This window comes from Monodelphis domestica, chromosome 3, assembly GCF_027887165.1.
Source record: "Monodelphis domestica isolate mMonDom1 chromosome 3, mMonDom1.pri, whole genome shotgun sequence".
Taxonomy (NCBI): domain Eukaryota; kingdom Metazoa; phylum Chordata; class Mammalia; order Didelphimorphia; family Didelphidae; genus Monodelphis; species Monodelphis domestica.
The window spans coordinates 308,174,157-308,246,245 of record NC_077229.1 but is presented as its reverse complement, the minus strand read 5'-3'; the positions used below and the strand labels follow the sequence as shown (position 1 = coordinate 308,246,245).

The window sequence follows — 72,089 nt, the reverse complement described above, 5'->3', positions numbered from 1 at the left end:
TTATATTTGAGGAAACTGAAGCAGACTGTGATTAAATGACTTTCCCCAGGGTCCTATAACTATTATATGTGTAAGGGTCACTTTAAGCACATATCTTCTTACCTCTAGACTCAGTGCTCTAACCTCTGTACCTCCAAATGAATGAAGAGACACACCTTTGAAAAAAACCAAGAATCATAACAATTTCTCTTCCCCATGGGATTTCCTTTCTCCAACTAGTCCAGTTTTCACATCTCACAGTATTTGTCCAACAGTAGTCACAGGAAGATTCAGAATTCATTCTTCCTTGTCCCTCCTCTATAACTGCATTGTTCCTTCTACATTTATTCTTCTTTGCTCTTGCAGGCATTTCTTCTCTTTCACAGGCATTTACTCTGTTCTTACACTCTGTCAGTACTAATTATTTCTTCAGATAATGGGTTTTCTTGGTGGCTTCTCTAGCACACTAGACTGAATTTTTTTAGTTTTATTGATGTTTTTAATTTTCCACATATCAGTCATTTTTGTATTTCCTCCTTTCCATGAACCAACCACATGACCTTTCCTTAACAAAGAAAAAAAAAAGTTAAGCAAAACCAACCTGTACTTAGACTACGTCTGACAATCTAAGAAACATCCTATACAAACTGTCATGCTACCTCTATCTCTCTTTTGCCAGAATTAATCATTATTATTTTAATGTACTATTCAGCTACATTTTTATTTTTTCAAAGCTTAATGGATAGAACACAGAACTTGAAGTCCAGAAAACCTAGGTATGAAATATACCTCAGATATTTACTAGCTGTGTGACTATGGTCAAGTCACTTAACTTCTATGACCTTTAACCTTTAACTTCATATGTAGAATTGGGATAATACTAATAACAACACAGGGTCATTGTGAAGTTCAGAACTTAAAGCACTATATCAGTATTAGTTATATATTATATAGCTAAAATTCATTTAGAATATTTTAATCCTTCTGTGTATGGTTTTCCTGATTTTGCTTACTTGAAATGTTTATCTAATATTTTCTGAATTCCCCATAGTTATTATATCTTGTCCTGCCATATTCTTATGGTCTTACACTATGATTTATTTAGTCATTCCCCAGTTTCTGATCATCTACTTTGTCTTCTAGTTGACCTCTGGGCATTATATTGTGTGTGTGTGTGTGTCTATGTCTGTGTCTGTGTCTGTGTATGTTTGTAAGTGATGAGGGTGAAAGAGAAAGGACAAGTTTTCTATGCCCATGTTCCTTTTTCTACATTAAAGGCATATATCTGTAAGGAGAGAGCATTTTAGTCTTCCCTACATAAAGAATACATTATTTATATCAGATCACATTTTCAGAGAAAGACATGACTAAACAAAGCTATTAACACTCAGGAAAGAATTTGGGTATTGTACATTATTTCTTCTTAGCATATGTTTCAGAAATCATTGACTATGAACCATGTTTGAAGACAAAGTATTCAACATCTCTAAACCAGCAATATTGCTTCTGGGCATATCACAGCACTGATAGAAATCATTGGGGTGCATTTCATGGACTTCAGGTCGAGTTGGACTCACAGAAAAACTATAGCTCATGTTTGTGGTGCATTGGAATATATGTGGGGCATGGATTTTGCATGGCTCGCTGTAGTTTTCTGCTCTAGGAATTGACTGGAGTCCCAACGTTTTTGTTTTTCAAGTGAATGAAGAAATTTAAGGAGCCCTTAATTTTCTCTGTTTTTTTTTTTAAATGGGATCTCTGGAATAGAATAAGAAATAGATCTAACATCACTGGGTATGTGATTTGGGGTTTAGGCCTTAAAACAATCACTTTATAGCAAAGATGAATACTATGGAAATAGGTATCATTTGACAACATTTGTACAACCCAGTGGAATTGCTTGTTGGCTCTGAGAGTGGAGAGAGAAGAGGGGAAGGAAAGATGAATCATGTAAACATGGAAAACTATTTTTAAAAATTAAACAAATAAAAATTTAAAAGAATTGGATCTAAGTCAGAAATATGAATATGAATATTCTCTGACAAAGAAAATTCTTCTCAGGCTTAATTGGTATTCCATACCTAAAAGTACCATCTCAGGAATCAAGAATATATAAAAAGAAATTATAAGAACTAATACTCTGGTTGGCCCTGTTAAGAATGAATGAATGATAAAGGCAAAACAAAAAAGAGGCATAATGGGAAAATGCAGGAATTGAAGTCAGACGGGATCTAGGTTTGAATTCTTATTCTTTGACTCACTAGTTGGAAAAGTTCTTTAAATTTTGAGATTCAGTTCCGTGCAAAGAGGTTATTATATGGTTGGCAAATTTTAAATATCATATAGATGTGAGATATTCCCACAGAGAGGGACAAGAGATGAACATTAGGGATGAGGAGGATCTGGGCAGGAAATTTAGAAGTGGAAATTATATTTTCTAGCCCAATTCTTAATATTCCATAAGATTCTTCAGTATTCTACCACCACCCATTATTTTGAGAAAGCTCTCCCTCTCCACATTTTCCCCAGGATATTTCCTCCTATTCTTCAAAACTTCAAAAACTATGTGAAACTCTACATTTGAGTGTTTATTATAGTGAGATGTACATTTTACCTATTCAGTTTTGATAATGAGAGGTGGAAAGGAAAGTTTTAAATAGTAACAGTCTTTTTAATTTACATGATAGACTTCCTCACATGGATGATTCAATTTCCTAAACAACCCATGAATATAGCTAAGTAGGTCTAGAATTAGGAAGAACCGAGATCAAATCTGTCCTCAGATACTTATTAGTTAAATCTTTGGAATGTCTCTGGATTTTCAAATGTAAAATGTGTTTTAATAATAGGAGTTAGATTTTAACATTATTGTGAGGATCAAATGAAATTATATTTTTAAAGCTCTTAATGTAGTGCCTACCACAGAATAAGAACAAAACAAATGCTTGTTTCTTTCACTTTCTTCTTTGATCTTTCAAACTCTTCCCCCATATTATATCATTTCTTCAGTTAAGGTGATCATAAGATGGAAAGCAGCTTGGAGATCAATAAGTTCAATACCTTCATTTTAAAAATGAGGAAAATGAGGCCCAGAGATGCCAGAGTATCATAGATTTAAAACTAAATGGAACCTCAGAAGCAGTCTGTACACATCCCCTCCAGCATTCATTACTTTCCTTTGCTGTCATGTTAGCCAATCTGCTAGGTGTGAGGTGATACCTCAGAGTTGTTTTGATTTGCATCTCTCTGATTATAAGAGATATAGAGCACTTTTTCATGTGCTTATTAATAGTTTTGATTTCTTTAACTGAAAACTGCCTATTCATGTCCCTTGCCCATTTGTCATTTGGAGAATAGCTTGATTTTTTTGTACAAACGATTTAACTGTTTATAAATTTGAGTAATTAGATCTTTGTAGGAGGTTTTTGTTATGAATATTGTTTCCCAATTTGTTGCTTCCCTTCTAATTTTGGTTGCATAGGTTTTGTTTGTACAAAACCTTTTTAATTTGGTGAAATCAAAATTATTAATTTTGCATTTTATGATTTTTTTCTAGCTTTTGCTTGGTTTTAAAGTCTTTCCTTTCCCAAAGGTCTGACATGTATATTATTCTGTGTTCACCTAATTTGCTTATAATTTCTTTCTTTATATTCAAGTTATTCACCCATTCTGAGTTTATCTTGGTGTAGGGTGTGAGATGTTGATCCAAACCTAATCTCTCCCATACTGTCTTTCAATTTTCCCAGCAGTTTTTATCAAATACTGGTTTTTGGTCCCAAAGCTGGGAACATTGGGCTTATCATAGACTGTCTTGCTGAGGTCGCTTACCCCAAGTCTATTCTACTGATCCTCCTTTCTGTCTCTTAGGCAGTACTAAATTGCTTTGATGAGCACTGCTTTATAGTATAGTTTGAGATCTGGAACTGCAAGTCCTCCATCCTTCACATTTTTTTTTTCATGATTTCCCTTGATAGCCTTGATCTTTTGTTCTTCCAAATGAACTTTGTTGTGTTTTTTTTTTCTATTTCAGTAAAAATGGTTTTTGGTATTTCAATGGGCATGGCACTAAATAAGTAAATTAATTTGGATAGGATTGTCACTTTTATTATGTTAGCTCATCCTACCCATGTGCAATCAATGTTTTTCCAATTGTTTCAATCTCGTTTTATTTTTTTGGAGAGTGGTTTTTAGTTGTGTTCATATAGTTCCTGTGTTTGTCTCAGCAGATAGATTCCTAAGTATTTTATATCATCTAGGATGATTTTAAAATGGAATTTCTCTTTCTAATTCTTACTGCTGAGATATGTTGGAGATATATAGAAATGCTGATGACTTATGTGGGCTTATTATGTACCTTGCAACTTTGCTGAAGTTGTTGCTTTTTGGTTGATTTTCTAGGATACTTTAAGTAGACTATCATATCATCTGCAAAGAGTGATAGCTTGGTTTCCTCATTGCCAATTTTAATACCTTCAATTTATTTTTCTTCTCTAATTGCTACAGCTCATGTTTTCAGTACAGTGTTAAAAAATAGAGATGTTCAATGGCATCCTTGTTTCACTCCTGATCTTATTGGGAAGGCTTCTAGTGTAGCCCCATTGCAGATGATATTTGCTGATGGTTTTTAGGTATATACTGTTTATTATTTTTAGAAAAGGCCCTTTTATTCCCATGCTTTCTAGTGTTTTCAATAGGGATGAATGCATTATTTTGTCAAAGGCTTTTTCTATATCTATTGAGATAATCATGTGATTTTATTGGTTTGCTTGTTAATATAGTCAATTATGTGGATGGTGTTCCTAATATTGAACCATCCTTGCATTCCTGGCATGAATCCTGCCAGGTGATAGTGAATAATCCTTGTGATGACTTGCTGGAGGCTTTTTGCTAGTATCCTATTTAAGATTTTTGCATCTATATTCATTAAGGAGATTGGTCTATAATTTTCTTTCTCTGTTTTTGACCTGCCTGGCTTTAGAATCAGTATCATATTTGTGTCATGAAAGGAATTTGGTAGAACTCCTTCTTTGCTTATTCAGTCAAATAGTTTGCAAAATATTGGGATTAGTTGTTCTTTGAAGGTTTATAGAATTCATTTGTGAATCCATATGCACCTGGGGATTTTTTTAGGGAGTTCTTTGATGGCTTGTTCAATTCCTTTTTCTCATATGGGGTTGTTTAGGTAGTCTATTTCTTCCTCTGTTAGTCTAGGCAATTTATATTTTTGTAAATATTCATCCATATCACCTAGATTGCCATATTTATTGCCATAAAATTGGGCATAATAGTTTTTAATGATTGCCTTAATTTCCTCTTCATTAGAGGTGAGGTCTCCCTTTTCATCTTGGATACTGTAAATTTGGTTTTCTTCTTTCCTTTTTTAAATTAGATTGACCAGAACTTTGTCTATTTTATTCATTTTTTCCAAGTACCAGCTTCTAGTCTTATTTATTAAATCAATGATTCTTTGACTTTTATTTGTATTAATTTCTCCTTTGATTTTAGGATTTCTAATTTAGTTTTTGTCTGAGGGTTTTTAATTTGTTCACTTTCTAATTTTTTAATTTGCATGCCTAATTTATTGAACTCTGCCCTCTTTAATTTGTTAATATATGAACTCAAGGATATAAATTTCCCCCTGAGTACTGCTTTGGCTGAATCCCATAGATTTTGAAATGATGTCTCATCATTGTCATTTTCTTCAATGAAATTATTAATTGTTTCTATGATTTATTCTTTAACTAAACAATTCTGGAGAACCATATTGTTTAATTTCCAATTAAGTTTTGATTTGCCTCTCCATGTACTCTTTTTTTTTTAAGTTATATTTTATTTGATCATTTCCAAGCATTATTCATTAAAGACATAGATCATTTTCTTTCCCCCCCCTACCCCCCCCAGCCCCCATAGCCGACGCGCAAATCCACTAGGCATTACATGTTTTCTTGATTTGAACCCATTGCCATGTTGATAATATTTGCATTAGAGTGTTCATTTAGAGTCTCTCCTCTGTCATGTCCCCTCAACCACTGTATTCAGGCAGTTGCTTTTCCATGTACTCTTACTAATTATTATTTTCACTGCATTGTGATCTGAGAAGTTTGAATTTATTATTTCTGCTCTTTTTCACTTGTTTGCAATGTTTTTATGCCCTAGTACATGGTCAGTCTTTGTGAATGTAACATACGCTACTGAAAAGAAGGTGTATTCCTTTTTGTCTATTTTTCTCCACATATCTACTAACTCTAATTTTTCTAACATTTCATTCACTTCTCTTACCTCTTTCTCATTTATTTTTTGGTTTCATTTATCTAGTTCTGATAGAGAAAGATTCAGGTCTCCTACCAGTATAGTTTTTCTATCTATTTCATCCTTGAGCTCCACTAGTTTCTCCTTTAGAAATTTGGATGCTATCCTATTTGGTGCAGACATGTTGAGTACTGATATTTCCTCATTGGTTTGAACTTTATAGGGATATATTTATCAATAAACTTACCCTGTGTCTGTCTCTCCCACAGTAATTAATGAAAACTCCTTCACCCTCATGATCTTTTCTAATATAAGATTCACAGAGGATACCTATTGGGTCATATTTCAATATCAAAGGAACCAAGTCCATTGCAGAATTTTGCCTAGTTTTTGCAAGACAAGCACTTAGGAAAAAAGAAAGAAACAGAGATAGAAACTGAAACAGAGAGACAGAAACATATTTCAAATTGCTGTTTAAAGGTTGACTAAATATTAACTGAGAAGGCACTTAGGAAAAAAAAGAAAGAAACAGAGAAATAAAGATAGAAACTGAAACAGAGAAACAGAAACATATTTCAAATTGTTGTTTAAAGGTTAACTAAATATTAACTGAGAAGATCTTTATGTACTTGTACCTATAATTTGTCCATGTAGAATGACGTTTCAAGTTGTCATGAGAGACAGCAAAGACTTTCAAATGGATTTCAATGAATTTGATATTTTTGTTTCATGTCTATTTCCCTTGAAATACCATTGCCTACATGAATTGTTGACTAAGTTGATGCATACATGGGTATCAGGCATTTCTGGATATAGTACATTCACACTCCAGACAACCTTTACATTGAATTTCACAAGTCAGATGATTTACTTGAGGTCATCTGAGAGCTGAATTGATTAAAAATGAAATCAGTAACTTAAATACTAGTTTGAAAGTAAATGGTTTGCCTTTATGTTATTTAGAACATTTATTGGCCCATTCAATTGTGGGGAGGGGGAAAGCTATATATGATTGGATGGTTATTCATATTTGGGGGGTGGGCATAGTCAATTTGGTAAAGTAAAATTAGATCAAATGTTGTTTGAGTGAATTAGGTTAAATGACTTTTCTTCTATCCTATCTCCCCATCATATGTAGATAAGGGAACCCCATTTTGAGTGTTAAACCAACATGAGCTTTAAAGCTAGTCAGAGAAAATGCTTTTATATATCATGAAAGAGGCACTCTAAAGCATCTGTAAAAAAAATCTGTCTCTTTCACCTGGATATCATGTGCCAGAAAAATACTACTATATGAAATTCAAGTTTTAGATGTTAAGTATCACCCATTCCAGTGTAATATAACTTTAGAGATCATCTACCTCAATATATTAATTTTTATAAATGAAGAAATTGAAGACCATTGAATTTTGTATTGACCAAAAGTAAAACCATTTCCTGTCTCTATTTTCTGATACCTTATTCCAACTTTTACATATTACTCTTACTATTGTCCTCTTATTAAATATAGGCTATATATTGTAGTTTAGTCAACCAGTACTTTATTATGAACTCATTTACATATTGCTTTCCTTCCTAGACAGCATGAGACAATGTGTTGGGTTTAAAGAGAGGGTTCTAAAAGGTAATAGGTAAGAGAGTCAAGGTAACAAGTTTGCCTTGTTATTTTCATAGCAAAAGCAAGAGAGAACTTGGGTTTGGCCCTACAATACACCAAGACCAAGGGTACTTCTCTGGTTTATAGTCATATCTTTTGAGTCATTTTTTTGTAGTCCCAAAGTGGCCCAAAGAATGGAAACTTGATCATCACTATCTATAGGAAAAGACAAGTCCCTTTTTGACACAAATAACAAATAAGTCCTTTAAATGAGCAGATTTCACTCTCTAAAGTAACCTTATATACTTACATATTTTAACAGAAATGGAATTCATCTATTGATACATACATTTTATAAGAAGTGATTAATTACTATCCACAAAGAGCAGAATTCCTATGTATACATCCATGGAGCTATAAAATATGTACAGATTATACCCTAAACTCATAGTTAGTAATCATAACTGTGAATGTGATCAGGATGTCCTAATAGTGATAAAGTTATTAAGTACTTTGCATACCATAAATTTCTAAGTAATTGAGATTTTTTAGGTATTTCAAGTACCATAGATATCTTATGTATTTTGTTATCACTTTATATAATAATACAATCATTTTTACTCCACTATATTACCTTAAGTATACTAAATACCTTAAGTATCTCTTGTATCATGGACATCTTAAATATCTGAATTAATACTTCCTCATGTAGGAATGCAATTGATTTAACCTTATTTATTGAGTCCTTGAGTTTTTCTTCCTTTATTTTTTAACCTTTTTATGATTCTCTTGAATGTAGAATTTGATCACTGAATTTTCTTTACAATTCTGGTTGTTTCCTCATGAATGTGTAGAAGTCCACTATTACATTAAATACCTCTTTCTTCCCCTAGAGCAGCATTGGTGAAAGTTTTCAACTTTTCATGCCCAAACTGCAATTTCAAACTGCCTATGAGCCCCTTGCATTACCCCAGAGTAGAGGGAGAAGGCACTCACTTTGGGTAGCTGGACAGAGGGGCAGGGCATGCAAAAAATGTTCTTGGATGCTGGGAAGAGGGGGAAATGGAGCACATTCCCCCATGCTGGATGGGTATGAATGACAATACTTCATCAATGCTGCCAAAGACTATTATGCTCAGTTTTTCTGGGTAGCTGATTCTTGGTTGTGGTTCTAGATCTTTTGCTCTGTTGAATATCATATTCTATAGTATCTTTTGGTCCTTTAATGTAGAAACTGTTAGGATTTGTGTAATACTGATTGTGACCCCATGACATTTGAATTATTTCTTTCTGGCAGATTGTAGTATTTTTACTTTGGCCTGGGAGTTCTGGATATTAATATATTAATATAATAGCCCTAAAACTGTTAAATTTGAGATATTTTTCAGATAGTGATCCATGGATTATTTCAACTTATATTTTATAACATTAGGGCAATTGTTTCTGATAATTCCTTGCAATACAGTGTTTGGGCTCTTTTTTGATAATGATTTTCATGTAGTCCAGTGATTCTTAAGTTAATTCTCCTAGAACTTTTTCTAGGTCAGTTGTTTTTCCAGTTCTTTTCCAGTACTTCAGATTTTCTTCAATTTTTTTCATTCTTTAAAATTTGTCTTATTTTTTTCCTGCTATCTTATGAAGTCATTAGTTTTCATTTGTCCAATTCTAACTTTTAGGGAATCATTTTCTTCTTTATAGCTTTGTACTTCCTTTTTTAAAGAGATATTTTTTTTTTCTTTATTGAGCTTTTGGTTTTCCTTTTTTTTTAGAGATTTTTTTTCAGTGAGTTTTTGCTCTAAGATGTTGACTTTTTCTATCATTTTATTTTTTACATTTTCTTTTGAGTCTCCTATTATTTATTTGTTTTTTTTTTCTAATCCCCATTTGGAATTCTTTCAGGAGTTATTTGAGTCTCATATCCTTTCACATTTTCCTTTGAAAGTTCATATCTTGCAATTTTGGCATAGTTGTCCTCTTCTGAGCTTGCATTTTGGTCTTCCCATTTACTGAAATAAATATTTTCTCCAGGGTCAGCCCCTTCCTTAGTCTTTTACTTATTGGGGAGTACAGGGGGAGGCTTTTTCATGATCTTGCCTATATGTTGAAGCTCAGTTCACTTTTGGGGTGGAGGGAATACTTTTCCTGGGTTCCCTTGGGTGGATTCCACATTTCAGTTACCAACTCCCCTAGAATTGGGAGAACTAGGGTTGTTCCTTCCACTGAGACATTCCATAGGTGTTCTTATAACAGATCACTCCTCAATCTCATCAGCATGCATTTGCACTGGTCTAGGCCATTCCTTATGCTGCTAATTCCAGGACTCTTACCTCTTATCCCAATGAGATGAGTCGTTCCTGATTCCCTTCTTAAGTTTCTTTTGGTTGAAAAATCTGCTTCAATCTGTCTTCTGTTGGTTATGTCTCTCCAAAATTTGATTTGAAGAATTTCTTTTAAAAAATGTTGTTTTGGCAATGGTTTTGAGTGAACTTGGAATATACCTTACTCTACTATCTTGATTGCAGAAAGCTACATAGTAGGATCTTAAATGTTTGTTAACCTGAATTTACAATTTTACTACTGCTCTTTTTGCTGTTCTTCACATGCCACTTCATTTCTCAACTCCAAATGTCTGCAGTTTTTGTCCCCTGTGCCTGAAATATTCTGTCTGTGCATCTCCATCTTAACTTTCTTGACTTCCTTCAAGGCTTAGCCCAAAACCTACTTCCTACAGGTATCATTCCTAGAGGCCATTCCACCTCCTTTTCTCTTCTCAACCAAAATGTGTGTGTATTGCTTTTATTATATATGGTATACATAATATGTATTGTGTATATTATATATATGTGTATATATATCATCCTTTTTCATTGTTTCTTTTGTTTTTTTTCTTTATAATATGATCACCTCTACAACAGGAACTATTTGCCTTTCTTTGAATCTACAGGGCTAAGCACAGGACCTGCTATATATTAAGTGCTTAATAAATGCTTATCCATTGAGTATTGACAAAGTTCAAAAACTTGATTTCCTTGTCTGATGGTAACAATAGTAAATGGAGGCTTCTTAAGAACTTACCTAAAATTGAAATAATTATTTAGAAATTTCACAAATTAGTCAACAGCATCTATTATGTGCTACATTAGAAGGAATATTAGATATCATCTAGTTCAAAACCATCACTTGATAAAATGAGGAAACTGAGCACCATAGGTAAAGTGACTTGCCCTATGTCATATTGGTAGAGTCAGTATTTGAACTAACTGTCTCAGTGTCAAAACCAGCATGTTCTCCCCTAAATCCAACCACCTCTCATTAGACTATGAGTCTGGCACTCTTTTATTATTCAAGAAAGATGATTTAGTTCATGCTTTCAAGCAATTTTAAATTTATTTTTCTAATTTGTGTAGAGAGACACAGAGAAGAATCATTTGAGAATGTGACAATTTTTCAACCTATTCCTCAAATAGAATACTTGTCTTACACTAAGAAGTTTAGACTAGTAACATGAACAAAGAGCAATAAAAAGAGCTTTTATTAGCTATATCTGGGCAAGGGGGGGGGTCAAGAAATGATAGCTCAACTCTTTTTCCTCGAGAGGGGTGGGTGATAATAAAGAATAATAGAAAAAGACCATGCCTTCTCAACTTGGTATTTTATTTCTGTTTTCACTACAAAGGGATCATAATGTTTGACCTGGAAAAGATGAAATAAAAATAATGATTCAAGAAGGAATTGAAACCCAAGGTAAAATGGAAAAACAGCATCTGTTTGTGCTAAGTAAGCATAAATTGACAAACCCAAATGATGTCATGTCAGTGTGGCAGAGGGTCTCCTGTGGCATATGTCACAGAACTTTTCTTGTCTTTATGATAATCAATATTTTCCCAATAATAAGATAAAGGAATGCATGATTATTGAAGTTAAAACCTCAAATGACAGAATGAGGATCCAAAAAGATCTTGACAGAGTAGAAGGTGCAAAATTTGCTGAGTTTAATATGAAATTCAAAAAGTCTAAATGGAATGTCTCAGGCTAGGGTATAAAAACTGTCTTCAGAAGCATAAGATAAAGGGTTATGGAAAAATAACATTTATTCTGAAAAAGGGCTAGGATTTTTGGTGGGCTGCAAGCTATGAGTCAGCCCTGTGAATATGTAGCTATCCATAAAGGCTAATGTAATTTTGGACTTCTTTCAGAAGGTTAAGTGAAAGACGATAGTCTCTCACTCGACCTTATCTAAGTATTGAGTACTATGTTTCTCAGTTATGGACAATGAGGTTTAAGAAGGACATTGATGAAAGTAGAATATTTAGAAGAAGAAAATCATTATGCTATAGATGCTTGAGTCCTTGATATATTCAATTTAATTCAATAAGCATTTATTAAGTGCCTACTATATGTCATGCTCTATAGTAAACACTATAGTCCCTGTCCTCAAGGATCATATAATCATGGAGGAGAGGACATTCAAACAAACAAACAAACAAACTATATATATATATACATATATAGATATAGATAGATATAGATATCAATCAAACTGTATGCAGAAAAATAGGAAATAATTAGAGCTGTCTACAATTGGAATGTTTTGACTTAAGAGGGAAAGTAGTGGAATTGAGTTAGATGAGGGGAAAAGAGGAAATTTTAGTTGGGACTAAAAGGAAATCACAGAGATCAATAGTAAGAATAGAGGAGGGAGAGCATTCCAGGTATGGGGGACAACCAGAGAAAATGCTCTGGGCTGAGATGGAGTTGTTTGTGGAAGAGCAAGGAGACTAGTATCATTGGATCAAAGTATGTGTTTGGAAGTAAGTTTTAAGAAGACTTGAAGAGTAGGAGAAGATTAGCTTATGATGGGATTCAGGTGACAAATATAGCTTTTTACATTTCTCCCTGGAAGCTATTGGAATTTAATGGGGAGATGAGATAATCCAACCTGTTTTAGGAAATAACTTTAATGAACATGAGTCAGGCAGACCCATAACCAGACTACTGCAGTAATCAAAGCATGAGGTGATGAGGACTCTCAGGAGTGGTGGCAATATTATTGGTGAGAAAGGGATTTTTAGGAGAGATGTCACACCAGATTGAATATGAGGGGGTGAGAGATCCAGAATGACTCCTAGATTGTGAGTCTTAGGGACTGGGAAGGTGGTATTTGCTTTTACAATAATAGGGAAGGCAGGAGGGAAGGAGACTTTTGGGGGAAGGTAATGAGATCTTTTTTGGACATACTGAGTTTAAAATATCTACTGGACATTTAGTTTGAGATTTCTGAAAGACAGTTAAAGATTTGAAATTGAAGGTCAACAGAGAGATTAGGGCAGGAAAGGGAGAATTGAGAATCATTAACAGAGAGATGGTAATTAATTCCATGGCAGTTGATGAGTTTGTAAAGTGAAGTAGTAGAAAGGTAGATGTGTAAAGGACCCAGGATAGAACCTGAGGGAAACCTATATTTAGAGAACTTTATCAGGTAAAGGGACTGAACATGCTTAACCTGGGGAGAGAAAGACTCATAAGGACATGACCATTTTCTTCAAATATTTGAAGTTCTATCATGTAGAGAACAGTTAAGCCTCCTCCATGATTAGAAGTTCCATGAGTCCTGGTGACTACTTATCAGAAGGCCAATTCTATAAGGCCCTAAAGGAAAAACTATCAACGGAAGATGAAAGTTTCAAGGAGTCATTTCAGTCAAGGTAGATAAACAACAACTATGTATCTAATAATTAGAGCTGTCTACAATTGGAATGTTTTGACTTAAGAGGTGGTAGATTCATCCTTCTTTTAGATCCTCATACTTGTAAATTTCCTTTAAGTCCCAATTAAAATCTCACTTTTCACAGGAAGTCTCCTCTCATCTTACTTAATTCCACTGATTTCCCTCTTTTAATTATTTCCTATTTTTTCTGTAATATAGTTTGTTTTGTACATATTTGTTTGCATGTTGTCTGCCTCCTTGAGGTGAGAACTATATGGAGGTTAAGTAACCACTTCTCAGAAAGTCAGTCAAAAAACATTTATTAAGCTTTCACTAGGAATAGTACTAAGCAGTGGGGACACAAAGAAAGGGGGAAAGTTCCTGCTTGCAAAGAGCTTTTAGTCTAATGGGGAAGACAACATGGCAACAATTTTTGTACAAACCAGTATGTACATAATAAATTTGGAAATAATCAAGAGGAAGAAGATATTAGAAGAATTAAGAATCAATGCAATCATCCTATTTGAATTTTAGCTAAGACTTGCAGAAAGCCAGAGAAGCTAAGAGGCAGAAATGAGGAGGAAGGAAGAATATTTTAAGCTTGGTAGCTAGCCAGTAAAAATGCTGGGAGATGGAGTGTCTTGTTAGAAAAGTAATAAATCACAGTGTATATGGAAATGCAAAGTGAATAAAGATTGGAAATGTAGGGAAGGCAAGTTATGAAGGGTTTTGAAGGCCAAACAGTGTTTTCTATTTGATTCTGGGGGTAACAGGGAGACAATGAAGTTTATTGAGTCAGAGCGTGACATAGTTATGCTCAAATGGGGATTCCTTTATGACTGGGTTCAGCCAGATAACCTCTGATGTCACTTTCAGCTTTCAAAATTCTGTGACAATATCATAGGAGAGAAATGACAAAAAATATTATTGAATTATGGCCATTAGTCTTTGAGAAACCATTGAAAAAAGAGGTGTACAAAATATTGAAGATATGTAAATGAACACCAATTATTTTTGTTTAATGAAAGGCAATTCAAAACCACGGATAGAAAAATTTTGGTTCTATTCATTGCAAAATTCTAGAATGCATTTTTAGTAATGGACCATTGCCATTTAGAAAAGGGAACCATTGAATAGGTTAATCTAGACTAACTTGACAATCGAACTGCCATATTATAGAACCACAGATATAGGGCTGGGAAAAACCTCCTGGATTATCTAGTCTATCCTGTGTTCTCCCAATTTCACAAATAAATAAATTAAGACCAAGAAAAAATTATGTGAGTTGTCCAAGGTCACAAAAGTAATATGCAGCAGTGTCAAAATATGAAAACAGGCCTTCTGAATCCTAAGATATTACTCTTTCCATTATACCACAATAAAGGGAATGTTATGGACATTTCACACTTGGATTTCAACAAAACATGTGACTGTATCAATAATGATATCCTAGTGGAAAGAGCAGTAAATTAGATGATTATTCAGTTAAATGGATTCAAAGAATGAACCCAAAGATTAGTCATTAACGGATTGATGTCAGCCTGAAATTTGGCATTTAATGAAATCTTCAGGGACCTCATGGCCCAGGGTTCTTTTTTAGCATTTTATCAATGATTTGGATCAAGGGACAGATGGCAAGTTTATCATTTTTGTAGATGAATCACAGCTTGGAGGGATAGCTAACATATTGTAGGGTATAGTTGGGTCCAGGAGATCTTTGACAGGCTGAAACAGAGGCTGAAACAAACATGATGAAATTTAATAGGCAAACATACACATTTCTACAGTTAAATAAAAAAGAAACTATACCATTATAGTATGGTAGCTGTGTGAATTGATGGTAGTCCATCAATATGAAAAAGATCCAGAGGATTTTAATGGAGAATAACCTCAAAATAAGTCAGAAAAGCTTATATATCTGAGGATTGGGAGAAGAAACTATATATATATATATATATTCAACTTGAAAAGAAGACTCAGGGGAACACAATAACTTTTCTGTGGTAGAATGATTTTATAGTTTTGCTTAGCCCCAAAAAGCAGCACAAGGAAAAATTGGATGATCAAAAGGTATAGCCAAGTTGGGTATAAAAAAAAAAATCTTTATAATTAGAACAACTTAAAAGGCAAGAAACAAACAAGGGCTTTGATATATACTAGGTTATCCCACAACAAACAGTAGGACTGGGGGACTCTTTGAGGCGTCCATAGAATGAATGAAAGTTAATATAGCTTACAATAATAAATGCTTAATTATTTGAGGTGTGTGGGTGTGTATGTATGTATGTTTTAAATGAGTGAACGCAAGAGTAATGGCATTTTTGACCATTTAAAAAGTAGCCTTGTTTCTGGGTAGGTCCTGAGGTTCTAGTTCAAGCTTATAATCAATTTTCTTTTGATCATAGAGAATCCTCCTCTCATCCTTGCAGGACCTTAGTAACACAAAGGATCAGGAAATTGTTGCATTATTTTCAAAGACAATATCAGACATTTAGGTTAGTACTAGAATGAGTTTGCAAGTTAGATTTAGAACCAGTTTTGACCTCAGTACTGTAGTGACCAAAATTTACTTTGTCAGCTAAATGGTTGGACACAGAATGACTCATTCAGATCAGAAATGAGTTTACTTTCCCACTTACTCTGAGGGCTGAGCTATTATACACCAAGTTCTGGATAAATGTAGTTTGACTCTAGTTTCCCTCATTGTGTGTCTACCTGTTATTTCTTTGGCAAGTATACAGACAGTCCACACATTTAGAAAAAAGGTTGTGAGAATTTCATTAAAATAACTTTCAGCACATATATTTCCTCCTGTTCTTTGATCTCTCTTTATTTTATTTTTTGGGTGATTGTAAAAAATAGATATCAATAAATCAGACTAACCTAACACAGTCAGTGCTTGAATTTTTTTCATAAATTAAATTACACTTTTATTTCATTATATAGACACAATATATTCTCAAAAAGAAATTTTGAATCTGCAGTGCTATTATTATATCTTTGATTTAACTTATAAAATTTTATGTACTCATAATTTGGGAGGAAAATGGACTATCTAAAAGATAGTCATGCATATGGATGTTGAAATAAAATCTTTTAAAAAGCATATATTTGAGAGAAATGGCAATTTTCTATAAAATCTAAAATTAAAAAATCAGAGTCTAAAATCAGCTTTAAATATGTTTGTCATCATGACATAAAAGTCTAAGGAAATGATCACTTAACGGAACTATATTTATTTGAATTCTGTCTAGCCCCACTCCCCTTTATTCTGGAGGAGGATGATCTGCCGCTCTTTTAGGTTGCTCTGACACTTGTCCAATGGAAACTGCTGCCTTTGGGAAATTGGAAGGTTGATCAGAGCTGTGGGAAAGAAAAAGACAGAAACACAGTAGAGGCAATGATTCAAAATGAATCAGTAAATGAGCCAATGGGAGGGTAAATTAACTGCAGCATGGATCACAGTAAACAAAGTAACGGGTCCTCGGGTAAGGGATACATTTGCTGAAACACTTAGCTAAGGCAACTTAAGATTCCTTACAGTGAAGCAGCAGGCATTATATATTGAAACAGTTCCTAAATTAATAAATGCCATAAATTTAACTTTCTGCATATTACATTTCAGTGAAATAAGGTATCTGTCTTAATGATCACTCACACTCTTCAACACTTTGGCATTTGTAAAGGCCATATTGATAGAGCCAGGAGGAGTTGATTGTAAAAGGTTTTTGGTGGGTTTTTTAAGACTATTATATATCAATGAAGGTATGTTTGGCTGTAATCCAAAGAAAAATTCATTCAATTCTTTATTATTTATGTATGTACTCTCTATGTCAAACTGTCAATTTCTATTCTCAGGAGTTTAGGATAGAGGAGAGTTAAAGGGGAAAAATTTCTTCCCGACAGAGAAGAGCCCCTCAGAGGGGAAACCAATCACTGTGATAGCCCTGGAACATTTAGAGACCTTAGAAACTAGTTATTTTGCTATTGTATGCTTTTGGGGATGGGAGTGGAGACTGCTCTAGGTGCTATGGATATGGCAGGATTGAAAGAAAGGTAGTGGTTGCAATGAGAGTATTTTCTTGGTGTTCACATAGCATGGAAGCAGATGATGTTGAAGCAGGGGCCAAGTCTAAATTTCAGAGGTGCCTTTGGTGGGAGTATAGAGGCAGTACCATTGAATATGCTCATCAAGATTGGCTTCATGGGAGAAATGAGAGAGCATGATTTCAGAGGCTAAGGGTCTTGACTTACAGGGCTTATTTCAGAGGTCTTTCAGCAAAAGTGTCACACCTTGCCTATAAGTCTGAACTTGTCATGGAGTTCCTAGTCTCCACTCCTCCCATCACGCTACATAGTGTATCAGAACAGAACAATCAGAAAAGCTGAAAAATCATTTAAGGGTAACTAATCTCATCATGGTCCAGGCTTTTGCTTCAGAAAGAAAATTCTTGGAATAATTAGAGAAAAGAAAAGCTAAGAATGGTTTCAGGAAATGTAGAAGTGATTTTCCTCTGAAACCCAGTACCATTATTATTATTATCTTCCATTTTCCAGTCAGTTTATACCTAAAGAAACCAAATTAAACTTCTTTAACACTAGATTAATACAAAAATAGAAAAGGAAATTAAGTATATGTCATACATTATATAGTACAAAATTGGGTATTAGTAACCCATGAATTGACAACTGTTTTAGAATATCTATACCAGTTTCACTTATATAGTTTTTTAAGAGAATTAATGGATAAAAACTTTAGTCATATATTCATTTAGATTCTTCTCCTTTTCTGAAATCTCAGCTCGCTTTTGTGAAGAGGCTAACTCTCCATTTTTATCCTTCATTTGATTCTTGAGTCTCTCTGTAAGTTGACCCTAATGATCATCCTCTCTTTTTTCATCTTCAATTTCTCTATTTCTGCTAGATTTGCTCCTGCTTCTTTTGAACATTCTCAACTCTTCCCTAATCTAAAAAGCAAAGGCCACAATAGGTATAGGATCCTTCTCTTGACCTTGTCATATCTTTAAGTTGATATTTAATATGCTTACATCTTATATGTCTTCTACCTTTAATGTCTATAAGAGTCACATTTAAAGTATGGAGACACACAGAGTAAAGAAGGGGATAGAGCAGAATCTACTCTCTCTCTCTCTAAACTAGTGTAAAAAATCCAGGGTAGGAAACAAAATCTCAGACAGAGCAAAAGTAAAAATTGATCTAATATAAAGAGATAAGGAAAGAAAATACGACATGATAAAAGACACCTTGGGCAATGAAACAATATCAGTACTTAACATATATGTACCAACTGGAATAGCATCAGGATTCTTAAAGAAAAAGTTACATACATTATAGAAGGAAATAGTAAAACATTACTAGTGGAGGACCACAAATATCTCCTCTTAGAAGTAGATAAATCTAATAAAAATAAATAAGAGAGAAGTTAAGGATGTAAAGAGAACTTTAGAAAATTTTATATGGAGAAAAATGAATGGGAGTAGAAAGAAATATACTTTTTCTCAGTAGTACATAGCACCTTCAAAAAATTGAACAAAGAATAGGGCATGACAACCTAAGAACCAAATGTAGGAAAGCAGAATTATTAAATATATTATTTTCAGATCATAATACAATAAAAATATATTCATCAAAGGACAGTAGAAAGATTAAATGTAAACTAAACAATCTAATCCTAAAGAATGATTTACTCAAAGAATAAATCTTAGAAACAATAAAAACTTCCATTATAGCAAATGACAATGAGGAGACAGTATACCAGAATTCATGGGATGCAGCCAAAGATGTACTCAGGGGGAAAATTCTTATCTCTAAATGACTATATCAATCAAATGTAAAGCAGATCAGTGAGATGGGCTTGCAACTAAAAAAAAAAGTAAAAGAACAAATTATAAGTCCACCAATTAAACACCAAAATGAGAATCTTGGAAATCAAGAAAAAGCTTAATGAAATTGAAAGTTTAAAAAATTGAACTAATAAATCAAAGAGTTAGTTTTATTTAAAAATATATATAAATCATTATTTTAAAAAGAAGAAAACCAAATTATTAGTATCAAAAATCGAAAAAAAGAGAAAATTACAACCAATAGAGAAGAAATAAAAGTAATTATTGAAAATGGTTTTGTGTAACTATGTATTACTAAATCTGACAATCTAAGTGAAATATATGATTACTAACAAAAATACAAGATCCATAGATTAACAAATAAGGAAACAGAATGCTTATAAAACCCTGTTACAGAAAAATTAATTGAATATACCAGCAAAGAATTCCATAAGAAAATAGTCCTAGGGCCAGATGAATTCACCAATGAATTCTAACAAACATTCAAAGAACAGCTAATTCCAAAACTACATAAACTATTTGGAAAAATAGAGAAAGTAGGAATTCTTACAAATTCCTTTTATGACACAAATATGATATATAAATATGGTACTGATACCTAAAACAGGAAGAGCTGAAACAGAAAAATAAAACAATAGGCCAATCTCCATAATGAACATTGATGCCAAAAATTTAAATAAAATAGTAGCAAAGAGATTACAAAATTATATCACAAGAATCATACAACACAATCAGATAGGTTTTATACCAGTAAAACAGAATGGTTCAATATTAGAAAAAACTATCTGCATAATTGACCATATCGGTAACAACCAATAAAAACTATATGATTATCTCAAAAGATGGGGAAAAAAAATTAGGCAAACTACAACACCCATTCATTATTTTAAAAAAAGCATTGTAATAAATTGAATCTTCCTTAAAGTGATATAAGGCATATGCCTCAAACCATGAGCAAGCATTATCTATAATAAGGATGAACTAAAACTTTTCCTTCAGTGAGATCTGGAACTCTATCTCTTGATTTAGCGGAAATTTCTGACTCCCCATTGTGGATTTAATTCAGTCTGTATGTTGTCCAGTACATGTTCTCATTTGCATACTTTCTTTTTAAATCTCATTTTTATTTTTATTTTTTCAGTTACAAACAGAAACTATTTTTGACAACTGTTTTAAGACATTTTCTGTTCTACCCAATACTTGACAAAGAGGTGATGGCTTCAGGGTAAAAAGTAAGACTATTTTTTTTGTCATGGATAATGAGGGAGTATTTTGGTTAACTAAGTACATTTGTCACAAGTTTTATCAATATTTATCTTTTGAATTATGAATGAGAATGAGAATTATGATTTCGAAAAGGGAAAAAAGGAAATGAAGATGAATAACCTTAATATGGAAAATATGCATGCAGTTGCAGAATAATATTTGTATGTTCTTAATTCTTTCTAATATTTTCTTCAAGGACATCCTTGATAAGTTAATTCTCATTAAGATTGTGTAGATGCAGACTTCCAGGTTAACATGGCTACAATCTAGACGCGAATCACTTCCTCTCCCCGGCACCGAACGAAATAGACTACCTCAAAAGAGCATAAAAATCACCTTTGGAAGAACAGAGGGACTCTCCAGTACCCCACAGAAATGAAGGTACGTGGCATTTGAACATTTCCACACTATAAGGAGGAGGAAAAGCTTGCACAAAAATGTGAACAAAGCCGCTCTCCCCTCCTCCACCTCCCCAACCAAAGCAGAGTAATGTATCAGAGCTCTCACTGGGACAGTGAGTGATTGAGGAGCGTTTCTGTCTGGGGGGCGACACCAGGGTCCTTCAGATCTAAAAACTGCAAGGAAACGAACTCTCAGGGTAATTTCACAGGAGAATTCTGCACTGAGCAAAGGGGAGGCCTCACTGAACAGAGGGGAGGCCACGCTGAACACAGTGGTGGTTACACTTAGAACAGGGGCGTGCGCTCTAAGAAACCTCGGAGGCTGGGAAGAAATAATCTGAGGCAACCTAAATTCACAGAAAACCCGCCCATACCACCCAGACCCCAGACCAAAAAGGAAAGGGGAACAAAACCACCTAAGGGATGGCTCACATGGCCCAAAAAAAAGCCTCGAGGAAGAAAGGGAAAATGGTGACTATTGAAAACTTTTATGGCGGGAGTACCCAAGGAAAAGAAGAGAAAGAGGATGAAACGCAAACAAAATCAAAACATGCCTCCCAAAATGGAAATTATCCACAAGCTCTGGAAGAACTCAAATTGGAGCTTACCCAAAAGATGGAAACCTTCTGGAAAGAAAAATGGGAGAAAGAGATCAGCAGTCTGATAGACAAAACTTCACTATTGGAGAAAGAGCTGGAAGCATCTAATAGAAGGGCAGACAAAGCTGAAAAGCAAAACCAGTCTCTAACGACCAGAATTAAGCAACTGGAAGACAGTGAGCATGCATAACAGCATGAATAAATAAAGCAAAGCCAAAAAAATATAGAATTAGAAGAAAACCCAAAATATCTCACTGAAAAGGTCACAGACCTGGAAAACAGAGGAAGAAGAGACAACGTGAGAATTATTGGTCTGCCCAAAAAAAAACAGAGACAAACAAAAACCTGGATGGTATACTAGAGGAGAATATAGAAGAAAATTTCCCCCATGTTCTGGAGCAAGGGGGCAAAATAGAAAAAGAAAGGGTTCATAGAACACCCTCTATACTAAATCCCCAAAAGACAACCCCCAGGAATGTAATCGCCCAATTCAAGAGCTTCCAAGAAAAGGAGAAAATCCTACAAGAAGCCAAGAAGAGGAGCTTCAGATATAGGGGGGCTCCCACAAGAATCACACATGACTTAGGGGCTAACACATTAATAGACTGCAAAGCATGCAACACGATATTTAGAAAGGCAAGAGAGCTGGGTCTCCAACCAAGAATCAACTACCCAGAAAAAACTGACTATATACTTCCAGGGGAAAGTATGGGCATTCAACAAAATAGAAGATTTCCAAGTATTTGCTAAGAAAAGACCAGAATTTAGTGGAAAATTTGATATCAAATCACAGAAAGCAAGATAAACATGAAAATATAAATATGAAAGAAAGGGAAAAGTAGATAAATCTTATCTTTTTCTTTAAGTCAAACTCTCTTCTATAAGGACTACATTTACATCAAATTATATATATTAATATGTGGGGAAAATGAACTGTGTAACTCTTAAAAATTGTATGCACCATAAGAGTAGTTAGAAGAAACATGCATAGGGAAAGATTGGGGCATCAGGAAGATTTGGTGAAAGGCGGGGAAAAGAAAGAAAAAGGGAGGGGGCGAAGAGTTGACAATACATTTACATCAAGAAATATGGAGGAGGGACTAAATAGAACAAATTTTCCCATACAAAGATACACATGGGAAGGGGAGGGGAAGATCTCTCATATGAGGAGAGGAAGAGAGTGTGAAGTGGTATTACCTAAACCTTACTCTCAGTGAAATCAACTCTGAGAGGGAACAACATCTAGATCCAGTAGGATCCTGAATTCTATCTTATCCAACAGGGTAAGAAAGAAAGGGAAATTAAGGAGGGGGTATGGGGAAGGGAGTATAAAAAGGGAGGGAAGGAGAGGGGGAAGAAGAAGGGAGCATAAAAGGGAGGGGCTAGAAAGGGAAGCATAACAAGGGAGGGGACTAGGGGGACTGACCTAAAGTAAACCACTGGTTCAAAAGGATATAGCTAGGGTAGAAAGGTCAGAACTAGGGGAAGATATCAAAATGCCAGGGAATCCACAAGTGACAATCATAACTTTGAACATGAATGGGATGAACTCACCCATAAAACGTAGACAAATAGCAGATTGGATTAGAACCCCAAACCCTACCATATGTTGTCTTCAAGAAACACATATGAGGCAGGTTGATACTCAGAAGGTTAGAATTAAAGGATTGAGTAAGACCTTTTGGGCCTCAACTGATAGAAAGAAGGTAGGAGTTGCAATCATGATATCTGACAAAGCCAAAGCAAAAATAGACCTGATCAAAAGGGATAGGGAAGGTAAATATATTCTGTTAAAAGGGAATATAGACAATGAGGAAATATCACTAATCAACATGTATGCACCAAATGGTATAGCATCCAAATTTCTAATGGAGAAACTAGGAGAATTGAAGGAGGAAATAGACAGTAAAACCATATTAGTGGGTGACTTGAACCAACCACATTCAAATTTAGATAAATCAAATCAAAAAATAAATGAGAAAGAGGTAAAAGAGGTGAATGAAATCTTAGAAATATTAGAGTTAATAGACATGGAGAAAAATAAAAAGGAACAAAAAGGAATACACCTTCTCAGCACCACATGGCACATTCACAAAAATAGATCATACATTAGGTCACAGAAACCTGGCATACAAAAGCAGAAAAGCAAAAATAATAAATGCAACCTTTTCAGATCAAAAAGCCAAATCAAAAATTATTTGGAAATTAAATAATATGATACTCCAAAATCAGTTAGTTAGAGAAGAAATCATAGAAATAATTAATAATTTCATGCAGGAAAATGACAATTGTGAGACATCCTTTCAAACCTTATGGGATGCAGCCAAAGTAGTACTTAGATGAAAATTCATATCCATGAGTGCATATATTAACAAATTAGGGAGGGCAGAGATCAATAAATTGGAAATTCAAATCCAAAAACTTGAGAACAACCAAATTAAAAACCCCCAGAAGAAAACCAAACTAGAGATCCTAAAAATTAAGGGAGAAATTAATAAAATCAAAAGTGATAGAACTATTGCACTAATAAAGAAGACTAGAAGCTTGTACTTTGAAAAAGCAGACAAAATAGACAAAATACTCTTCAATCTAATTTAAAAAATGAAAGAAGAAAGGCAAATTAACAGCATCAAGGACAAAATAGGGGACCTCACCTCCAATGAAGAAGAAATTAAGGCAATCATTAAAAACTACTTTGTCCAACTATATGGCAATAAATATACCAACTTGGGTGATATGGATGAATATTTACAAAAATACAAATTGCCTAGACTAACAGAAGAAGAAATAGATTTCTTAAATTATCCCATATCAGAAAAAGAAATCCAACAGGCCATCAAAGAACTTCCTAAGAAAAAAAACCCAGGGCCTGATGAATTCACTAATGAATTCTATCAAACATTCAAAGAACAGCTAACTCCAATACTATACAAACTATTTGACATAATAAGCAACGAGGGAGTTCTACCAAATTCCTTTCATGACACAAATATGATACTGATCCCAAAGCCATGCAGGCCAAAAACAGAGAAAGAAAATTATAGACCAATCTCCCTAATGAATATAGATGCAAAAATCTTAAATAGGATACTAGCAAAAAGACTCCAGCAAGTGATCAGTAGAATCATTCACCATGATCAAGTAGGATTTATACCAGGGATGCATGGCTGGTTCAATATTAGGAAAACCATCCACATAATTGACCATATAAGCAAGCAAACCAACAAAAATCACATGATTATTTCAATAGATGCAGAAAAAGCCTTTGATAAAATACAACACCCATTCCTATTAAAAACACTAGAAAGTATAGGAATAGAAGGGTTGTTCCAAAAAATAATAAACAGTATATATCTAAAACCATCAGCTAATATCATCTGCAATAGGGATAAACTAGATGCATTTCCAATAAGATCAGGAGTGAAACAAGGAAGCCCATTATCACCTTTTTTATTTGACACTGTACTAGAAACACTAGCAGTAGCAATTAGAGAAGAAAAAGAAATTAAAGGCATTAAAATAGGGAAAGAGGAGACTAATTTATCACTTTTTGCGGATGACATGATGATCTACTTAAAGAATCCTAGAGACTCAACACCCCCCCCAAAAAAAAGCTAATCGAAATAATCAACAACTTTAGCAAAGTTGCAGGATACAAAAATAAAACCACATAAGTCATCAGCATTTCTATATACTTCCAACACAGCACAGAAGCAAGAACTAGAAAGAGAAATCCCATTCAAAATCAACTTAGACAAAATAAAATACTTAGGAATCTGTCTCCCGAGACAAACACAGAAACTATATGAATACAACTACAAAACACTCTCCACACAACTAAAACTAGACTTGAACAGTTGGAAGAACATTAACTGCTCATAGGTAGGATGAGCCAATATAATAAAAATGACCATCCTACCCAAACTCATTTATCTATTTAGTGCCATACCCATTGAACTTCCAAAATTTTGTTTTCACTGATTTAGAAAGAACCATAACAAAGTTCATTTGGAAGAACAAAGGATCAAGGATATCCAGGGAAATAATGAAAAAAATACAAAGGAAGGGGGCCTTGTAGTCCCAGATCTCAAACTATATTACAAAGCAGCAGTAATCAAAACAATTTAGTACTGACTAAGAGACAGAAAGGAGGATCAGTGGAATAGACTCTGGGTAAGTGACCTCAGCAGGACAGTATACGAAAAACCCAGAGAACACAGCTTTTGAGATAAAAATACACTATTTCATAAAAAACTGCTGGGAAAATTGGAGGACAGTGTTGGAAAGATTTGATTTAGATCAACACCTCACACCCTACACCAAGATAAATTCAAAATGGCTGAATGACCTGAACGTGAAAAAGGAAACTATAAGAAAATTAGGTGAACACAGAATAGTATACATGTCAGACCTTTGGGAAGGGAAAGATTTTTAAACCAAGCAAGACTTAGAAAGAGTCACAAAATGCAAAATAAATAATTTGGAATACATTAAATTAAAAAGTTTTTGTGCAAACAAAACCAATGTAACTAAAATCAGAAGGAAAGCAACAAATTGGGAAGCAATCTTCATAAAAACCTCTGACAAAGGTTTAATTACTCAAATTTACAAAGAGCTAATTCAATTGTACAAAAAATCAAGCCATTCTCCAATTGATAAATGGGCAAGGGACATGAACAGGCAGTTCTCAGCCAAAGAAATCAAAACTATTAATAAGCACATGAAAAAGTCTTTATATCTCTTATAATCAGAGAGATGCAAATCAAAGCAACTCTGAGGTATCACCTCACACCTAGCAGATTGGCTAACATGACAGCTATGGAAAGTAATGAATGCTGGAGGGGATGCGACAAAGTAGGGACAGTAATTCGTTGCTGGTGGAGTTGTGAATTGATCCAACCATTCTGGAGGGCAATTTGGAACTATGCCCAAAGGGCAATAAAAGACTGTCTGCCCTTTGATCCAGCCATAGCACTGCTGGGTTTGTACCCCAAGAGATAATAAGGAAAAAGACTTGTACAAGAATATTCATAGCTGCACTCTTTGTCGTGGCAAAAAATTGGAAAATGAGGGGATGCCCTTCAATTGGGGAATGGCTGAACAAATTGTGGTATATGTTGGTGATGGAATATTATTGTGCTAAAAGGAATAATAAAGTGGAGGAATTCCATGGAGTCTGGAACAACCTCCAGGAAGTGATGCAGAGTGAAAGAGTAGAACCAGGAAATCATTATACACAGAGACTGATACACTGTGGTACAATCGAAGGTAGTGGACTCCTCCATTAGGGACAATGCAATGTCTCTGAACAATCTGTAGGGATCAAAAAATCACTATCCACAAGCAGAGGATAAACTGTGAAATTAAAAACACCGAGGAAAAGCAACTGCTTGACTACAGGGGTGGAGGGGATATGACTGAGGGGAGACTCTAAATGAACACTCTAGAGCAAATACCAACAACACGGAAATGGGTTCGAGTCAATAACACATGTGATACCCAGTTGAATCATGGGCTGGCTATGGGAGAGGTGGGGGGAGGGAGGAAATGAAAATGATTTTTGTTTCCAATAAATAATGTTTGGAAATGACCAAATAAAATAATATTTATTAAAAAAATTGTGTAGACGCAAAAAAGTAATCATAAACTGAATCCTTCGTACCTCTTATTATCCTTAACATTATAGAGAGCAACACCATCCTCCCAGTCCCTCAATCTTGCTACCTAGGTGTCATCCTCAAGTCTTCATTTTCTCTGAAATCTCCCACCTCATTTCCAAGGTTATGTTGATTGACTGGCAATTCCTCTCAAATATGCCCCCTTCTTTTCTCTTTGTTTGGACTATTGCAATAGTCAACTGATGGGTCTGTCTACCTTAAGTATTTCTCTACTCATATCCTTTTTTCATTCAATCACCAAAGGGATTTTCTTAAAGTATGATTCTAACCATGCCATATCCATACTCAATAAACTCCAGTGGCTCTGTATCTTCTCCCAGATCAAATACAAATTCTATTTGTCATTTCAAAAATCATTATAACATAGTCTTCTCCTACTAGTAGTAGTAGTAGTCTCTCGGTAACCAAGGTTGACGATTATCTTTGTGCATTTTCATCTATGATAGATGAGTGTGCACAAAAACACTCGGAAAAGTCGATGCACAGAGACAGTTCCACTCTCTCGGTGTTGGAAACCTGGGTCCAGTGGCACGAAAAGTCGTTACACCTGGAGACTTCCTCAGCTGCATTGGATGGCCGTGTTGTCCTTTGTGCTCCAACATGCCCTGAGCACTCCACAGTGCTTTGCTGCATCGCCATCTCAGCCGTTGAACCTTCTTATTGGTTTCTTCCGCCTGTTCAGCCGAAGCAGTCTTCACATGCTGGGTGAGCAAAGCCCTGGTTCACTAGGGGTCGATGACCCGATGGCTACCCTCACAAGGTTTAGCCGGCCTGTTGAAGCCGTTGCCCGGGGTGTGGCCGCTGCCGCATGCTAGCAGCTCCTGGGAGCCACAAGTGAGAGCTGGGTGTCAGGTGGAGAGCTTCCCTAGGAGGGCACAACAAGCCCTCCATACCAGAGATACTACTCCTCCCTGAGCACCCCATATACCCCTCTTCTCCTACTGCTGTAATCTTTTCACTCCTCATTCCCTGCTACTTCTACTTCAAACCAGTGATGTTGGCCTCCTTGCCATTCCATAAACAAAACAAAGCAAAACAAAACAAAGCAAAACAAAACAAAACAAAAGAAAACAAAACAAAACAAAAAAAAAAAACACCATCTCTTAGCCCTGAGAATTTTCTCTTCCTGAATCCCATATCTAGAATGTTTCCCCTTTTCATCTCTGGATTTGTTGGATTTCCTGATGTCATTTGATTTGTTCATTGGATTTCCTGATACCATTTAACTTCCCACTTTAATATCATTTTTCATAAGAAACCTTTCCAAATTCTTCAAATCCAATGTCTTCCTTGGTTTAATTACTTCCTATTTATGTTGTACAAAACTTTGTTTATCTATATTTGTTGCTTATTTTCTCTCATTCAATTGTGAATTCCTTGAGGGCGTGAAATGCCTTTAACTCTTTTCCTATTGCCAAAGCAATGAACAGGGCCTGGTATATAATAGGTGCTTATTGCATGAGTTATTGACCCACTGACATTTGACTGTAATTACTGTTGTCCTGAAAGTGGCTTTTATTTTGATAGTAATATTTTATGTATTTTTTGGCAAAACATTTGATTTCTTTACTTTTTTTCAAGTTACCTTGAGAATCAAAGAGCTTGAAATCAAATTATCTTTTGCTCAGACTTCCCTTGTTGATCTGGCTGCTTTTCATTAATATGTTCTTTTCACATATACATATATATGACTATATATGTATATATATAAATATATATGTATATATGTATGGAGCAGAAAGGTGGTACAGTGGAGTGCCAGGCCCATCAGGAAAACCTAAATTCAAACCTAACCTCAAGAAACTTACTAGATAGATGACTCTAGAAGTCACTTAACTTCTGTTTGCTTCAGTTTCTTCATTTATAAAATATGAATAATAAAAGTACCTTCTCAGGTTAGATCTAGGATCAGGAGAAATGATAATTGTCAAATGCTTAACATATTGATTGGCACATGATATGTACCATATACATGTTAGTTATTAATTATTATTATCATTATCTTTTTGCATACTATTTATAGTTTCTGTTATAGAACATAAGTTTCCTTGAAAGGAATCTAAATAAGAACACTACTATCTTTGATGAAGAAAATAATTTGTCATAGAAATGTTAAATTATCTTTTGCATTTTATATCAATTTGTAATCTCTCTTCTTTGGAACGTGTTCTTTGTATAATCTTGCTTGCTTGATCTCATATGAAGTTTCCACAACTCCTCATTGTTTTATGAATTCATACTTCTTAATACTCTTCTATCATCTTTCTATGTGAAATTTCATGATTTTATATTTTATAAATTTACATTTCTTTATCTGAATGTATCTCTGGAGTAGTAAGGAGGTCAAATGTTTACTGATAGCTATTTTTAGGCTCTTTGGGTTTCTTTTTTTGGTAACTGCTTTACATTGAAGTTAACCTTTCAAAAGAAATGGTGATAGCCTACACTGAACATAATCCGTTACTCATTGACCATTTTTTATTTGCTTAGTATCTTATTCAACTAGTCTTTAATTATAGGACAGATCTTCTCTGCAACTTTATCTTTTCTATATGTCCTTCACAAATTAACCTTCTGTAAGTCTGAACTTCTCAAAAAACATCCAATAATCCTCTATAATCCATAGATTAAAACATAACCTGAAATTTATGGTCCTCCATAATTTAGTTTAGTAACCTTTTTCACCTTCATTTTACATTATTTTCCCAAACTGTCTCCATAAGCCAAAAGAACATGGACTCTCAAGTATTCCATCACCTCCAGTTCTTGTAATGCACATTTCGTCCAACTTTACCTGTTGAAGATATTCTCCTCATAGCCATATTTCAAGCCAACTAACTTCTTCATGAATCCTTGATCAATTCAATTTATGCAAATGTTCTTTCTCTTATAATGCAATTTATCTAAATTTCTTTGTGTATCTCAATCATATTTTCTTTTGTATTATATTTACTTCTTTACATGTTAGATAAAATTTGGTATATTAAATTATCTGAGGGCAGGGATAGTGCCACCCTTTATTATTGTGTCCCTAGTATCTACATTGTACTACATCTACATAGTAAGTACTTAATGCAAATTTGCTGAAATCAAGAAATCCTCAATTTCCCAGAGATAAAAAAGTGATAGGAGATATGTGATACATCAAAGAAAGGATCAGTTGTATTATCCGAGAATCTTTTTGCTTCAATTAGCACATATTATTAAAAGTTGATTATTAAAAGAATATACTGAATATTTGATTTTTTGTAAATGTCAAAGCTAGAATGAATATAATCAAACTTCAGAGATTAAATCATAGCCCATATTAAAGACATTATGGCTTATGGTGTTTCCAATATTTAATATCTTTAGAAACTAGGGACATATTCATGATCTTAGTTTAGTCATTTTAGGGTCTGGGTTAGTCTAGAAGGGTAAGTGTTGGATCACTTAATATTTTTGTTAAAATTAAAAGTTTGTTATTCAAAAATAATAAAACTACACATAAAATAAATTTAAGTAAGAATTTAAATGAGTTTTGATGAATGGGATGAATGGGAATTTGATGAGGGAAAACCTGGAAAAATTCATATGAGCCAATGCAAAACAAAGTAAACAGAAACCAGATATAAATCAATATAATAACAACTCTGATCATTATAATGATCTCCCTCAATTCCAGAATTTCACAAAGTATCTGCATAAAAAATCCATTCTTTATGTTACTTTTATCATCAAATGGATATACCTTACAGAGAGCTGTTGGTCTCAAGATCTTAATTAAAACATATACCTTTACATGGCTAATTTGGATTTCTTTTGTTTGATAATGTATATATATTATAAGAGTTTTCTTTTATCTCAATGGGGGAGGTAGAGATGAGGGAGGAAAAGATGAAACAGGCACCCATGACTGGAAGTGAGTGATACAATAACTGTTCCCACTAGAGTGGAAAACTTGGAAAAAGCAGTGCCTTCAGTCAAGGAAGAAAACAACATCCAGAGCACAAAAGTGTAGGTGTTATCAATCAATATTATCAAAAAAGTATTTACATAAAAGGAAGAGAAGAAAAGAAAAAGCTCTCTGATTCAGCAGTTAAGTCATGTAGTTTCAGTCAAGTGGTGAAGTTAAATAAAAGCTTGAATTTTTTGCTACTTAGTACATAGACTATTAAAAGAAGTCAACTATATAGGGAGTTAGAAAAAAAGAGGAACAATAGATAAAGTAGCAAGATCTTTAGGGATAGCTGAGAGTGAGAGAAGAGATAAAACTTGTAGCTGAATAGTAAAGAAGCTGTAGAACTTCATAAATATAGACTATTACAACAATAGATGTTTGGAATTTTGACTTTAAACCATCAAGAAAAGATTTAATTATGTTTAGCAGGCAGTCCTTAAGATAACATAAAAACAAGTAATGTATTTTGGGGAGATTTGCTATATCATTTTATTATAATTGATATTATATATATTCATCTCACACGTTGACTCTAATTCTTTGGCTAACTCCTGTTGTCTTTTGAATGAACTGACTCTTCTGATTTAGTTGATTTGTGTATTGTTTTCCACCCAAGTAGCTAATTTTATCCCTACTCTTCCAATCAAAGCTATTAGGACAACAATCATTCCTGAAATGATTGCCATTGCCTAAAAGATTCCTTTTAAATAAAGGAATTAGTATAGCTAGGTGATACAATGGATAAAGTGCTAAACCCGAAATAAAGAAGTCTGGTCTTCTTTTTCTTTCATCTTTGAACCAATACTATGTATTGGTTCCAAGGCAGGAAAGTGATAAGGGCTAGCCAATGGGTGCTAAGTGACTTGCCCAGGGTCACCCAGCTAGGAAGTGTCTGAGTTCAGATTTGAACCGAGGACCTCCTATTTATAGGACCAGTTCTCAATCCACTGAGCCACCCAGCTACTCCCTGCCTGGTCTTCTTGAGTTCAACTCTAACCTCAAATGTTTATTGGTAGTGTGAACCTGGGCAAGTCACTTAATTTTGTTTGCTCAGTTTCCTCATATGTAAAATGAACTGGAAAAGGAAAAGGAAAACCACTTCATTGTCTTAGTCAAGAAAAACACAAATGTGGTCATGAAGAGTCAAACTGCACTGAAATGACTAAACAATAAAGCAAAAACAACAAATAACTTCCTCTCATTGGCTTTTAAAGCCTTTTACAACCTGATTCCAATCTTAAGCATTTGACATTATTATATTTACATTATGATTGGACTGAATCTATTAATTGGTGGTTTCCAGGGATTTAATTTCTAAATCCCAAAATGAATTATTAAAGTAAAATGGAACTTAAGGTAGTTTATTTTTACAATAGAGGAAGATTTAAGGAAGAAAGAAAAGGGGAGAGACAGAGAGGGAGAGGAAGCTCTGCCTTCCTCTGAGCTAGGTAGAAATTCTCAGGCCCTAGCCAGGGGAAAGGAGTCTCAAGACAATGGGCCTTTCTTGGAGGTTCACACCTCCAGAAAGTTAAGGAAATTAAGCCAGCCTTTCACTCACCATAGTGACCCTCTAAAAAGAAAGCAGTCTGAGGTCTCCCCTAGGGGTCCAGTCCCACAGCCAAGTGTCTTCACCCCAAGTCTGAGTGTCTGTCTTCCATTCTCTCCTCAAGTGTCTGTTTTCCAGTCCAGCTTCAAGTGACTGATCTTTTGATCTCCTCTTGTGTGCCTCTGTTTCCTCTATTTAAAGACCTTTTTCTCTTGTGTCACCTCCCCTAAATTTTACATCTACTAATCACAGCAGACAATCCTCTCTAGGATTGCCCTCTCAATGTATGAAATGGGTGTTCATGTTCACACCATTTGTAGTTAGTTAACACACCTTTTTTGGTTAGTTAACATCTTTTGTATTTAAAATGGGTAGATCTACTTTAAATAATGAGTTTACACTTTGGGGATTAAAATCTAAAAATAGACAGGGGATTACAATTTTATCTTCACTGTAAAGGAAGAGCTAAGTACCTTCCATGTTACAATCAGGAGATAGCCAAATCCCATCTTCCCAACATTACTGAAGAATGACTGAACAACAATAAATGAAGGAATATTGATATAATTTTCAAATATAGCTGTATAATTACTGGATCTCAAAAGGCACACATACCTTTTAACCCAATGGCTTCTTATTCTCTTTAGGATCAAATAAAATTTCCTTTCAGGGCAGCTACATGATGCAGTGAATAGAGTAGCAGGCCTGGAGTCAGGAAGGCCCAAGTTCACTTATTAGCTCTGTTACCCTGGGCAAATCACTGAACTACATTTGCCATGATTTCCTAATATGTAAAGTGAACTGGAATAAGAAATGACAAACGACTCCAGTATCTTTGCCAAATAGGGTCATGAAGGGTCAAACTGCACTGAAACAAGTGAATGTTAAAGTAACAACAACAAATAATTCCCTCTCATTGGCTTTTAAAGCTTTTCACAACCTCATCCCAATCTTCTTTTCCAACCTCATTTTTATATCATTTCTCCTCCCACACTCTGCTCTGCAGTCAAACCACCTGCCTTGTCTTTCCCACAAATGAAGCCCACCTTCCAATCTTCATACCTTTGCAATGACTCTCCCCCACCTGCAATACACTTCCTTTTCACCTACACCTCTTAAAAATTTCTGTTTAAAGAAAAAACTCCTTGAAAGTAGGGATTATTCTATTTTTGTCCTTGTGTCTGCAATACATAATGTGTGCCTACCACAAAGTTAGTGCCATAATAAATGATATTGATTAATTAAAAGAAAGGATCCATATTTAATACTATTCCACATTTTAAAAAATTTCTGTCCCTATGAAATAATTGTGCCCTTTGAGGGAGACCACATATACCTATTTAAGCATATAGTCTAGTGATTCAACAAGGAAATATGATATATTAAAAAAAGCCATGGATAAAAATGTAAGTAAATATTTATAACAAATTGGCTGAATCACCCAGTAGAAAAACTGATCATCTTGGCTAAATCATAACAGGATTGGGTGAGGGGGACAGAGGAGGAGACAGAAAGAGAGTGAGAGAGAAAGAGTGTGAGAGAAGAAGAAAAGAACAAGAAGAACAAGAAAAAGAAGAACAAGAAGAAGAAGAAAAGAAGAAGAGGGAGAAAGAGCTTTATAAAGAGATTATTCATAAAAGAATTTTATGGAAATCACACACACCCATTTGAAGGGATCTATATCATAGATAGTTAACAAAACTTCATCAGAGCATGTCCCTGTGAAGAATCTATGCATTGGTTGAGTCCTTGTCTTAGTGAGATGGGTGTTATAGTGAATAAGAGGACAGTAAGAAGAGTCTGACACTTGAAAGGTCTTTGACAGCCTGTGGCTGATTGCTGATAGTGTTTAGAATAGACTTATTATCAGCTTCTATGCACCTTATCAGGATGAACATAGCTCTTTGAAAATTAAAGTATATGAAAAAGGACATCTTGCATTTTGCTTTTGATAGTTTTCCCTAAACCGAACATTTTCAAAATACACAAAATGGAGAAACCTCTTATCATTGAAAGCAGTTGTACCCTTTCCTCCCCTCCCCCTTCCCCTTTGCTTAGTTGGAGCTTTTTTCCTCTTCTGTTAGAAGAGATTTTTTAAACCCCATCAAAAATCCAAGGGGAAGTTTAAAAACATATTGTTGGTATTATTTAAGGTTATACTTAGAAAATCAGCCCAGAGTATTTTTTTTTAATTTTAAACAAGGAGTTTCATAGACTAAAAGAAAAACACAAACAGCAGGGGTGGTGGGCTTTTTTTCCATCATTTTTTTAGCTCCCTTTGTTTGTTCCTTTGTTAATATCTTGCTCTGCTAGGTTTACAAATCCTAAATAAATAGAAATTAGTGCTCCTTACTTTGCAGTCCATTTGCTTTAGATGTTTGCCTTGAGGGACATTTGTGTATTCTACTAATGGCTGCAGCAGAGTGCTGTCTCATTTTCATTCTGGCAAAAAAAGGCCGTCACCATGGTTACAGTTTCATTTGCTAGAGAGAAACTGATGGCTGTTAGTGATCCCATCATAAGCAACTTCTGTCAGATTTCTTATCAAGTAGACATATTTTGACAAAGTGAAAGATAACACCATAATAAGAGAACTGAGTTGCTACTCTATGTAATGAACCATTTAGCATTTAATGAAATGTGAAACCACATTTTAAAAACTGAAGGTGGGGAGGAAAAGTAATATTTATAATTTACACAGAAAAAAGAAATATTCTATCCAGGAATAATGATAGCCTGTTTTCTTTCTGTTGTCAAGGTAAATCTGGCAGGGCAACATTGATTTATATTTGGGGGTCTTGCACAAGCCAGCCTGCAGCTGGGGAGGGCTCCCAAGGATGTCTAATAACTTTTAGCTTTGCCCATTTTACTTGGTTTGGCCCAAGGCTATGCCAGGAGCCATATACAAGGAGAGTAGGTGAAAAAGGCAAGATGAAAGGCATAGCACAGCATTTTGCCCCAGCACAGATCACAAATTTGTCTAGTTCTCAATAGTGGATGTTCTTGTCCTAGAGCTCATGATTGAGACCAATTAAGCACCTTGTCCCTTAGTGCAGTGAGATGTTTCTAGATGATGGTCATGATGACATCTTTTGATAGTGGAGGAGAGATGTATCTGTCCCCAAAGGTTTCCAGTGGGGTCAAAACTGAAGAATTCAGTGGCATTCAGCATATTCCAAAGGCCAACAGAAAGGGAAGCAAGCTTTGAATAAAGGAAATTTTGACTGAGTATCTGGAAAAGAAGCCTGACAGTATAATCTATTCGATTATAGACTAGCCTTCTCAGAAACATGGGGGAAGGGTTTTCTCTCGGTGACTTTTGAAAGGCCTAGACTGAGTCAGCAGAAAGCTTCCTCTCCGGAAATATCTTTTTTTGTTTCTGACTATAATGATTTATTTCAATCCCAAGTAATGAAGCCTGCAGTAGAAATTACATTTTGGAAAGGGGAAAATGATTTTCTTGCACATAAAATAAGAGACCAAGTCTCACATCTAATACCAACTCTGTCAGGACAAAAGTATATACACTGCTCAATAAAAAAAAGAAAGAAAAAGAAAAAGAAAAAAAATACACACAAGGCTTTCTTTCAAAGAGTTCTAGTTGAGTACCAGTACCAGGCAGATAAAATACTGGACGATGCCTTTTCTTTCTACTCTTTGTTATTGTGGGAGCCTTTCACTTCAAATTCAAGAAAAAGATATGAGAATGTCTATTCTGTATTAAGGGTGGTATTATTAATTTTGAATTTTAGAGAAGGGATTTTCTTGAGTTCCTTTTTTGCTGGAGGAGGGCAGTTCTGTGATTGGAGGGAGAACAGAGTTGCTCTGTACAGTGGTTGCAATTGGATTTCCCCTCCTTTGTGTCCTAGGCTTCTTTCCTATGGATAACCAATAAGAGCCAAAGGAGGGACATGAAAACTGAAGCTGTGATTTCAAAACCACCAGATGTTGTATGTATCAATAGGAGATCGACAAATTAGCATCTGGTGATAGGAACCTGCATTTGAAATGGAGGGGGGAAAGTATTAGATCAAAAGTTCTTCACCTCTTTTATGTGAATCATGGACACTTTTAACAGTCTGATGAAGCTTATGAAACCCTTTACAAAATGATTATTTTTAAATCCATATATTAAAATTCACAGGATTATAAAAGAATCCAATTTTATTGAAATATAGTTATCAAAATATGTTTAGAACACCAAAGTCATGGATCCTGGATAAAAACTCATGTAATAGGTCATGGGCACACACACACATACCACTCACTCCCTTTTAGCTCTACAATTGTAAGGCTTTATAAGTGATCTCCCACCAAAGGTAGTTCAATTTTTTTATAAAATTGAAACCTTTGACCATTGCATACTTCCCCAAGATGTGGAATTAGAAGAAGATTGTAAAATCACTAAAGCAATCTACACCTTTCATAATAGATTTCTAAAACACTTATAATTATCTTAGCATTAGTGATACAGTATGTTTTTAAGTTTATTAGAAAGGTACAAAACAAAGTATAACATATATCTTCCAAATGAGAACATAATTTCTGACCAAGGATCAAGGACTGCTTCATGTTTGAGTTAACATGAAAAAAATTTTTTTCTAACTTTTAGGCAGAAGAGCAGGAAGAACTAGGCAATTGGGGGTTAAGTGCCTTGCCCAGGATTATACAAACTAGGCTCTAATGAATCCTTGAAGATTTGTGAATGAAAACATGGCATAACCATTGACAAGTCACTTAAACTTTCTGAGTCTCAATATCCACATCTATAAAATGAGGAAAGTACAAAGCCACAAAAATATTATAAGGATCAAACAAATTAAAGTATATAAAGCATTCTGCACACCTTAAAGCACTATATAGATTTCAGTTAATAAATCTAATCCTTTTCCTACACCACAACCTTTTGGAAATGACCATAATATCCTGTTCTCTCATATTTGCCTCTTCTTTTCAATTCTTACTATCACTACCCTAATACAAACCCTCAAACAGGCATTGAGGAGCTGCTTAATAAATGTTTGTTGATTCATTCCTAGTATAAAACAAAAATTCCTTTAAAATGTTGGCATTTACAGCCACAATGGATAGAGTACCAGGGTTGGAGTCAGGAAGATTCCTCTTCCTGGCTTCAGGTACTTACTAGCTGTACGATCCTGGGGAAGTTGTTTAGCCTTGTTTGCCTCAGTTTCCTCATCTGTCAAATGAGCCTGAGAAAGAAATGGCAAACCACTCCAGTATTTGCCAAGAAAAGTACAAATGGAGAGTGACACAGTATTTTTAATGGGTGGATATGTAATAAATTATTTGGTGTACCAAGGGAACTCTGGCATTTATACATTATTGCAACTTGGATTTCAAGAAGGCTTGAAAGAAACATTCTTTTTAAGCAAGCCAATATAATTTTGAAGAGATGTTCTATTATTAATTCTGGAGAATATCAGGAAGGGTACCTTTTTCTCTCTCAGAGATTACCTTGTTTATACTTGCCAATTACTCCATATCCCACTATTCCGGAAAATGAGGTCCAGTTTTGTTGTGATTAAAAATATACAATAGAGAAGCAAAGGAGTCAAATCCCTTTCAAAGAATTATCTTATAAGGCCCAAACCATGTCATAATAAAATATAACTTGTTCCCTATTAATGACTAAGACCTATGAGTTTACAATAAGGATTCCCTTAATTCCAAATATGCTCCTATAAAGTATAATATGAAATAACAGATGGGCATCTTCTATTTTTAAATGTTCCTAATGGTAAGGAATTCAACACATACCTCAAGGAAGCTACTAAGATGATAGGAATCAAAAGCATGTCAGAGATTTTCTAGTCCAACTTACTCATTTTACAAATGATGAAACTGAGCCCCAGAGAAGTTATGAGTTTCTTATGGTACAATAGGCAGTAAGGAAAAAAACAAATATAGAAATCAGGACTTCTAATGCCAAACCAATGTTTATCCCCACTATACCACATTGTAAATTGAATAAAGAGAAGGGCTCAACTTAGTGTCAGAAGGTTTGGAGACAGCTTGTTATCATCTTTGAGCCTCAGTTTCCTTATTTGTAAAATAAAGATGTTAGATTTGATGATCTTTTCAGGTTAGCTTGAAATCTATGATCCTATGACCTCTGACTGCTTCATTCATATTTGTTGTTCAGTTGTTTCAGTAATGTCCATCTCTTCATGACCCCATACAATGTGAGCATGGACAGGATACCTTACATTCCTGAGAACCATTTTCATCATTGGCAAAATAAGGCACAAGTCTCTGATTGGGATATACTTAACTATCTGACAATTCATAAAATTTCAATGATCAATATTGACATGAAAGAATTCTCCAGAATAATAAGAGAAATAAATATAAAGCCAAGTCTTAATGTTTTCCCTTATACCCATCAGTGTAGCAAAGATGAAATTGTTTAAAGTTGGAGAAGTTAATAGGAAGACTGAAACTAATGTACTGACCACAATCTTCCCTAAGTTGACCTTTTTCTTTATCCTCCTTTCTCTTATCCTCCCCTTCCTCTTACTTCCTTATAAAGTAAGATAGGTTTCTATAGCTGACTGAGTGTGGTTCTTATTCCTACTTTGAACTAATTCCATTAAGGGTAAGATTCAAGCATTGCTTGCTACTATCTCCCATTTTCTTTTCCATTGTACTGATTTTTATATGACTCTTCATGCCCTCTTCTATCTATCCTTGTCTTTTCTCCCTGTGTATTCCTCTTTTCTCTCCCTTAATTTTTTCTTTTTTTGTCTATCAGCCTATCCTATTCAGTTTATTCATTTTCTTCTTTTTATGCATATTCCTTCTCATTGCCCAAGTAGTGAAAAAAAGATCTTAAATATGTTAGGTATCTTGAATATTTTAAGTTATATGTCTTAAGTATCATATCTTAGGTAACTCAGTTATCACTCTCAATTCAACCTTATTGAATATCTTGTCTTTACTTTACGTTTTCATTCTTCTCTTGAATGTTGAATTTTCTTTTTTTTTAAATAATCTATTTTTATTTATACTTTTTACATAGCTACATGATTCATGATCCTCCCCCCCCCCTTTCCTCCTCCCTCAAAGAGCTGGCAAGCAATTCCACTGGGCTATACATGTACAATTGTTTAAAACCTATTTACATATTATTCATATTTGTATTAGAGTGATCTTTTAACATCAAAACGCTGATCATATCCCCACCAAACCATATGATGGATCATATTGTTTTCTTCTGCATTTCTGCTCCCACAGTTCTTTCTCTTGATGTGGATAACTTTCTTTCTCATAAGTCCCTTAGAATTGTCCTGGATTATTTCATTGCTGCTAGTAGAAAAGTCCATTACATTCAATTGTGCCAAAATGTATCAGTCTCTATGTATAATGTTCTTCTGGTTCTGCTCCTTTCACTCTTCATCAATTCTTTGAGGTCTTTCCAGTTCACATGGAATTGCTCCAGTTCATTTGAATGTTGAATTTTCTCATCAATTTTTTTTTTCATTTCTGTTTGGTCAGGAAAGTTTGGAAGTCCTCTATTTCTTTAAACTTCAATTTTTTTTAACCTGAAGAATTATAATCAGTTTTTCTGGGTATGTAGTTCTTAGCTATTATTCTAAATCCCTTTTCCCTTTTGAAAATCATATTCTCTGCCTTCTAGTCCTTTAACATAGAAGTTGCTAGCTTCTGTGTAATCTTAACTGTGGCTTTATAATATTTGAATTGTTTCCTTCTTGTTGATTGTAGAAAATTTCCCTTGACCTGTGAGTTTGGAAATTTGGTTAAAATAGTCCTAATGTATTTTATTTTGGAGACTCTTTCAGGAGATGATCATAGAATTTTCTCAATTTCTATTTTTCCTACTTTTGTGAGGCTATCAAGACAATTTTCCCCTGATGATTTCTTATATTATGGCATCTAAATTCTTTTTTTTTTTTTATCATGACTTATCTTTAAATTATCTCTCCCATATCTTTTTTCAAGGTCAATTTTCTTCTAATTTTTCATTCTGTTAATGTTTTATTCTTATTTCTTGATATCTCATCAATTCATTAGCTTCTTTTTACCTAATTGCAATTTTAGGAGTTTATTTTCTTCCTCAAGCTTTTGTGTTTCCTTTTCCATTTGGAGTATTTTACTATTGATTTATTTTCTTCAGTGGGTTTTTTGGGGCCTCCATTTCCATTTGGCCTCTTTTAGTTTTTAGGGAATTGATTTCTTTAGTGAATTTGTCCCCAACTATTTTGTTAATTCTCTTATTATTTGCCTTTTTTACTTCTTTTCAAGTTCTTCCAAGTAACCTTTTGGTGCCTGATACCCTTTCACACTTTCCTTTGAGGCTTCACATATTTCCTTTTTAGCATTGTTGTCTTCTAAGTATTTTTATTTTTATCTTCCCTGTCACTAAAATAACTCTCTAAGGTCAAGTTTTTTCTTTACCTTTTGGTCATTTTTCTAGTTTCCCCCTCTACCCCGCCTTTACCTTCTCTAATCTGTTGACCTTCTTCTCTGTTCTGGGGATAGAGGGAGCACTATTACAACTTTTCAGGGTACTCTTCTCTGGTAATTGGAGTAGAACCAGCTGACTTTGTTTTCTGCAGTGTATCTGTTGAGGGGTTTCCCTGATAACTTTTCATAAGGAGGGTGGCAGATGTTTTACACAGCAAGATTTTTCTCCCCATACTGACAATTTTTCTTTTATCTCATGAACTGGGCTCATTCTTGCTCTGCAGCTTCATTGCCTCAGTCCATGTGGGAGTACACTGGTCTCAAGCCCTCTCTGCATTTCCTACCTTTCCTGAGTGGCTTAGGCTGAGCCAGGCCCTTGCTCTGCTATTTTGTTGTCTCAAGCATTCTGCAGCTTTATTTCCTCAGGCCATGTAAAAATGCATTGGCTTTGTGCCCTCTCTGTCTTCACTGTCTGTGTTAAGTGGCTTAGGTCAGGCTCTTTCCAGCTCTGATGCTTTGATGTCCCTCTCTGAGTAGCAGCGTCTTAGACTCATCCATATTCTGCTGATTCTCACAGATGCTTCCCTCTTTCGACTTATCTCCCTTCTTACCTTAGTGACACATATTCCTCCTCCTTTTCTTTGTTTTGAGATGAATTATTTCCTTTGTATAATGTGTGTGTATGTGCACATAGGGTTCAAGTCAACAGAGTAACCTTTACTCTGCCATCTTAGCTCCCAGCATGCAATGCAACCTGACTAATGCACTGTCAATGGATCTTCCAATCAGTCCAAACATTCTGGAAAACAATTTAGAATTATACCAAGAAGAAATTGTTATGCTATATATACCCTTTGGCCTGGCAATTTCACTACTAGCTATAAACATAATCAAGTTTTCTAAGACAAGAAAAAGTAACTAAACAAAAATATTGGTAGTTACATTTTTTTGCATTTGCAATGAACTAGAAATAATATGGGGGCCAGAGTATTGGGGAATGAACAAATTGTGATCTATAGATATAATGAAATATTGTAATATTGTTAAGAAATGGAAAATAGGAATTCAGAACATCATAGAAAAAATTTTATGCATGGATACAAAGCAATGAGAATAAACCATGAGCTCAAACATCAAGGTGACTGCAAAAATGTAAAACTAAATAACACAAAAGACTTAGTAATGCTATGAGTACAGTGTCCAATCCTGGATTCATGGATCTAAAGATGAATCATGTCTTTGTCTCAGTAGAAAGATGATACTATATGTTAGACTTAGAATGAGATCTATTTCCATGCCAATTTGGCAAGGTTTTTTTACCTCATTATGACAAAGTTGGGACTGGGTAGGGGAAAAGTAGTCAGAGGATTTGACAGATGTGTAAAAAAGAAAAGAGTACCATGTAATGTAGTTAATTACTTTAAAAGGAAAAAAAACAAATGAGGTTGAACTTGAAGAGTCTATATCATAAGAATATATTTGGTTGGTGGATAATATCCTGGAAATCTAATAGTGATTTATATTATTTCAAAGGTAAAATGTTTTCTGAATTTCAAACAATTGGTTTATACTTGAGCTTTTAAAGTATAACTTGATGGTATATTGGAACTTCCTATACAGTAGGAGTTTTACATTTGTTGGTTATTAGGTGTTCATTAGAGGGTCACATCTAGATAATTCAATAATAGTGCATAAAACATAGAAGTAGCCTACTTCACCTTATTTTCTCTCATTTTGCTAGCTGGTTAGTAGCCAAGATAATACTAGACTGGATCCAGAGGTTGAAAATTAGGATGGGTTTTAGTAATTAGGATGAAAGCACTTTGGAGAGTTGGGGATAAAAAAAAAAAAAACTGTATTTGTATCATATCATGCATATTATTTCCTACTTCATAAACTTTGCCCTAGTGCATTTTCATTTATTTAGCTCATTTACAATGATCACCTAGTAAAATACCTTAGGATCATAGATTTATAGATGCATTAGAATTTAGAAACCTATTTAGCATAATCCACTGCCATTATAGATGAGGAAACTAAAGCTCATAGATGTTAAATGAATTGCCCATGGTCACATGTGGTTAAGTGGAAGAGCTGAGATTCAAGTTTAGTTATCCTGACTTTAAATTCTGGACTTGTCTTACTCAACCACTCATTTCTATTTCTATTCTATAACCAAAAGCTCTAACTTAACCCGAGATGATTCAGTTACAATTTAGAGGCATTTCTACTTTCAAAATAAAATGATTTGGGAACTTCAGCACAGGTTTTGTCACCAAATCCCAAATTATATAGCAGACTTCCATTTTACTTGATTAAACATTAAGGGACACTGATATCCAGTTCCCTTACCCTATTCATTCATGAAAGTCAGGGGTTAGTAGTCTCACTCTATATATACTGCCTAATGCCAGAGGGTGCTTAGAGAAAATACCAAAGTCTCTATGATTCTCAGAGAACTGACTACAATGCTCCTTAGCACTATCCTTTTCTGCATAAGATAGTCCTTTGTTTGCATATTTTTATTTTTATTTTTAATACATTATTTTATTTGGTCATTTCCAAACATTATTCATTGGAAACAAAAATCATTTTCTTTTCCTCTTTTTGGGCCATGTGAGCCATCCCTTTGGTGGTTTTATTCCCCTTTCCTTTTTGGTCTGGGGTCTGGGTGATATGGGCGGGTTTTCTGTGAACTTAGGTTGCCTCAGACTAGTTCTTCCCAGCCTCTGAGGTTTCTTAGGGCACAGGCCCCTGTGCTCAGCGCAGCTGCCCGTTTGCTCAGCGCAGCCTCTCAGCGAGGCCACCCCTTTGCTCAGTGCAGGATTTTCCCATGAAACCGCCCTGAGAGGTTGTTTCCTTGCAGTCTTTAGATCCCAAGGACCCTGGTGTGCCTCCCCAGACAGAGATGCTCCTCACTCACTCACTGTCCCAGTGAGCGCTCTGATACCTTACTTTGGTTTGGTGGGAGGTGCGGGGATTGGGGGAGAGTGGAGGCTCAGTTCACGTTTTTCTGCAAGCTTTTTCTCCTCCTTATAGTGTGGCAATGTTCAAGCCCCAAGTACCTTCGTTTCTGTGGGGGTACTGGAGAGTCCCTCTGTTCTTCCAAAGGTGATTTTTATGCTTTTTTGAGGTAGTCTATTTCGTTTGGTGCTGGGGAGAGGAAGTGATTCACGCCTAGATTGCAGCCATGTTAACCCGGAAGTCCCTCCATAAGGTAGTTCTTAAACTTGGATCTGTGAACTTAAAAAATTTAATTACTATATTTCAATGTAATTGGTTTCCTTTATAATCCTATGAATTTTATTTTATTCATTCAAAAATATTATTCTCAGGAGAGGTCTCTAAGGTCCTCTAATAGATTGTATACTCTTTGAAGTCAAGGACTGATCTTTTGCCTCTTTTTACATCCCTAGCCCTTAGCGCCATGCTTGGCATATAGTAGGCATTTGATAAATGTTTGATTGATTAATTAATTGGTTGTAAGAGTCCATGGTAACAATCCCTGGTTGAGGGATATTGTCTGGGGATTTATCCAATTACTTTAGATTCAATGACTTCAGCTACCAACCTCTGAAGGACTAAGTTCTTTTATCTTTCCAAATTTTTTTTCCGCTGCATCCCAATAGTATGAGCAGAACATAATGGACTTAACCATACAATAGGGTGTGACTGTATACATTATTTTGTTCAATGAACCAGTGGAATACAATGAAATACACTGATAAAGACTATTTTTCAAGTTATAGCTTGAAGTTTCTCTGAAATCTAGGTATCCTTTAATTGATCATTAGGGAAAACCCAAATCTAGGAGTTCTCAATGTTTAGGTGCTTCAACTCAGAAGTTCTCCATCAGTCCCCCCTTTAAGGTAAAATAAATGTCCCCCAGAAGTTTTTCCAATATTCGTCTCCTATATTAAGGGTCACTATTCTGTCAGATATTCAAGATGTTGGCACCTAGGCTGGTCTCTGTTTTCGTCAAAGGTTAGCCACCAGGGCCAGGGGGGTGACTCAGTGGATTAAGAGCCAGACCCAAAGATGGGAGTTCCTGGGTTGAAATCTGGCCTTGAATACTTCCTAGTTGTATGATCCTCCCTTTGGGCAAGTCACTTAACCCCCATTGCCTAGCCCTTGCCACTCTTATGCCACAGAAGATAAAGGTTTAACAAAAAAAAAAGTTAGCCACCAACACTGAGGCTTTAGACACCGATTCCTCCTCTAATAAATCCTGCCTTTCAACTACTCTGCTTTGGTCATTCTCTCAGCCTCACTTTCCTCCCCTCATGAGACTAGGCCTATTTAGAGTTCCACTTTTGCTATCACCATCTCATCATGGAAAAAATGTAGGGGCAGAAGGAGGGTCCCTCCATGCCAACATTATCTTGTCTTCTTTCCTTTTCCCAGGCTTAGACTTTCATTTGCTCCCTAGTAAATTATTTTTGTACCTTGAATTAATTGGAAATCCCTGCCTTTTTGTGTCATAGCAACTGAATTTCTATGAATGGGACTCATTTGGAAAACTTTATGAAAAACACAAACCAAAGCCATAGATAGGTTCCAGAGTTCATTTCCTTCTTTTCTTCTGCTCCAAGGGGACCAGAGTGAGGAAAGGTGTTATTTTTTCAAATTAAGAGTTATCAAAAAGGATTTGTTTTAGTTTCAATCCAAAGCACATTATTGAGCAGCATCTATTCCCCCACCCCCAGAAATCTATAGACTCTTCATAACTTATGTCTTTGTTACATAGAGCATCAAAATAGGTGTGCCTGACGTTTGCTTCACTCTCTCGGTATTCCTTTCTATGATGCCTGTCTTTTCAGTTTGCTGCTCTCTTCTAGTAGCTTTCATGTTGAGCAGAGGTCACCAGTCAATCCTCCCCATCCCTAGAAGACAATGGTTCACCATCATTGATGCATTTCCCTTTTGCTTTGCAGTGTCAGCCCCCAGAGGAAAGCACTCTTTTCTTTCCCAAGGTTCCAGCTAGTTGTCTCACTGGATATATTAATGATTTTGCAGTTAGAAAGACTTGATTTGAAATGCTGAATCCTTAAATACTTACCAACTGTTTGATTCTGAAGAAGTAATTTCTAACTTCTCTCAACCTCAGGTTCATCAGCCCTAAAATTGGGACAACAGGATCACCTATCGTCCATGATTGTTCTGAGAATCAGTTAAGATAATATGCATAAAGTACATTGCAGAACGTATACTTCTAGGTAAAATTTAGCTATTATTGTGTCAGTTGCAGTACTCCCTATCTTTGACATGAGTTTTTCCAAAGAGGAGAATAAACTCCAAAATCATCCAAAATCTATAATAACTTACTACCCTCTTTGCCCTGGCAATCGGCAAGCACTTATTAAGGACCTAACACTAAGGTAATGTGATTCCTTCTTCATTAAGACTTCCTTGTGCCTCTGGGAATTTAGAGTAGTGCCCTTCTCTCTCCAAATGACTCTCAGTTTCCATTGTTTCATCCTGGGCACCAAAACAGAGTTATTCAAATTATTCTCATCTACATTCAGAAACCTCTAAGAGAGATTGGAAGGAGGAATTATATATTCTTCCCTGTACTGCAGAGGAGAAGATTTATTTTTCCTGCTACATTAGTAAATGTATGCTGAACTGAATGAGAAACTCACATAACTAGAGAAGGGCAACTGGACCTTTGCCCAATTTTACCAAAATTTAGAGGTGGCTGATAGCACTTATATTGCTTCAGTTATAACCTATACCCAGAAATATCTGAGCTTAGCACCTAACTAGCAAAATATGATAAAATAGGAAACTACTAACCTTCCCAGTTCTAATTGAGGTCATAAAATCACCCATCAATGATGAGTCTTTCCCATTCCATATGGATAGAGCCTGAGGGAAACTCCAAGTCTATTTCTTTAAGGAGAGGACTGTGGGAATATCTTGCTTATGTTCTCTGTCCCTTCCACACCTTTCTCTACTTTGTGTCATGGAGGCCATCTGGCCCCTCAAATGAATTGTTCCTTAAAAGTTGATTTACAAGTCTATTTTGCATATCCTTCTACAAGAGACAAGATTGCTACTAGTTGATTGCTCTTCTCTAATTGGATAGTATTCTTGCCTTCTCCTGCTTACATTTTTGTCCTGCTTCCTTTATGGTATTATCTCTGTGAAAGTGATTAATGACAAGAAGCATTTAAGTAGTGTATTTGCTCTAACTGATATTATAAAACTTTACTTATGATTATGGCTAATTATTCCTTAGTGTTTAGGTGAAGATCATTTCCAAAACACTGGAGTTCCAGGCTAGATGAGAGGCAGCTATTTATGTTAGTGGTCTCAATCTTCCCACATCCTTATGATGTTGTTAAGAGATTAGAATCCTCTCCATTCCAAGTATCACAAAAGAAGCAATAGGGAAGAATTTAGTCACATTATTTATTTCATGGTCTCACGGCCCTGTTCATCTCAATATCACCCCAATACATAACAAAGATCCAGGGAGCTTTTAAGGATTACCTTTTTTATTCTTGCATCTCTTCATCATAATGGGTCTCAGATAGCATCTAGTATTCTTTGAAACATTATTCCAAAAATGTAGATTCAAAAGCTAAGGGAGAGTCCTGTTAAATCTTTACATACTACTTTTACCAGGATCTAAGATTAGGTGTGAATATAAGCGTATGAGATGGTATCTTGCTAAGCATAAAACTCATTTCTGTGACATCTAGGATAATTAAAAACAGTATGGGAAAGAAAAGTTGTTCAGTCAAGTCTGACTCTTTGTGACCATATTTAGGGTTCTCATGGAAAGGATAGAAGAGTGGTTCGCTATTTCCTTCTCCAGCTCAGTTTAGCTACAGATAGGTAACTGAGGCAAACAGGATTAAGTGAATTGCCAGGGGTCACAAAGCTACTAAGTGAGGCCAAGGTTTAAACTAAGGAAGATGCATCTTCCTAACTCCAGGACCATCACTTTATCCATAACACTACCTAGTTACCTTGAGAAAGGGAGATAGAGATTTTCAAAACTTTTCATTTTTTGAATGATTATTTAACCTCTAATTAAAAAATATATTGTGTTCTATTTTCCAAACCTTATCAATACTTGCTGTCATTAAAACCTTGTTCTGCCAAAAGCATGGGCTTCCTTTCTCTGAATTTCTGTGGCAATCAGTTTCTTGAGTCCTAATTTTGTAGTCAATATTAAAATGAATAGCAATAAATACTTATGTAGACCTTTAAGATTTACAGTGCACATTAGGAATATTATCCAATTTGGTATTTTCAACTACCACATTAGAGTTATAGGAATACTTTTTTTTAGTCTCCATTTTACTGATGAGTGAACTAGGGTTTAAAAGATATAAGATGACTGACTGGTAGTCACACATCTGGCAAACATGAAGATTTTTGAACCCAATTCTTGCCTTTCTTCAGGAGAAACTTATTTTTCACTATCCCATACTAAAAGACAAAGTCTGGAGTGGTTTTGTGGCTCTAAAATCTTATTTGAAATCTAGATTTCTATCAGGAGAATGAAATTGGTTATTCCAATGAAAAATTAACCAGAATTCCATTTCATTCTGTGGTTTGCACTTTATGACTACTATACAAATACAGAGATATTACTCTGCAGGCCACAATTGTTGATCTTAATCCACACATCATGATGAACAATGGCTCCAGTTTGATTTAATATTGAGTAGCTGCAAAAGCAGATTTGAAAAATTATCCTAATCAGAAAAGGTAAAATTGAGATCATCTAAAAGGACATGCATCCATAATATTTACTGAGAGCTTGCACACAAATAAAAATCAAATAAAAGAATATCCAAAGCCCATAAGAACACATATGCACACATACACACATACATGCACAAACATACACACACACAAACATTTATACACACAGCCGTGAGCTTAAAGGGCAAGGAAGTATGAGACCAAGAGCTGTTTGAATGACCTTAATACCATAGTGTCTGATAGGCATTAGAACTGAGAAGAGATGAGAGACAAATCATGTTAGACAAGTTTTTACTTCTTGTTAGGTTCAGTCAATCAATCAAGTCAATTCAGTAAACATCTGTTAAAGACCTACTATGTGCAAAATGCTGTCCTAGGTATTTGGGATATAGAGAAAAAAATGAAAACATTACTTCCTGTCCTCAAGAATCTTGCATTCTTTTGGACACAAGCAACATGTTCACAATAAGAATATAGAAAATCCCTCTGGAGAAAGAGGGAACTAACATGTTACGAGATCAGGAAGGGACTCTTGTAATGAATAATACTTGAGCTCAGTCTTGAAGGCTGTTAGAGAGTTCAGAAGGCAAGATGACATTTCAGGCATGGAAGATGTTGGTTGCCATGGTAAGAAGATAGGAATTAAGCTATTGTCTATGGAGAACATTGGGTAGACTCTTTCAGTTGGAACAATATACATGAGGGAAAGTAATGGGTAATCTCCCTGGAAAAACAGACTGGGACCAAATTGTAAAAGGCTTTAAAGACCAATTTGTAAAAGGCTTTAAATGGCAAAGAGAGAAATCCGTTTTTTTTTTCCTTATAGAAAAAAGGAGTTACTGAAATTCCTTGAGCAAGAGAGTGAAAAATAATTCCTGAATTCTTCCTCTATGCAAGATACTATATAAGATGCAAAAACTGAATAATATCCCTGCCCTCATGGATCATCCAATCTAGCTGGAAATACAGAACACTTTCACCTTGGACTCAAGAGATGTAGTCTTTATGAAATACTGTGCTTAGCTTCTAAAGAGGTGAGAATGAAATAAAATAAGTTATCTGTAAAGAAAAAAATATAGAATATATATCAAATAACTCTACAACAGATTAGAATATTATAACCATATAATAAAAGTAGAGTATAAACAACTCTAGAAGTTCAAAGAAGGAAGAGATTATATGTTTTTGGAAAGTATTTATATGGAAGCTATGGAGACATCTAGGAGACAGAGTGAAATGAGCATGAGTCTTTAGTATATAAGCCTTGAGATCAAATCCAGCCTCAGACCTTGCTAGCTATATGATCTGGGAAATTCACTTAAACTGTATTTGTTTCAATTTTCTCATCTGTAAAATGTAGATAACAATAGCCCCTATCTTCTAAGCTTGTTGTGAGGATCAAATGGAATAATAATTGTGAAGAATTTAGCTTGACACTTGGTACACAGTATGTGTCATGTAAATATTATTATTACCTATAGATGACTGAATTGTATTTCTGAATTTCCATAATTTTACATGAAATTCCCATGTAAACTATCCCTTGAAACAAGACATATTAAAATTATTACTTGTTTGGGTAGATATAGACACATAGGATTAACTATCTAGTTGTATAATCATAAATGTGTTAAAACCTTTTTGAGCATCAGTTTCTTAATTTGTAAAATGAGCACTTTGGATCAAAAGACCTCAGAGGTCTCTTTCATCTCCATTCATCTATATCTGAATAATACAGTTTCTAAAAATGTTTTATACGAATTCCCTCAGATTTTAAGAAGTCAACTGTAACTTCCAGTTCAGAAGACAAGTCCCTAGAGATTACAGAGCAAAGCATTATTTCACAGATCTTCTCTTCTTGCAAGAGCCATATTTAAAGTCCATCAGTTTAAATAAAACTCCAGTTTTCTCCTAGCTGTTAAATGATCACCTTTCAGTCTGAAGTTACATTTGTTAAAATAATGAAAAAGTGAAGAAAATGGGGATAGAAACTGAGTGGTATTAACAGATGTGATCTCATCAGGGTTCCATTTGTTAAAGGAAAACATTGAATATTAATTAAAAGTTAATTAGAACTAATTGCCAATTAGAAAGAAAAAGTAATTTGAAGCTACCCATAGCCCTTCTATTATTATTACCTTTGAGATTCCTCCATACGTAAGAGGGTCCCCAAGCACACTATTTCTGTTACATCTTGTACAGTTAAAGTTTGTTTCCTGAGTTCAAGTATGGATCAGGATTTTCAAGTACTAGTGCTTGGATTAAGGGCAGGCAGGGGAGGTATCAGCCACAGCACATGGAGGGGTGCGGTGGAGGGGTGGATATATGAGTCCAGATGAGGGAGTCCTCTTTTTATTAAAGCTATGATTTTTAATGCTTGAGAAGCATTCTTCCCATGACATTTAAGTATTTATTTTATGATAACTCAGGTTATGTTTATTACAATGGAATCTCAATATCTCTGAAAGATAGTAGCAAACAGAAATAGTTTTCAAATGGGTGTTATGAGAGGGCAGTTGGGACAACACAATTTCCTAAATTTGCCTGTGACACTAAAAAGGCTTGTCTGTAGCTTTGCATAGCAGTGCTCGTCCAATTCCTTAAGAAAATGTATGTTCTGCACATTGCTAAGAGGCCATATCAGGTGTTGAAGCTATGAAAGCAATAAAGCATAGAATGATTGGTTTCTAAAAGTATCTTCTGTCTAGCTCAACTTGTCCCTATATTTATAGGACAGATGTTGCTTGAGAGGAGGTAGTGCTAGTTTTCATTCTGTCAATATGATCTCCTACTGTTTCAGAGGAGATCACTTTGTGAAGGAGAAATTAACTCCATTATTTACTTAAAAGAAGACTTCTGTTGTCAAAATGGGTGCGACATTTGGTGAAGTTTCAAGAATGAAGAATTGCTTTGGACATATCAATGTTGAACTTTAATCCAATAATTCCCTTTCCTGTACATTTGCACACTGATCCACAATAGGGTTTGTTCATGACCTGGACAGGATGAAAATCTTTAAACTGATACAAATGGTGTCCCTCACCACGATATCCAAAAAGATTTCATGCCTCAGGGAATATGATATTTTGGATTACAAAGCTTTTCTCCCCTTACCAGTCCTGTTTTAATTTAAAAGGAAAGAATGTATGAATTTTGAAAAGTATTTATTAAACACTAATTATATGTACACATTGTCCTGAATGCTGGGGAGAAAAATTCCATGTAGAAGAGAGTCTCTGCCATTATGGAACTTACATTCTAATTGTGAGATGTAACCCTAATGTAAAGTATATCTGTATAAGAATCACTTTGTTCTGGGAAACTGATATTAATGACCTTGGCCAGCAGAAGGGGAAAAGTTTTTGAGAGTTTGAGAAAGAAGAGGGATCCTGGTTTTCTGGCTTCAGATTTCAAGAAAGAAGATCCACAGTTCCAGATTCGCTTTAGGTCCCTGACTGGAGAAAAAGATTTACAGAAAGAGCCAGTATATAGGAGGGCTGGCACTTTATTCATATCCTTTTCTCCAGCTTATTACACAAGACACTTCAGGAAATTGTCTTTTAGATGAGAGGGACTCTCTCAGTGGAGACGAGATTTCTCTTTCTCAATAGGAGAGCTAATTCACTCTCCCTGTTGTCTGGCATATTGTCACCAGGTATATTCTAATTTGTATAACTTTTCCGATTTGTTTGCTATTGGCTTGGATGAATGAATCTATTTGCTATGCACTGTATATATTCTTTGATTAACCGGCATTTAGTGTGAAGAGAGTCAATCATTGGAAATACAGCTTGGAACACTTCTTTCCTGATAGAAGACTAGAAGACCACAATCAGGAACTCAGCTTGAATCTAAAAATTCTTTCAACTGGACTAACAAAATTGGAAGGGGGAAATCAATATAATTCTAGTCCATTATTCTCTTTCTCTACATGGAACAGAGTAGCCAGCCTCTGTCCCCAAATTCCTGCCTATCCAACTGACAGGAACTGAACCCTTCCTTGCAGAAGATTGGGTGAGGAGACTAAAGATATTTTATCCTGACAGACTCATTTAGACACATATAACCATCATGAGTATCACATACCACTCACCTCAGAGAGAAAACAAGAGACCAGTGACTAAGGAGTGCTACTTTGCTTTGGAAAGAAACAGGGTGGTAGCTGGAATCTTAGAGGAGTAAACTTGCATACCATTTCCAGAAGCCATGTCAGTATTGATTTGGTTATGATTCCAGAATTGGTAGAAGAGTGAAGAAAGTAGAAGAGACATATGTGAGGTATTTGGAGAGATGATCTCCAGGGATGAAAACATGGCTGGGACCTGTCTGAAATAGCAGGCATTCACTAATTAGTTTTGAGACTCAATCTTGAAGGTATTATGTAATTAAGTTTCTATCCATAGAATGGCAAACTTGTTCAGGTTTTTAATGCAGTCTATGTAAAAATGCTGTGCTAAGTAGCCAATTTGGATTTTCACCTTCCAAATTCCCATTTTTTAGGATTTTCACTATAATCTCCAAACAGAGGTTATGCTACCATTGTAGTTGTATGTAGTATGTAGTATACATACATGGTATGTATGTAGTATATATGTAGTTGAAAAGTAAACTTTTCAGATATCCCCTCTTTGGTCTACAAGATATATGACATATATTACCTAATTCACTGTGCCCAATGCATACTCTCCTAACCAAATCCAGCCATCATTTCTTTATTTCAGAGACAGCTTGAATGATCTTCCATCCTAAATTTAGTTTGATTAACTATATGGAAAGAATATTTCTAAAACATCATTTCACCCCTGTGTGCCATAGGTTCCTCATTTACAAAATGGAAATAAAAGTAATTGCACAACCTTTCTCACAGTTGTGCTAGAAGAAAAAGATCCTATAAACCATAAACTAACCAGATGGGCAAGAATGGATGCTGTGGTATTGCTAATGTTGGAAGAGATATCCACATTGATGAGATCTCAAGCACATTGTTGTGATGGAGGAATAATGCCTTTCCATATTTCATATTGAATATAATTTCAAATAATTAATCCTTCTTTTGTCTCACCTCCAAACTTATCATAATAAAAGTAGTGAATACTTCTGAAATGGCTGGATCTTTTTTTTTCATAAACTAAACTTCCACTTCTTAATTTGAGATTCCTGGATTTAACTTTGAGTGAGAAAAATGAAAAAAAAATTCCCTTTCAGATACTTTCAGCTAAAATCTTGGATGATTCTATAATTTTAAAAAAAGAACACCTTGTCATTTATAAGAAGTGTTGTTAGTCTTGACTGACTCTTAAGCACTTATAAGAAAGTTAAATAATGGAGGGAAATTCACATTACAAAATCTAAAAATTTCACCCTAACCTGAGTGTCATCAATGCATTTTAAGTAAATTATAAAAAAGGTTACTCAGATGTTTTAATGCATAGATTTTTTTTGCCTTGGGGACTGTAAAAAATAATTACTATTTAACTTGTAATGCATAAAGAATAGTAATCTTTCCTACCCTTCTCCCATTTAAGATTTTTGATCTTTTGGAATGGATTTCAAGAAACAATAATGTGATTTTTAAAGGTCTAACCTTTTCTAATTTGGGGTTCTCTCATCAAGATAAATTATTCTTTAATAGCCTCTGCACAGGAGAAAATGAAATGACAAGTAGCCCATCCAATCACCATTCTATAGAAATTCTCCCTGGAATTTATAAAGAAAGAATATGTTCTTCAGGATATTTCCCAGTGGTTCAAGATCCATCATTGGAAGTGAATATCTGAAATTCAGTCACTGTATAAGAGATTGGAATGTCTTAAACCCATGTAGAATTAAAATCATTTAATGGGATATAAAATAAGATCCAAAACAAGATATGGAGAGCTGAGGTAAAATGTTCACTATGAAAGTGCATTATTTTGAATGTATGGAATTTACAGAAGCAACTGATGCACAAGTCCGTGCCTCTACTATGACAAAAAGTTAGGTGCAGCTGGACAATGTCACTCTCTGATAAGGACTCCTTCTGCTAACTTAATTAAACATGTCTTAAGATCAAGCCACTCCTACCTACTATTTTTTGTAATTATTTCTCTTTTCTGCAATATTTTCTATGCAGTATCCTTGCAACTGTTCTTTTAACATCTTTAGTCTTCTAGCTTTTTATTTCTTTCATGAATGTGCTTGCTTTTTTTTTAATCAAAGGCATTCAAGTTTTGATTTTCCAGGTTAATGGAGGAGGAGAATAGTGACATAAATAATCTATTCACAATAGGTAATACCAAAGCCATTTTTATTTATCTTTGGAATGCACTTCCTGTGTTGTTTTTTGTTTTTCCCAGCAGATTTACCTTTCTAATTATGTCTTATTCAAGCCAATATTTAAATTAATCTGGATTCCCTAAGCACACAACAACTGAGGTGGCCCAGAAACAGGCAGAGTAGTAAGAAGAAATAACCTCAAGATTATTTGTTGCTTGCAGGCTACAGTGGCTTATATTAATTGCATATATTTATATAGTATTTTACATGCATTATAATATTTTATCCTCACAATAACTTTAAATACAGCAAATACATAAAGAATTGTTGATTTCATCTTTATTTTACCAATTATCAAACAGAAAAGAGATGGAAAAGACCTCCCCAAGGTCACAGAGTTAGCAAATAACAGCACTGACTTATCTGTGTAGTTACTCTGACTTTCGTTCCAGTCCTCCTTACATCACATTGCTCTAAGAGGAGGAAGAATGTTGTGTAGTGGAAGAAATGTGTAGTTAGAAAGCTTGGATTACAATTTTTATTAACCATGTGGCCTTGAACAGGTTATCTTCTTTTTTTTTATATTATTTAACCTATGAAATGGAGGTGTTGTTCTCATATAGGGTTAGTTTTTTTTTTCCTAATTCAAAGTGAGATAAAATAATACTGTTAAGTCACAAAACACTGTACAAATATAAGGTGAAATTGTTGTTCTATTTGTAGTCAATTTTATTATTCTACCTTCTTTGTGTGAATAACCCAGAAGCAATCAATTCTTTTTAGATTTTTCTTGAATCCTCCCTCTATATAGACTGTTCTTACAGTGTTTTCCGAGTAACCTCACTTTCCTTTATGTCTTTTTTTTTATTATTTCCATTATTATCACTTTTCTCTCAAATTATTTCTCATTTGCTTACATTTCACTATAGTACCAAATTACAGATACACGTTTCAGAAAAAAAAAAAAGTTTCTTCTTTTTTTAAAGAAGTTGTGACCTTATTATGTTTCTTAATGATTTTGTAGGGTTAATTTATTAGTTTGATTTTTTTGAGAAGCAGAGATTAAAATGGCTAATGCCATGTTAGTGATATTAATATTTACATTTGAGAAAGGTAACACATAATAGAAAATTATGGGGGTTTTGTTTTCTTTTTGCTTTTGTGTCTGTTTTTGACATCTATCTCATTGAAGCTAGAAATAGAGTGGCCCAATTCTTTTACTGGTTGGCATGGAAGTTTTGAGCTTTTTAGTTTCTGATCTAGGCTGACTAACCCCTCTGTAGGCTGCCTAGTGGTCCCCTGTCCAAGAGAGTTCATCATACTTGCAACAGATTTAATGTCGACACATGATTGACTTTAACCCTTCTGCAACTCAGAACTCCTAAGCTCTCATGAGCCTCCACCTCAGCCTTCCTAATAGCTAAGGCTACAAACACAACTAAAACTAGAACTTTTTTATAAATTTCAGAGCTCCCCCCCCAAAAAAACATGGCTTATCTGCCATCAAGGACTTGCATTCAAAATATGCACATTTTAAGTTATTCATTGGGACATCAAATGGTCTGTAAAGTAAGAAATTGTTTCCAGTATCAATGTTAAATTACTTTATAACTTAATAACGACTGTTGCCTAGAGTTGACTGGCCATTTCTTCAATTCAACAAAGAGCCTTCTGCAGCTGAAGTCCCTGATTTGGCACTTTAGTAAAATCTGATGGGTCAGATGGCATTTGCTTTGTATCTTGGGAAACTAGTTGAAGTTTAAGCAGGTAGAATTGAGTATGGGAGGCAGAAGGGTCTTGACAGCATGGAGGTCAATGTGAACAAAAGCAGAAAAGGAAAAGTCTAGAAAGTGGCAAGTCATCCAGGTTGGATGGAGTAATGGACAATCATGTGGGGAACAGGCAGAGTGTGCTGGATTTCGAAAAGCCCTGATATCATATTTTGTTTATTTCATAAATAGCATGGAGACAAAGCCATTAAGAGAAGAAAACATTTCTGCAAGAGAAAAATAAACAGCATAGAATGAAAGACTTGGATGACAAGAGTGTATTGAGGAAACTTCAGGTGCCGGTAACACATTAAGATGGAGATGGTGAATATACAATTAGAAGTACAGATCTATATAGCTCAGTAGAAAGATTATAGCTAGAGGTAAAAATTGGAGGAACCCAATGTTTAGAGATGATAATTAAATAAATGGATATCGTGCTTTTGTATACATACTTATATATTTTGGCACTGCAAAAGATCAATGATCGTATTAGAGTACATACTTACAAATCTCAACTCATTCTTGCCTTCACATCACATATGATCATTGTTCATGACTTCCATCAATCATCAATAAAACATCTAGATATTTGTTTTCTTCTAAAAGGGTTTTCCTTCTTCAAAATTTTTGTCTCAATACAGCATTCATAATTGATGCTTCCTTGTGGTGTAGAGATAATACTAGGTCCTTAAGACATTATTCTGAACTTTAAAGTTACAAGTTGCCATACAAAACTAATAAAAGAAAAAATCGTTTTGTATATAAGCAGCTTTTTTCATTTGTTTGTTTAAAAAACTTTATTTTTTAAATTTCTACTGATGGGAATAATCAAGGTGGTAATTATGCAGAAAATCTCTTTGTATAAGAAAAAAAGTAAGAAAGTATTTTGACCATAATTTAGAAATAATTGTTTTCTAAAATTGAAATGAAGAATGTCCCCCAGTTCAGCCCCTTGGTTGCCTTAATAAGCCACGGATATGTCTGACAAATTCTTGTATAAAGCAATAGCGGGATCAAACTTTGATATGTAATCCTTCAGTATCCAGAAGTTTTTTTGTAGTGCCTGACCTGCAATGAGGAAGAATCTAGTTAAAATCCACTCTCAGACATTTACTATTAATGATATGATCCTAGGCATTGTGGAAGAAAATTTCTGTCTTGCATGCATGAAAATTCTCTCTTCCTTCATACCTCTTCCACAGTATGTGTCTGTTGGCTGCAGTTGCCTTAATTATAAAATGAGGATAAGAATAACTCCTAATTCCTATGAGATGGTGATTGTAAAGTGCATAGCACAATATTTGACACAGAATAAGCAAAATATAACAGTTAGATGCTATTGTTAACAATAAAAACAAGATATAATAATAGAATCATCTCATTCAAAATAATTACAAATTGTATAAAATATTTGTTTTGATCTACCAAAATCCAGTAAACATTTGTGTATGCTTGTATGTTTGTATTCAACTTGAAAATACTCCATAAAGAAAATCAGAACTACTTAAAAAAGCTAGAGGAACATTCAGTGTTCCTGACTGAGCTATGCTAGAATAATAATACCAGTAAAGCCTGTTAATTTATGGTTTTAACATCACATTAATCAAACTACCAATAGGATACTTTATGGGAAAAGATGAAACAATAACAAAATTTATTTGAAGAACAAAAAAATGTATAATAAAAAGGACACAATAAAATAAGTAGGAACAGAGAAGAAATGAAACTTCTAGATCTCAAATTATATTATAAAGAAATAATAAAAAGCATTTGGTGCTGGTTAAAAAATAGAGAAGTATATCAATGGTATAGACTAGATGAAAGCAAATAAAAAATAATAGAATTAAATAACTTAGTGTTCAATAAAGCTGAAAACATAAATTACACAGTAAAGAACTCCCTATTTGATAAGAACTGTTTGGAAAACTGAAAAGCAGGCAGTCATAAATTATAGTTAGACCTACACTTCACACTATATTCAACAATAAATTCAAATAGATATGCTACCTGAATATTAACAATCATAACATAAAAATTGGATGAGAAGCAGATCATATACCTTTCATAGCTAAGGGTAGGAGATATATTCTTAATAAATCAAGTGGTAGACAAAATTGCAGAAGATAAAATAAATAATTATAGTTACTTGAAATATAAATTTTTTGCACAAACAAAATTAATGCATCCAGAGCAAGAAAATTTGTTAATGAGGGGAAAATGGTATTTTATCAAATATATCTAATAAAAACATGGTATTCAAGTTATATAGAAAACTTAAAATAAATATATAACATTGAATGCCATTGTCTGATAGACTAGTGGTCACAAGATATAAACAAACAAGTCATCAAACATGTATAAATTGTTCAAAGCCATGCAATTTAGTAATATTAAGCAAAATACATGTCAAAACAATCCAAATCAGTCATATCACATCCACCAAATTGGCAAAGATGATAAAAGATGAGATTAATCAATTTTTGAATGGTTATGGAAAGACAAGCAAGCTTATGCATTGCTAGTAGAGCAACATATTTTTATATCCATTTTGGAAAGAAATTTGGAATTATGTAAATAATGTGGCTAAAATGTTCATATTGATTGCCTCAAAGTTTCCACCAATAAACATATGAATTAAGGAAGTCATTGACAAAAAGAAATAACTCATATTCACTAGAATATTTTAGTAGTACTAATGGCATCAGATAACTGAAAATAAAAGAGATACTTATTGATGAGGAAATGGATAAACAAATCGTGATACCCAAATCTAATTGAATATCACCTTGCCATAAGAAATAATGAAAATGAAAAGATCAAGAAAACATTAACTAGTGCAAAAAGCAGTAAGGATAACTCAGGCAACAATATACAAAATGAGTAAAACAATTTGAGTGGAAAGAATAACTATCATAAAACAATTATAAAGGAAATAATAATTCAAAAAATGCAAATTAAATCAACGCTGTGGTCCCATATCACAGACCTCAAATTAACAGAGATGACAAAAAGAAAAAATAGAATAGCTTTGGTAAAACAGACAATAATGCATTTTTTTTTGGAGTTGTGAATTACTATGTGCACAGTCATTAAACTGAGGATATTATTTAAACCATTGATACCATGACTAGGCACATAGTCCCAAAGAGATTTATAAAGAAAACCATATTTAAAAATTATTTTAACAGGTCTTTTGTAGTAGCCACAAACTGAAAAACAAGGGGGTATATAATTATAGAAAGACGGCTAAACAAATTATGGTGCATTAATGTAATGAAACATTGTCCCACTAATTTTGTTTGTGAGTTAACCTTTTTTCATTAGGTTATATAATTATTGGCCATTTATTTCACCATATTATATGATTTTTGGGGAAAAAATTTTCTTTTGAATTTTCATAGAAGTTTTGTTGAAAAGTTAGCCTTGTAGATGGGATTACTAATTTTATCAAAAACTATATTAATTTCCGTCTGCATATTGAATATCTACTCTATTCCACTGATCAAGTCTGCTCTGTTCCTTAACTGATCCTTATAGTTTTTAAATTGTCATTTATTTTTATATTCTAGAATATGTAACATTTCAATAATATATGATTTATTATAAATAAGCAATTATAATAATACTTATCCAAGTGAAACAAATTATCACATTTGCTATATCCAAAAATCTGTCTTATTCTTTTGTCCCACTTTTCTGGATCTATGAAGTAACCCTTTGGTCATTTCCTATGAAGAGAAATAATCCAATTAATTTGTCATTGTCATTTTTATTATATTATCATCTCTCAGCTATGAACAATTAATATAGCTTTACTTATTTAAATCTGCCTTTATTTTGTTAAGTAATGTTTTCTAGTTCTATTCATGTAGTTCCATTATTTGAATAAACAAACCAAATCCTAAATAATTTATACATTCTTTAGGTTAATTTGAATGAAATTTTAAAAATATCTTTCCACTGTGGTTTGTTGTCAATATAGTAGGTCCCATGATTCTTAAAAGTTAACCACTTTTAAGCTGAAAAACAAGATTAAAAAATATAGAAGTGAAAAGTCTTTAAGGTAAAAGCTTTAAAGAGCACTAAGAATTTTGGGACAACCTGTATATTTAGTGGTAGATGATTCTTTTCCCTTTATTTTATATTCTCTTTATTGACGTTATTATTTTAATTAGTGTTAGTTGATTTCATTCTCAAAATGTCTGCAAAAACAAATTCCTCTTTACCTTCATTTCTGCAATCCCTCCCTCTCCCCCCCCCTTTTTGCTATGGCTACCATTGCTAGTAATATATCAAATAATAGTGAAGATAATGTTTATCCTTGCTTTGCCCCTGATTTTATTAGAAAGTCCTCTAGTTTATTTATATTGCACAAAAACTATCTTGGTTATAGATGAATAATATTTATAATATTAAGGAAAGTTTATTCCTGTGCCTTAAACATTTTTAAGCATAAATTAATACTGTATTTTGAGAAAAGCCTTTTTCTGAATCTTGATGATGACTTTTTAGAGACAATGCAAGTAAAGCCCAGGCTTTAGCAAATTACAGAGTTGCTAGCTACAAAGGATTTGAGTCTGCCTTTACCAATAAACTAAGGACAATAAACCAATACACATCTAGCTAAATGTGCAGATACTTACACCAGTAAAGTTAGCTGCTAGGTGATGAATTCTTTGAGCACTACAACCCATCTCCCCCCTCTCTCTCTCCCTATATGTGTGTGTGTGTGTGTGTGTGTGTGTGTGTGTGCATAAAATAGAGGCTTAGTTAATGCATACTGACATCACTTCTCTGATAACTTTAAAAAGCAGGGATATTAACGACTAAATCCAGTTGAAATAATTATCATGTACATTCAGAATACTCTGCCGAAATTAATGCTAACACCAGATCATATCCCATTTCAGTGTTTTATTTTTATTTTATCTCCTTAATATTTTGTTTTCCCGAATAACCAAGAAATACTTTAAAGCTGTTTTTATTAGGTGCCTTAATCACAAAGGCAAGTAGTTATCCTCATACTCAAATAATTATCCCTGTTAGAAACACATGGACTCAAAAACTCTGAAAATGCATGCTTCCATTTCCCCTCAGCTCCACCCCCATTGTTGAAAAAAACGAGCGTTTTACAATAGCAAAACCATCCTGTGTTTCTGACAGAAATGGATTAATCATGCCATTGCCAAGCTAGGACCTGCTTCTCCTGTAAGAGTCATAACATATGGTAAAAAAACAGGGGGGGGGGGGGAGGTTAGAGGTACATCGAATAAGGAGCTGTGGGCAGTTATGTTTTGAATCAAAGAACATGATTTCCTATCTGCAGTAAAATTTCCTCATGAATCTAAGAGATAAAACATATAATATTTAGCTTGGGCTCTTTCCAAATGCAGTCTGTGTTTGGATATAGATATGAACGTATACATATATGTGAAGGAGTACATGTAGGTAGGGCTGATATTTATGCTACTCGTCGACCTTTAGAGAAGCAGGATGACATAATTTATTTTCCCTGCTCTGATTTATAGCCTCATTACATCCAAAATTAAACAAAAGAAAAATGTAAATGTTCAGCTATCAAAATAATATTACCACTGGAACAAAAGGCAGACTCGATTTTGCTCCTTTCACTCAGATGAAATTCTCCTTCAGCCCAAGAATTAGAAGCCTTCCTATTATGATGAAGTGCTTTCTATAACTTCCTTATGAGTGTCGAATTTTTATAGTTTATTTTGGATTCTGACTCAGGGGAATAAATTTGGCATTTTATAGCCGGCATCCGATCCTGTGTTTTGTGTGTGTTTTTTTATTCTCTTCAGAAAGTCCTTCCGAGTTCTAAGATACATAGATAGATAGGGTACAAGTGTTAAGCTTTTGAAAGTGGGATGTTCGGAATCCTGCCTGAGGGATAGCTAATTGAGTTCCATTGTAATGCATTGCCCCAAGCGGATTGGTGTTCTTTCTATGTCTTAGTCATTTTTAATTTTACTTCTTCATGTTTCAAGAAAAGGTTATTTCTGTCTGCCTTAATCGTGCAGTAAGGAAAAAAAGAAAACAATGCAAAGGATGTTCAGTCAGAGATAAAGACTTAAATCTAAGAGGGTGCTAAGAAGATGAACAAAACATTCAAATGAAATAATTCACTCCAGACTTGGGGACAATTACAGACATTTATTGGGATATTTGATTTCAAGCAATGTACTCTATTCACCCTGGTTTAAATTTCATAAGTCTAGCACACAGTGTGGTTATTCTACAATTAATAAACATGGCTTACTTATTATAATGAGTCATTGTTTACCTTCTTGGGCTATTAGTTTAGCTTAGGGTCTTGAGCCTAAAAGCACTATTTTTGCAAAACACTTAAGGCAATCATAAGTCCATAGAAGTCTTCTGTATAACCTATTTTACTGACAAACAATTACATTTTAGATTGAAGAGGTGAAATGATTAAGAATATTTGACTTAGTTGCCATGACAGCATGCATTTTTCATCAGGCACAGTGTAATTACTACAATTTCAATGATGTAAAATCAAGAAAGATGATAACAAACAGCAGAACCATGGAGATATTGCCATTGCAACCAGGTTGCCATAGCAACAGTGATAATAATCCCAGTGATAGATGTTTTCTCTTGCTCTTTCCATTTTGTACGGTTATAACATTCAGAGCCAGTTTTTACCACAGCTTTTTATAGTTTATTAGACTGTCAAAATAGTTTATGAGATGTTGTTGCAAAGGAAATGACTGAGTTCCGTAGCCTAATAAAAATGCCAAATACTCTGTTTACATACTGCTCCAGCACTTAACAAACATTAAAAAATTGTATGAAAAATGATTTGATATTGTATCTGTATTAATCAATTTGCAAGGCAGAAGCTTTGTCACTGAAGGTCAAATGAATGCCTTCAAAACATTCCTTTGCAGTTGAGTTCTGACACCACAATACCAACCCCCTTTACCTGAATGTTAGTGCAAAGCCAACGACCCACAGGAAATACTTTCTGAGGCTACAAGATAAATAGTTATAGAAGGTCCAAACCACACGTGTGTTTTAAATAGTTTGGTGGAAATATTTAAAGTGGAGAGCCAGAAAAATCGGAATTAGGCTCTTAAAGAAAACAATTTCTGGAGGCAACCAAAGCTACAGAATAATAATTCCAGACATTTACAGAATAAATACAGTGTATGTGTTTAGGAGGAAGTCAAACATATACAATGGTATGTCTGTGCAAGTAAGAGACATCTGAAGGAGACACAATATTGTACAAATTTGCATATATAAACTCAGGAATATGAAGTAAGTAAGCATGGACATACATAATCCAATATCTTATGGTTGCTATTTCCTCCTTTAAATGAAAGGCTCAGTGTAGCAAATATTCTTATGGTCCACATCTGTGATTTTGTTGGTGTGAGGAACTCTCAGGGCAAAAACTCCCTCCACTGCTATAGATCTGAAATTTTTCTATAATTTAAAGTCAGCTTCCTGAGAGCACTGAGACATCCAATAACTTACCCGTGGTTAGAAACCCAGTATATGTCAAAGGAAGAACTTGAACTCAGACCTACTGCCCTCCAAGACCAGTCCTCTCTTCACTATATTCTGCTGTTTTCATACAAATCTACAGAGTATTTTATTCAGTATGTACATACATATTAAGGTGGTAGGGTTATTAAATGCCCAAGTACTTCTCTTGCCATGGAGGTAGCCATGAGTTCTAGAAGGTAATACTCTGGCAAGGGTTAGATAGGTTATAGAGAAAAGTCCTACAACTGGCTACTGTGCATCTATCAGACAAGGAAAATCCTAGGTAATTTCAGGTATTAGAAAGTTAGCCAACTGGTGAAATGTTGCTGCTGCTTTTGCTGCTGTTGTTCACAGTAATTCATGAAGAGTTGGGCTTCATGAGATTTCAGTTTGCATTGGTGGGTGGACAACTTTGTCAATGAAATCATGGCTCTTTCAAAAAATTGGGGTTGCCTGGGTGTTGTAATATATAAAGCAGTTAGCCTTGAGTCAGAAAGAATGGAGTTTAAACATTTACTAGCTCTATGACCCTGGGCAAGTCACTAAACCCCTTTGTGCGACAGTTGAAATCTGCTAAATGGCCATAATAATATCACATACCTCCTAGGGCTGTTTTAAGGGTCAAACAAGATAATAATTGTAGTGCTTGTAGCAGTGTTTGGACATAGAAAGCACTATTTAAATGTTAGCTCTTCATTAGTATTTCTATTGTCCTGATGGCTGCTGCTATTACTATTACTACAACTATTTATTATGTCCTTATAGAGTTCTCTTCCACATTGGTAACCACATTGGGTTACAAGGTAGCTTATCTCATGAGATCTTTACAACAAAAGCTTGAAGAATGTTTTCCAGATGAAGAAAGAAAGCTTATAGAAGTTAGTAAATTATTCAACTTCACATAGGTAGAAAGTGATGAGAATAAAAAACTAGTCATGACATTTCCAGCAAACTTTAATCTCTAAAACGTTACTTCCTTATTCCATGCCTCTTCAAAAATAAGGAGAGTCCTTTACTGTGGTAATCCTGTCCTGTGAATGATTCAGCTTCTCTATGTCTCATATAAGCTTAGTTTGGCTGCCCCCAAAACCAGGATAGTCTTCTTTTCATTCAGATTGTTTTGATGGGAGATGAAATGTTCTTCTTGTGTCATTTTTTCAGTTGTGTCCAACTCTCCATGTCCCCATTCAGAGTTTCCTTGTCATTGCCTTTGGTTTGCCACTTCCTTCTCTGTCTCACTTTACAGATTAAGAAACTGAGCCAAACATGGTTAAGTTACTTAAGTCATGGAGCCAATAAATGTTTGAGTATAGATTTGAACTCAAGAAAATGAGTCTTCCTGACTCCAAGCCTGGCTCTCTGTTTACTGGATCACCTAACTAAGTTGTGAAACAGGGCACCACAAAGATGTTCTGAGCCTTTCCACAAAGGTAACCCAGTAGCTTGAGTGGGAAGCAAGATATCATCACACTAGCGACAGTTCAAATGTCTGAGTTTTTCTAGTTCCTCACCAACAGCTTTCACATCCAAAAGATGCCTACTTACTAATACCCCTGAGGCCCAGACTTCCTTTTCATGAGCAATTCCTCTATCATCATTTCCCTCTTGGTTCAACTTACTCTCACAGCTCAACTCAGTGATTTCTCCAGTCTTGTCAACAGCAACCATTCCTTCACAGCTCTATAAGAACACTTTTTATGTGTGGTTTTCCCTCATTAGAAAAAATACAAGATCCTTAAAGGTAGGGTCTGGCCTGTTTACTTATATTTTCATACTCAGCATTCAGCAGTGTTTGACACATAGTAATTGCTTAGTAAGTGCACTCTTTCTCTCCATCAGAAACAAATAAGGCACTCACTTTGTAGAAGCATATTTACTCTTTTTTCTAGACACCCAACTCACTGAATTATTTCCATGAGCACATTCAATAGTTCATATCTCTCCAGAAAATAAATAATTTTCTTCATAATGAAACCACATTACCATTGCAGTTATGTGTATGCACAAACACATGAATTCTGGTAGTAGATAACAGAAACCTCTAAATGAAGAACTACATATTTGAAAAATGCAGTCCTATAGAACAGATATTCTAGTTACCAAATTCTGAATGGTGTGACAGAAGTCTGAACTCAAGGAAGACAAACTTTCTATCACAATGGCCAAGGGAAAGCGTGGTGTTCAAATAGGAACTGGATTTGTTATTTCATTAGTATGGAGAATTTTCTACAAAGGACCCTCCCTCCACCAATGTTCTTTTGACTATAGTCTTCTACACCTGGCTAGTGGGGTATGAAATATAACTATGTATCTTATAGATTTATAGAGCTTCAAAGAGTCAAGGTGACTGGGCTGAGAGGATCCATTGCTCAGGTCCCCATAGCCAGTACGTTTGTGAGACAGAAATTGGTCTGAGTTCTTCCTGGCTCAAATGCCATCTTTTCATGTGCTACACTAAGCTCCCTTTCTGAGGTCCTGGGATAGCAATGGGCGGGGGACAGCCAAAAAAAAAAAACCCCAACTAACTGATTGTCAGATCTGTTCTGAGTTTTTTTTCGCTACCTAACTGTGCAACCTTGAAAAATATCTCTTCTCTGCAAATCTCAGTCCTATTATAAAATAAATGGTGAATTAGATGACTTCTAAAGTCTTTTAAAATCCTAAAATCTTTTATCTTGAAGCTTATTATTAGGGGTACTTATCTTGTTAGGCACAAATATGGAATTAGAAAACATCTTACTTCCCTACTTTTCAATGTTCAAAGACTGTTTATTCCATTAGGGTGGGAACTCCCTCCATAGATGAAGATTGCAACCCTTCCATATCTTAAAAGATGAATTGTTGTACTCAGAACTTCTTATTTCCAAATGCAACTATTAGATAATTAGTTTCTGTAATTAACTAATGTAATAAAATAGATACTTGAGGGGATAGTTGTAAGAAATGGATACTGGGTGTTTCTATAGTAATAAAGGATATAGTTGGAGATTGATAGATATTTCTGAGAGATAGAGAGATACTACCAGAGGGTGCCTATTGATCAGTACTAGATGGATAATATATCTATATTCGATAGCTTATTGATTAAGAGATTGCCTACCCTCCTCCCTCAAATGCCACCCATTTTTCTATCCACTCCCTCCTGCCTCACTTCCCCTCCCCACCTGTTAGTCAGCCACCTTTCTATGTAACTCAAGGTGAACTGTGAGGTTTAAAGAAGATACTTTTCCCCTCTTTCTCAGGTAAGGAAGTTTATTGGAGAAGACAGTACAGGATGGGAAATAAGGTAAGAGGGATGGGGTTTTCCCTAATCTATACAAGGAAATAGGAGGGTATTGATAAAATGGTAATTCTGTCACAACTGTGATTCAGGAACAGTCAGAGTCATTAGCAGGGAAAAATATTTTCTTCTTTCTTCCTTTCCAAACAGCCAGGTAATCTCAGCTTGATTAATTCAAGTCCACCATTCTGTCAAAAGTCATAAAGGTCTCTCTCTGCCTAGGTCAGAAGCTAAGAGGGGTCCAGTCAGAAACCTCCCAGCCTAGCTCCAAAACCAATTGTCCTTTCCTCCTCTCTCATAATCCAAGAGAAAATTTCAGTTCCATTGTGAGGTTAGCTTCCAACTGCCTCTTTCTGGGAACATTCCAAATGGAAAGTTACTTTTTTGATTGACAGATGATGTCCCTTGCTTTGTGTTGCATACTTGGCTTGTCCTGCAGATTCTCTCTTTTCCAATTTCTCCCTTTTTTAAAAAAGAAATTTGCATCCACAAATTTCAATGATACTTACCTTTTATATAACTCTATCTATCTATTCTTAACTCTGTACTACCTTAAAAATTCCCTTACCCCCTCCAAAAATAACAAAATCCTAAATTAGCTATTCTGTCTACCTAGTGCTAAGCCAAGAATGGGTATAGGAAAATGGTTTAGGTAAGGGATTTACATGAACATGGTTTTTCATAACAAATCCTGTAACAATTTTTCAAATCATTCCAACAATTTCCATAACATTTTGAACATGCAACTGTCCTATTTCCTAATGTCTATAAATTTATCTAAGTAAATTTACTATCACTAACAAATGCTAATCTACAATTATGATGCAATCTAACTTGTTTGTCACACAAAGATACACATGGGAAGGTCAGGGGAAGAATACTCTTATAAGAGGGAGAGGAAAAAAGTGCTAATAGGTGATACCTGAATATTATTCACAGTGAAATCAATTCTAAGAGGGAAGAATATCTAGAACCATTGGGATCTTAAAGTCTAAATTTTCCTATAGAGTAAGGAAGAAGGGTATACTAAGGGGGGTAGGGGTAGGGAACTCAAAAAATTTAAAAAAGGGGAGGGAAGGAGAGGGAAGAGAGTACTTAACATACCCTAAACAAAAACAAGGGAACAAAAAGGGAGGGGCCAGAAAGGGAAGCATATCAAGGGAAGGGAATACGGGGACTGACCAAAAGTAAACAACTAGACTAAAAGGACATAGCACAAGAAGAGAGGTCAGAACTAGGAGAGGATATCAAAATGCTAGGGAATTCAAAAGTGACAATCATAACTTTGAACATGAATGGGGTGAAATTACCCATAAAAGTAGACAAATAGGAGAGTGGATTAAAATTTGGAATCCTACCATATGTTGTCTACAAGAGACACACATGAGGCGAGGAGATACTCACAAGGTCAGAATTAAAGGGTGGAGCAAGACCTATTGGGCCTCAACTGACAGAAAAAAAATAAGGAGTTACAATCATGATATCTGACAAAGCCAAAGTAAAAATAGATCTGATTAAAAGGGATAGGGAAGGTAAATACATCCTGATAAAAGGGAGTATAGATAATGAGGAAATATCACTAATCAACATTTTGCACCAAATGGTATAGCAACCAAGTTTCTAATGGAGAAACTAGGGGAATGGAAGGAAGAAATAGATAGTAAAATCATACTAGTGGGAGACCTGAACCTACCACTATCAAATCAAGATAAATCAAATGAAAAAAAGAGGTGAATGAAATCTTAGAAAAATTAGTTAGTAGATACATGGAGAAAAATAAATAGGGACTAAAAGGAATAAACCTTCTTTTCAGAAGCACATGGCACATTCACAAAGATTGACAATATATTAGAGGACTTCTTGTCAAGATGGTGGCTTAGACAGAGCTAAAGTTCAGATCTCCAGAAATCCTTCCTTACCGATCTCAAACTGTATGCTCCTAGGGCACCAAAATTCAAAACAAACAACAGGATAGATCCCGGGAACCCTCCTCCTGGACCTGGATCAAAAGGTACGGCCCCCCAAAAGTCAGAACCCTTGATCACTTGGATCTAAGGGGTAGGCAGAAGGAAGGTCCCAGGACCCATCCCCCCCCCAACCCAGAGCTCTGAGTCCGAGGCAGCAGAGGGAACCTCAGAACCAGCAAAAGCACCTCAGGGCCGGCTACTCTGAAGGCCGCATCCTGAAAACAACCTGAGCCAGTCGCGGGGATAACACAGACAGCAGGGAAACAGAGAGAGAAGGGGGGGGGAGCCTGTAGCCCCCTGGCTGGATTCCTTCCATCTGAGTCTCACGGAAGGTCACTGCTTCAGGTCATACTCAGTCCAACCCAGCTGAAGGTAATCCTATTAGGAGCCCTCGGAGCTCCAGGAAGCCACGACGCCTCCCCCCTCAAAGTGCATGGTCCAACAAAGGGACGGAGATACCTTGCAGACAGTGCCGAGCCAGGCTCAAAGTGTGGAAGTAAGGCAGCAAAGAAGCATCGAGAGGGAATTGAGAGCAATAACACCCCAGACCCCAGGCTTCCTCGGGAAGACAGAATAGCTGTGGAGAATAGACAATTTTCCTGTGGCTAAAGCCTCTGAACATCAGACAGATAGAAGAGCTAGTCCTCCTCACTCAGAGATGTCAAACAGGACAGAAAAGCCTCCAAACACCAAGAAAAACAAGAAGAAGGGGGCGACTTTGGACACATTTTATGGAACAAAAATACAAAATACAGAGGAGATAGAAGAGGAAACACAAGCAAATGCTCCAAAACCTTCCAAAGGAAATGGAAACTCTCCACAAACTCTTGAAGAATTTGAATCAGAAATTATCAAAAAGATGGAAGCCTTCTGGCAGGAAAAGTGGGAATTAATGCAAAAGGAATTCACGCATCTACAAAACCAGTTTGACCAAACTAAAAAAGGAAAACCAAGCTTTAAAGGTCAGAATTAGGCAACTGGAAGACAACGAGCAGGCAAAAGAGCAAGAATCAATAAAGCAAAGACAAAAGATCAAGAAATTAGAAGAGAACATAAAATATCTCACTGACAAGGTGACAGACTTAGAAAATAGAGGGAAAAGAGACAATTTAAGAGTAATTGGCCTACCAGAAAATCCAGAAATAAACAGCAAACTTGACATTGTAATACAAGATATAATCAAAGAAAATTGCCCAGAGATTCTAGAAGAAGGGGGAAATACAGGCATTGAAAGAGCTCACAGAACACCCTCTACACTAAATCCCCAAAAGACAACTCCCAGGAATTTAATTGCCAAATTCCAAAGCTTTCAAGCAAAAGAAAAAAATCTTACAAGAAGCCAGAATAAGACAATTTAGATATAAAGGAATGCCAATCAGGGTCACACAAGACCTTTCAAGTGCCACTCCGAATGACTGTAAGGCATGGAACATGATTTTCAGAAAGGCAAGAGAGCTGGGTCTTCAACAAAGAATCAGCTATCCATCAAAACTGACTATATACCTCCAAGGGAAAGTATGGGCATTCAACAAAATAAAACATTTCCAAGTTTTTGCAAAGAAAAGACCAGAGCTCTGTGGAAAGTTTGATATCAAAAAACAAAGAGCATGGAATACCTGAAAAGGTAAATATGAAGGAAAGGGAAAAGGAGAAAAATGTTATCTTTTTCTTTTATTCAAACTCTCTTCTATAAGGACTACATTTATATCAATCTATGTATATTAATATGTGGGGAACATGTAATGGGTAAATAGGGGGAAAAGAAAAATCAAATAGAATAATCTTTCTCACACAAAGATTCACACAGGAAGGGGAGGGGAAGAAAACTCCTATAAAAAGGAGAGGAAGAGAATTTTAACTTAAACCTTACTCTCAGGGAAATCAACTCTGAGAGGGAAGAACATCCAGATCAATTGGGATCTTGAATTCTATCTTACCCAACAAGGGTAGGGAGAAGGGAAAACCAAGGCGGGTAGAGGGGGATGGAACACAAAAAAAGGGAGGGAAGGAGAGGTGGGAGGGGGAGGGTACAAAAAGGGAGGGGCTAGAAAGGGAAACATATCAAGGGAGGGGACAAGGGGGACCAATTTAGAGTAAATCACTGGATTAAAAGGTTAGAGCTGTGGTATGTGGAAAACCAAATCAAAACTTAATTGGAAATTAAACAATATGAATCTCCAAAATCGTTTAGTTAGAGAAGAAATCACAGAAACAATTAATAATTTCATCAAGGAAAATGACAATGGTGAGACATCCTTTCAAACCTTTTGGGATGCAGCCAAAGCAGTA

At 34.9% G+C, this 72,089-nt stretch overlaps 1 long non-coding RNA gene across 1 annotated transcript; it reads left to right on the top strand.

Annotated features, from left to right (window-relative positions):
• Positions 1-13,406: 13,406 nt before the first annotated feature.
• On the top strand, positions 13,407-57,740 carry LOC103092522 (uncharacterized). Its single transcript, XR_464398.3, has 3 exons — positions 13,407-13,530; positions 49,820-50,027; positions 57,210-57,740. It is a non-coding gene; the product is annotated as an uncharacterized LOC103092522 (long non-coding RNA).
• The last annotated feature ends 14,349 nt before the right edge of the window (positions 57,741-72,089 follow it).